The sequence below is a fragment of the Chiloscyllium punctatum genome, chromosome 18 (assembly GCF_047496795.1).
Source record: "Chiloscyllium punctatum isolate Juve2018m chromosome 18, sChiPun1.3, whole genome shotgun sequence".
Taxonomy (NCBI): Eukaryota; Metazoa; Chordata; class Chondrichthyes; order Orectolobiformes; family Hemiscylliidae; genus Chiloscyllium; species Chiloscyllium punctatum.
This window is the reverse complement of record NC_092756.1, coordinates 80,462,777-80,533,337: the sequence shown is the minus strand read 5'-3', so window position 1 is coordinate 80,533,337 and position 70,561 is coordinate 80,462,777. Positions and strand designations below refer to the sequence as shown.

Here is a 70,561-nt window from a genome sequence, read left to right as displayed (position 1 = left end):
TGTGTTGGTGGTGCCCAGGACCCCAGCACTGTAATTTCTCTGACCCCAGTGTTACTGGTGCCCAGCTCCCAGCACTGTTATTAGTCTGACTCCAGTGTTGCTGCTGCCCAGGTCCCCAGCAATGTTATTACTCTGACCCCAGTGTTGATGCTGCCCAGGCGCCAGCACTGTTATTACTCTGACCCCGGTGTTGTTGGTGCCCATTTATTCAGCTCTGTTATTACTCTGACCCCAGTGTTGCTGGTGCACAGGTACTCAGTTCAATTATTACTCTGACCCCAGTGTTGGTGGTGCCCAGGATCCCAGCACTATTATTAGTCTAACCCCGGTGTTGAATGTGCCCAGGTACTCAGCTTTGTTATTACTCTGACCCCGGTGTTGATGGTGCCCAGGTCCCCAGCACTGTCAGAGTGATAACAGCGCTGGGGTCTTGGGCACCATCAACACCAGGGTCAGAGTAACAACAGTGCTGGCGCCTGGGCACCATCAACACCAGGGTCAGAGTAATAAGAGAGCTGAATAAGAGAGCTGACCCCAGTGTTACTGGTGCCCCGCACCCAGCACTGTTATTAGTCTAACTCCAGTGTTGCTGCTGCCCAGGTCCCCAGAAATGTTATTACTCTGACCCCGGTGTTGATGCTGCCCAGGCGCCAGCACTGTTATTACTCTGACCCCGGTGTTGTTGGTGCCCAGGTATTCAGCTCTGTTATTACTCTGACCCTGGTGTTGCTGGTGCCCAGGTATTCAGCTCTCTTATCCCTCTGACCGTGGTGTTGATGGTGCCCAGGCGCCAGCACTGTTGTTACTCTGACCCCAGTGTTGCTGGTGCACAGGTACTCAGTTCAGTTCTTACTCTGACCCCAGTGTTGGTGGTGCCCATGATCGCATACACTGTTATTACTCCGACCCCAGTGTTGCTGGTGCCCAGGTCCCCAGCACTGTTATTACTCTGACTGTGGTGTTGATGTTGCCCAGGTACTCAGCTCTGTTATTACTCTGACCATGGTGTTGCTGGTGCCCAGGTACACTGCTCTGTTATTACTCTGACCCCAGTGTTGCTTATGCCCAGGTCCCAGCACTGTTATTAGTCTGACCCCAGTGTTGGTGGTGCCCAGGTACTCAGCTCTGTTATTACTCTGACCCCAGTGATGATGGTGCCCAGGAACCAGCACTGTAATTACTCTGACCCCAGTGATGATGGTGCCCAGGACCCAGCACTGTAATTACTCTGACCCCAGTGTTGATGGTGCCCAGTTCCCCAGCACAGTTATTACTCTGACCCCAGTGTTGGTGGTGTCCAGGTCCCCAGCTCTGTTTTTACTCTGGTCCGAGTGTTGATGGTGCCCAGTAACTCAGCTCTGTTATTACTCTGACCCTGGTGCTAATAGCGCCCAGGTCCCCAGCTCTGTTATTACTCTGACCCCAGTGTTGGTGGTGCCCAGGACCGAGCTCTGTTATTACTCGGACCCCAGTGTTGGTGGTGTCCAGGTCCCCAGCTCTGTTTTTACTCTGGTCCCAGTGTTGATGGTGCCCAGTAACTCAGCATTGTTATTACCCTAACCCCAGTAACGATGGTGCCCAGGTACTCTGCTCTGTTATTACTCTGACCCCAGTGTTGATAGTGCCCAGGTTCCCAGCTCTGTTGTTAATCTGACCCCAGTGTTGGTGGTGTCCAGGTCCCCAGCTCTGGTATTACTCTGACCCCAGTGTTGGTGGTGCCCAGGACCCCAGCACTGTTATTACTCTGACCCCAGTCTTGATGGTGCCCAGGTACTCAGCTCTGTTATTACTCTGACCCCGGTATTGCTGGTGCCCAAGACCCCAGCTCTGTTATCACTCTGACCCCAGTGTTGGTGGCGCCCATGACCCCAGCACTGTTATTACTCTGACCCCAGTGTTGGTGGTGCCCAGGACCCCAGCACTGTTATTACTCTGAGCTCTGTGTTGGTGGTGCCCAGGACCCCAGCACTGTAATTTCTCTGACCCCAGTGTTACTGGTGCCCAGCTCCCAGCACTGTTATTAGTCTGACTCCAGTGTTGCTGCTGCCCAGGTCCCCAGCAATGTTATTACTCTGACCCCAGTGTTGATGCTGCCCAGGCGCCAGCACTGTTATTACTCTGACCCCGGTGTTGTTGGTGCCCATTTATTCAGCTCTGTTATTACTCTGACCCCAGTGTTGCTGGTGCACAGGTACTCAGTTCAATTATTACTCTGACCCCAGTGTTGGTGGTGCCCAGGATCCCAGCACTATTATTAGTCTAACCCCGGTGTTGAATGTGCCCAGGTACTCAGCTTTGTTATTACTCTGACCCCGGTGTTGATGGTGCCCAGGTCCCCAGCACTGTCAGAGTGATAACAGCGCTGGGGTCTTGGGCACCATCAACACCAGGGTCAGAGTAACAACAGTGCTGGCGCCTGGGCACCATCAACACCAGGGTCAGAGTAATAAGAGAGCTGAATAAGAGAGCTGACCCCAGTGTTACTGGTGCCCCGCACCCAGCACTGTTATTAGTCTAACTCCAGTGTTGCTGCTGCCCAGGTCCCCAGAAATGTTATTACTCTGACCCCGGTGTTGATGCTGCCCAGGCGCCAGCACTGTTATTACTCTGACCCCGGTGTTGTTGGTGCCCAGGTATTCAGCTCTGTTATTACTCTGACCCTGGTGTTGCTGGTGCCCAGGTATTCAGATCTCTTATTACTCTGACCCTGGTGTTGATGGTGCCCAGGCGCCAGCACTGTTGTTACTCTGACCCCAGTGTTGCTGGTGCACAGGTACTCAGTTCAGTTCTTACTCTGACCCCAGTGTTGGTGGTGCCCATGATCGCATACACTGTTATTACTCCAACCCAGTGTTGCTGGTGCCCAGGTCCCCAGCACTGTTATTACTCTGACTGTGGTGTTGATGTTGCCCAGGTACTCAGCTCTGTTATTACTCTGACCATGGTGTTGCTGGTGCCCAGGTACACTGCTCTGTTATTACTCTGACCCCAGTGTTGCTTATGCCCAGGTCCCAGCACTGTTATTAGTCTGACCCCAGTGTTGGTGGTGCCCAGGTACTCAGCTCTGTTATTACTCTGACCCCAGTGATGATGGTGCCCAGGACCCAGCACTGTAATTACTCTGACCCCAGTGATGATGGTGCCCAGGACCCAGCACTGTAATTACTCTGACCCCAGTGTTGATGGTGCCCAGTTCCCCAGCACAGTTATTACTCTGACCCCAGTGTTGGTGGTGTCCAGGTCCCCAGCTCTGTTTTTACTCTGGTCCCAGTGTTGATGGTGCCCAGTAACTCAGCATTGTTATTACCCTAACCCCAGTAACGATGGTGCCCAGGTACTCTGCTCTGTTATTACTCTGACCCCAGTGTTGATAGTGCCCAGGTTCCCAGCTCTGTTGTTAATCTGACCCCAGTGTTGGTGGTGCCCAGGACCCCAGCTCTGGTATTACTCTGAATCCAGAGTTGATGGTGCCCAGGTCCCCAGCACAGTTATTACTCTGACCCCAGTGTTGGTGGTGTCCAGGTCCCCAGCTCTGTTTTTACTCTGGTCCCAGTGTTGATGGTGCCCAGTAACTCAGCTCTGTTATTACTCTGACCCTGGTGCTAATAGCGCCCAGGTCCCCAGCTCTGTTATTACTCTGACCCCAGTGTTGGTGGTGCCCAGGACCGAGCTCTGTTATTACTCGGACCCCAGTGTTGGTGGTGTCCAGGTCCCCAGCTCTGTTTTTACTCTGGTCCCAGTGTTGATGGTGCCCAGTAACTCAGCATTGTTATTACCCTAACCCCAGTAACGATGGTGCCCAGGTACTCTGCTCTGTTATTACTCTGACCCCAGTGTTGATAGTGCCCAGGTTCCCAGCTCTGTTGTTAATCTGACCCCAGTGTTGGTGGTGCCCAGGACCCCAGCTCTGGTATTACTCTGAATCCAGAGTTGATGGTGCCCAGGTCCCCAGCACAGTTATTACTCTGACCCCAGTGTTGATTGTGCCCAGGACACCAGCTCTGTTATTACTCTAACCACAGTGTGGATAGTGCCCAGGTTCCCAGCTCTATTGTTAATCTTACCCAAGTGTTGGTGGTGCCCAGGACCCCAGATCTGTTATTACTCTGAATCCAGAGTTGATGGTTCCCAGGTGCTCAGCTCTGTTATTACTCTGACCCCAGAGTTGATGTTGCCCAGGTCCCCAGCAGTTATTACTCTGACCACAGTGTTGGTGGTGCCCAGGACCCCAGCTCTGTTATTACTCTGAGCCCAGTCTTGATGGTGCCCAGGTACTCAGCTCTGTTATTACTCTGACCCTGGTATTGCTGGTGCCCAAGACCCCAGCTCTGTTAGCACTCTGAATCCAGAGTTGATGGTGCCCAGGTGCTCAGCTCTGTTATTATTCTGACCCCAGAGTTGATGGTGCCCAGGTCCCCAGCACAGTTATTACTCTGACCCGTGTTGGTGGTGCCCAGGAGCCCAGCTCTGTTATTACTCTAACCACAGTGTGGATAGTGCCCAGGTTCCCAGCTCTGTTGTTAATCTTACCCTAGTGTTGGTGGTGCCCAGGACCCCAGATCTGTTATTACTCTGAATCCAGAGTTGATGGTGCCCAGGTGCTCAGCTCTGTTATTACTCTGACCCCAGAGTTGATGTTGCCCAGGTCCCCAGCACAGTTATTACTCTGACCACAGTGTTGGTGGTGCCCAGGACCCCAGCACTGTTATTACTCTGACCCCAGTGTTGATGGTGCCCAGGTACTCACCTCTGTTATTACTCTGACCTCAGTGTTGCTGGTGCACAGGTAGTCAGCTCAGTTATTACTCTGACGCCAGTGTTGGTGGTGCCCAGAGCCACAGCACTGTAATTACTCTGACCCCAGTGTTGATGGTGCCCAGGTCCCCAGCACTGTTATTACTCTGACCCCAGTGTTGCTGGTGCCCAGGTCCCCAGCACTGTTATTACTCTGACCCCGGTGTTGATGGTGCCCAGGCGCCAGTACTTTTATTATTCTGACCCCGGTGTTGATGGTGCCCAGGTATTCAGCTCTGTTATTACTCTGACCCCAGTGTTGCTGGCGCCCAGGTCCCCAGCAATGTTATTACGTGAAACCCAGTGTTGATGCTGCCCAGGAACCAGCACTGTTATTACTCTGACCCCAGTGTTGATGGTGCCCAGGTATTCAGCCCTGTTATTACTCTGACACTGGTGTTGATGGTGCCCAGGCGCCAGCACTGTTATTACTCTGACCCCGGTGTTGATGGTGCCCAGGCGCCAGCACTGTTATTACTCTGACCCCGGTGTTGCTGGTGCCCAGGTATTCCGCTCTGTTATTACTCTGAACCTGGTGTTGCTGGTGCCCAAGACCCCAGCACTGTTATTATTCCGACCCCAGTGTTGATGGTGCCCAGGTACTCAGCACTGTTATTACTCTGACCCCAGTGTTCCTGGTGTCCAGGTCCCCAGCACTGTTATTACTCTGACCCCAGTAATGATGGTGCCCAGTTTATCAGCTCTGTTATTACTCTGACCCCGGTTTTGGTAGTGCCCAGGTTCCCAGCTCTGTTATTACTCTGAATCGAGTGTTGATGGTGCCCAGATACTCATCTCTGTTCTTCCTCTGACACCCAGTGTTGCTGATGCAAAGGTACTCAGCTCAGTTATTACTCTGACCCCAGTGTTGGTGGTGTCCAAAGCCCCAGCACTGTAATTACTCTGACCCCAGTGTTGGTGGTGCCCAGGAGCCCAGCTCTGTTATTACTCTGAATCCAGTGTTGATGGTGCCCAGGTGCCCAGCTCTGTTTTACTCTGAATCCAGTGTTGTTGGTGCACAGGTACTCACCTCTGTTATTTGTCTCACCCCAGTGATGATGGTGCCCAGTTCCCCAGCACAGTTATTACTCTGACCCCAGTGTTGGTGGTGCCCAGGTCCCAGCTCTGTTTTTACTCTGATCCCAGTGTTGATGGTGCCCAGTAACTCAGCTCTGTTATAACTCTGACCCTGGTGCTGATAGTGCCCAGGTCCCCAGCTCTGTTATTACTCTGACCCCAGTGTTTGTGGTGCCCAGGACCCCAGCTCTGTTATTACTCTGACCCCAGTGTTGGTGGTGCCCAGGAACCCAGCACTGTTATTACTCTGACCCCAGTGTTGGTGGTGACCAGGACCCCAGCACTGTTATTACCCTAACCCCAGTATTGATGGTGCCCAGGTACTCAGCTGTGTTATTACTCTGACCCCAGTGTTGATAGTGCCCAGGTCCCAGCTCTGTTATTGCTCTGACCACGATGTTGCTGGTGCCCAGGACACCAGCACTTTTATTACTCTGACCCCAGGGTTGCTGGTGCCAAGGTACTCAGCTCTGTTATTACTATGACCCCGGAGTTGATGCTGCCCAGGTACCCAGCTCTGTTATTACTATGACTCCGGTGTTGATGGTACCCAGGACCCCAGCACTGTTATTACTCTGACCCCAGTGTTCCTGGTACCCAGGTCCCCAGCTCTGTTATTACTCTGGCCCGTGTTGATGGTGCTCAGCTCCCCGACACTGTTATTACTCTGACCCCAGAGTTGATGGTGCCCAGGTCCTCAGCTCTGTTATTACTCTGTACCTGGTGTTACTGGTGCCCAGGACCCAGCACTGTTATTACTCTGACCCCAGTGTTCCTGGTGCCCAGGTCCTCAGCACTGGTATTACTCTGACCCAAGTGTTGCTGGTGCCCAGGTCCCCAGCACTGTTATTATTCTGACCGTTGCTGGTGCCCAGGTCCCAGCACTGTTATTTCTCTGACCCCGGTGTTAATGGTGCCCAGGTACTCAGCTCTGTTATTACTCTGACCCCAGTGTTGGTGGTGCCCAGGTACTCAGCTCCGTTATTACTCTGATCCCAGTGTTGATGGTGCCCAGGACCCAGCACTGTAATTACTCAGACCCCAGTGTTGATGGTGCCCAGGTACTCAGCTCTGTTATTGCTCTGACTCCAGTGTTGAAGGTGCCCAGGTACTCAGCTCTGTTATTGCTCTGACTCCAGTGTTGAAGGTGCCCAGGTACTCAGCTCTGTTATTACTCTGACCCCAGTGTTAATGGTGCCCAGCTCCCAGCACTGTTATTAGTCTAACTCCAGTGTTGCTGCTGCCCAGGTCCCCAGAAATGTTATTACTCTGACCCCAGTGTTGATGCTGCCCAGGCGCCAGCACTGTTATTACTCTGATCCCGTTGCTGTTGGTGCCCAGGTATTCAGCTCTGTTATTACTCTGACCCTGGAGTTGCTGGTGCCCAGGTATTCAGCTCTGTTATTACTCTGACCCTGGTGTTGATGGTGCCCAGGCGCCAGCACTCTTATTACTCTGACCCTGGTGTTGATGGTGCCCAAGACCCCAGCGCTGTTATTACTCTGACCCCAGTGTTGATGGTGCCCAGGTACTCAGCACAGTTATTACTCTGACCCCAGTGTTGGTGGTGCCCAGGACCCCAGCACTGTTATTACTCTGACCCCAGTCTTGATGGTGCCCAGGTACTCAGCTCTGTTATTACTCTGACCCCGGTATTGCTGGTGCCCAAGACCCCAGCTCTGTTATCACTCTGACCCCAGTGTTGGTGGTGCCCATGACCCCAGCACTGTTATTACTCTGACCCCAGTGTTGGTGGTGCCCAGGACCCCAGCACTGTTATTACTCTGAGCCCTGTGTTGGTGGTGCCCAGGACCCCAGCACTGTAATTTCTCTGACCCCAGTGTTACTGGTGCCCAGCTCCCAGCACTGTTATTAGTCTGACTCCAGTGTTGCTGCTGCCCAGGTCCCCAGCAATGTTATTACTCTGACCCCAGTGTTGATGCTGCCCAGGCGCCAGCACTGTTATTACTCTGACCCCGGTGTTGTTGGTGCCCATTTATTCAGCTCTGTTATTACTCTGACCCCAGTGTTGCTGGTGCACAGGTACTCAGTTCAGTTATTACTCTGACCCCAGTGTTGGTGGTGCCCAGGATCCCAGCACTATTATTAGTCTAACCCCGGTGTTGAATGTGCCCAGGTACTCAGCTTTGTTATTACTCTGACCCCGGTGTTGATGGTGCCCAGGTCCCCAGCACTGTTATTACTCTGACCCCAGTGTTACTGGTGCCCCGCACCCAGCACTGTTATTACTCTGACCCCAGTGTTGCTGGTGCCCAGGTCCCCAGCACTGTTATTACTCTGACCCCGGTGTTGATGGTGCCCTGGCGCCAGTACTTTTATTATTCTGACCCCGGTGTTGATGGTGCCCAGGTATTCAGCTCTGTTATTACTCTGACCCCAGTGTTGCTGGCGCCCAGGTCCCCAGCAATGTTATTACGTGAAACCCAGTGTTGATGCTGCCCAGGAACCAGCACTGTTATTACTCTGACCCCAGTGTTGATGGTGCCCAGGTATTCAGCCCTGTTATTACTCTGACACTGGTGTTGCTGGTGCCCAGGTATTCAGCTCTGTTATTACTCTGACCCTGGTGTTGATGGTGCCCAGGCGCCAGCACTGTTATTACTCTGACCCCGGTGTTGATGGTGCCCAGGCGCCAGCACTGTTATTACTCTGACCCCGGTGTTGCTGGTGCCCAGGTATTCCGCTCTGTTATTACTCTGAACCTGGTGTTGCTGGTGCCCAAGACCCCAGCACTGTTATTATTCCGACCCCAGTGTTGATGGTGCCCAGGTACTCAGCACAGTTATTACTCTGACCCGAGTGTTGCTGGTGCCCAGGATCCCAGCACTGTTATTACTCTAACCCCAATGTTGATAGTGCCCAGGTACTCAGCACTGTTATTACTCTGACCCCAGTGTTCCTGGTGTCCAGGTCCCCAGCACTGTTATTACTCTGACCCCAGTAATGATGGCGCCCAGTTTATCAGCTCTGTTATTACTCTGACCCCGGTTTTGGTAGTGCCCAGGTTCCCAGCTCTGTTATTACTCTGAATCGAGTGTTGATGGTGCCCAGATACTCATCTCTGTTCTTCCTCTGACCCCCAGTGTTGCTGATGCAAAGGTACTCAGCTCAGTTATTACTCTGACCCCAGTGTTGGTGGTGTCCAAAGCCCCAGCACTGTAATTACTCTGACCCCAGTGTTGGTGGTGCCCAGGAGCCCAGCTCTGTTATTACTCTGAATCCAGTGTTGATGGTGCCCAGGTGCCCAGCTCTGTTTTACTCTGAATCCAGTGTTGTTGGTGCACAGGTACTCACCTCTGTTATTTGTCTCACCCCAGTGATGATGGTGCCCAGTTCCCCAGCACAGTTATTACTCTGACCCCAGTGTTGGTGGTGCCCAGGTCCCAGCTCTGTTTTTACTCTGATCCCAGTGTTGATGGTGCCCAGTAACTCAGCTCTGTTATAACTCTGACCCTGGTGCTGATAGTGCCCAGGTCCCCAGCTCTGTTATTACTCTGACCCCAGTGTTTGTGGTGCCCAGGACCCCAGCTCAGTTATTATTCTGAATCCAGTTTTGCTGGTGCCCAGGAGCCCAGCTCTGTTATTACTCTGACCCCAGTGTTGGTGGTGCCCAGGAACCCAGCACTGTTATTACTCTGACCCCAGTGTTGGTGGTGACCAGGACCCCAGCACTGTTATTACCCTAACCCCAGTATTGATGGTGCCCAGGTACTCAGCTGTGTTATTACTCTGACCCCAGTGTTGATAGTGCCCAGGTCCCAGCTCTGTTATTGCTCTGACCACGATGTTGCTGGTGCCCAGGACACCAGCACTTTTATTACTCTGACCCCAGGGTTGCTGGTGCCAAGGTACTCAGCTCTGTTATTACTATGACCCCGGAGTTGATGCTGCCCAGGTACCCAGCTCTGTTATTACTATGACTCCGGTGTTGATGGTACCCAGGACCCCAGCACTGTTATTACTCTGACCCCAGTGTTCCTGGTACCCAGGTCCCCAGCTCTGTTATTACTCTGGCCCGTGTTGATGGTGCTCAGCTCCCCGACACTGTTATTACTCTGACCCCAGTGTTGATGGTGCCCAGGTCCTCAGCTCTGTTATTACTCTGTACCTGGTGTTACTGGTGCCCAGGACCCAGCACTGTTATTACTCTGACCCCAGTGTTCCTGGTGCCCAGGTCCTCAGCACTGGTATTACTCTGACCCAAGTGTTGCTGGTGCCCAGGTCCCCAGCACTGTTATTATTCTGACCGTTGCTGGTGCCCAGGTCCCAGCACTGTTATTTCTCTGACCCCGGTGTTAATGGTGCCCAGGTACTCAGCTCTGTTATTACTCTGACCCCAGTGTTGGTGGTGCCCAGGTACTCAGCTCCGTTATTACTCTGATCCCAGTGTTGATGGTGCCCAGGACCCAGCACTGTAATTACTCAGACCCCAGTGTTGATGGTGCCCAGGTACTCAGCTCTGTTATTGCTCTGACTCCAGTGTTGAAGGTGCCCAGGTACTCAGCTCTGTTATTACTCTGACCCCGGTGTTGATCATGCCCAGGTCCCCAGCACTGTTATTACTCTGACCCCAGTGTTAATGGTGCCCAGCTCCCAGCACTGTTATTAGTCTAACTCCAGTGTTGCTGCTGCCCAGGTCCCCAGAAATGTTATTACTCTGACCCCAGTGTTGATGCTGCCCAGGCGCCAGCACTGTTATTACTCTGATCCCGTTGCTGTTGGTGCCCAGGTACTCAGCTCTGTTATTACTCTGACCCTGGAGTTGCTGGTGCCCAGGTATTCAGCTCTGTTATTACTCTGACCCTGGTGTTGATGGTGCCCAGGCGCCAGCACTCTTATTACTCTGACCCTGGTGTTGATGGTGCCCAAGACCCCAGCGCTGTTATTACTCTGACCCCAGTGTTGATGGTGCCCAGGTACTCAGCACAGTTATTACTCTGACCCCAGTGTTGGTGGTGCCCAGGACCCCAGCACTGTTATTACTCTGACCCCAGTCTTGATGGTGCCCAGGTACTCAGCTCTGTTATTACTCTGACCCCGGTATTGCTGGTGCCCAAGACCCCAGCTCTGTTATCACTCTGACCCCAGTGTTGGTGGCGCCCATGACCCCAGCACTGTTATTACTCTGACCCCAGTGTTGGTGGTGCCCAGGACCCCAGCACTGTTATTACTCTGAGCCCTGTGTTGGTGGTGCCCAGGACCCCAGCACTGTAATTTCTCTGACCCCAGTGTTACTGGTGCCCAGCTCCCAGCACTGTTATTAGTCTGACTCCAGTGTTGCTGCTGCCCAGGTCCCCAGCAATGTTATTACTCTGACCCCAGTGTTGATGCTGCCCAGGCGCCAGCACTGTTATTACTCTGACCCCGGTGTTGTTGGTGCCCATTTATTCAGCTCTGTTATTACTCTGACCCCAGTGTTGCTGGTGCACAGGTACTCAGTTCAGTTATTACTCTGACCCCAGTGTTGGTGGTGCCCAGGATCCCAGCACTATTATTAGTCTAACCCCGGTGTTGAATGTGCCCAGGTACTCAGCTTTGTTATTACTCTGACCCCGGTGTTGATGGTGCCCAGGTCCCCAGCACTGTTATTACTCTGACCCCAGTGTTACTGGTGCCCCGCACCCAGCACTGTTATTAGTCTAACTCCAGTGTTGCTGCTGCCCAGGTCCCCAGAAATGTTATTACTCTGACCCCGGTGTTGATGCTGCCCAGGCGCCAGCACTGTTATTACTCTGACCCCGGTGTTGTTGGTGCCCAGGTATTCAGCTCTGTTATTACTCTGACCCTGGTGTTGCTGGTGCCCAGGTATTCAGCTCTCTTATTACTCTGACCCTGGTGTTGATGGTGCCCAGGCGCCAGCACTGTTGTTACTCTGACCCTGGTGTTGATGGTGCCCAAGACCCCAGCGCTGTTATCACTCTGACCCCGGTGTTGATGCTGCCCAGGCGCCAGCACTATTATTACTCTCACCCCGGTGTTGTTGGTGCCCAGGTATTCAGCTCTGTTATTACTCTGACCCCAGTGTTGCTGGTGCACAGGTACTCAGCTCTGTTATTACTCTGACCCCAGTGTTGCTGGTGCACAGGTACTCAGTTCAGTTATTACTCTGACCCCAGTGTTGGTGGTGCCCATGATCGCATGCACTGTTATTACTCCGACCCCAGTGTTGCTGGTGCCCAGGTCCCCAGCACTGTTATTACTCTGACTGTGGTGTTGATGTTGCCCAGGTACTCAGCTCTGTTATTACTCTGACCATGGTTTTGCTGGTGCCCAGGTACACTGCTCTGTTATTACTCTGACCCCAGTGTTGCTTATGCCCAGGTCCCAGCACTGTTATTAGTCTGACCCCAGTGTTGGTGGTGCCCAGGTACTCAGCTCTGTTATTACTCTGACCCCAGTGATGATGGTGCCCAGGACCCAGCACTGTAATTACTCTGACCCCAGTGATGATGGTGCCCAGGACCCAGCACTGTAATTACTCTGACCCCAGTGTTGATGGTGCCCAGTTCCCCAGCACAGTTATTACTCTGACCCCAGTGTTGGTGGTGTCCAGGTCCCCAGCTCTGTTTTTACTCTGGTCCGAGTGTTGATGGTGCCCAGTAACTCAGCTCTGTTATTACTCTGACCCTGGTGCTAATAGCGCCCAGGTCCCCAGCTCTGTTATTACTCTGACCCCAGTGTTGGTGGTGCCCAGGACCGAGCTCTGTTATTACTCGGACCCCAGTGTTGGTGGTGTCCAGGTCCCCAGCTCTGTTTTTACTCTGGTCCCAGTGTTGATGGTGCCCAGTAACTCAGCATTGTTATTACCCTAACCCCAGTAACGATGGTGCCCAGGTACTCTGCTCTGTTATTACTCTGACCCCAGTGTTGATAGTGCCCAGGTTCCCAGCTCTGTTGTTAATCTGACCCCAGTGTTGGTGGTGCCCAGGACCCCAGCTCTGGTATTACTCTGAATCCAGAGTTGATGGTGCCCAGGTCCCCAGCACAGTTATTACTCTGACCCCAGTGTTGATTGTGCCCAGGACCCCAGCTCTGTTATTACTCTAACCACAGTGTGGATAGTGCCCAGGTTCCCAGCTCTGTTGTTAATCTTACCCAAGTGTTGGTGGTGCCCAGGACCCCAGATCTGTTATCACTCTGAATCCAGAGTTGATGGTGCCCAGGTGCTCAGCTCTGTTATTATTCTGACCCCAGAGTTGATGGTGCCCAGGTCCCCAGCACAGTTATTACTCTGACCCGTGTTGGTGGTGCCCAGGAGCCCAGCTCTGTTATTACTCTAACCACAGTGTGGATAGTGCCCAGGTTCCCAGCTCTGTTGTTAATCTTACCCTAGTGTTGGTGGTGCCCAGGACCCCAGATCTGTTAATACTCTGAATCCAGAGTTGATGGTGCCCAGGTGCTCAGCTCTGTTATTACTCTGACCCCAGAGTTGATGTTGCCCAGGTCCCCAGCACAGTTATTACTCTGACCACAGTGTTGGTGGTGCCCAGGACCCCAGCACTGTTATTACTCTGACCCCAGTGTTGATGGTGCCCAGGTACTCACCTCTGTTATTACTCTGACCTCAGTGTTGCTGGTGCACAGGTAGTCAGCTCAGTTATTACTCTGACGCCAGTGTTGGTGGTGCCCAGAGCCACAGCACTGTAATTACTCTGACCCCAGTGTTGGTGGTGCCCAGGACCCCAGCTCTGTTTTTACTCTGATCCCAGTGTTGATGGTGCCCAGTAACCCAGCTCTGTTATTACTCTGACCCTGGTGCTAATAGTGCCCAGGCCCCCAGCTCTGTTATTAATCTGACCCTGGTGCTAATAGTGCCCAGGCCCCCAGCTCTGTTATTAATCTGACCCTGGTGCTAATCGTGGCCAGGTCCCCAGCTCTGTTATTACTCTGAATCCAGTGTTGATGGTGCCCAGGTGCTCAGCTCTGTTATTGATCTGACCCCAGTGTTGCTGGTGCCCAGGTACTCAGCTCAGTTATTACTCTGACCCCAGTGTTGATGGTGCCCAGGTCCCCAGCACTGTTATTACTCTGACCCCAGTGTTGCTGGTGCCCAGGTCCCCAGCACTGTTATTACTCTGACCCCGGTGTTGATGGTGCCCTGGCGCCAGTACTTTTATTATTCTGACCCCGGTGTTGATGGTGCCCAGGTATTCAGCTCTGTTATTACTCTGACCCCAGTGTTGCTGGCGCCCAGGTCCCCAGCAATGTTATTACGTGAAACCCAGTGTTGATGCTGCCCAGGAACCAGCACTGTTATTACTCTGACCCCAGTGTTGATGGTGCCCAGGTATTCAGCCCTGTTATTACTCTGACACTGGTGTTGCTGGTGCCCAGGTATTCAGCTCTGTTATTACTCTGACCCTGGTGTTGATGGTGCCCAGGCGCCAGCACTGTTATTACTCTGACCCCGGTGTTGATGGTGCCCAGGCGCCAGCACTGTTATTACTCTGACCCCGGTGTTGCTGGTGCCCAGGTATTCCGCTCTGTTATTACTCTGAACCTGGTGTTGCTGGTGCCCAAGACCCCAGCACTGTTATTATTCCGACCCCAGTGTTGATGGTGCCCAGGTACTCAGCACAGTTATTACTCTGACCCGAGTGTTGCTGGTGCCCAGGATCCCAGCACTGTTATTACTCTAACCCCAATGTTGATAGTGCCCAGGTACTCAGCACTGTTATTACTCTGACCCCAGTGTTCCTGGTGTCCAGGTCCCCAGCACTGTTATTACTCTGACCCCAGTAATGATGGTGCCCAGTTTATCAGCTCTGTTATTACTCTGACCCCGGTTTTGGTAGTGCCCAGGTTCCCAGCTCTGTTATTACTCTGAATCGAGTGTTGATGGTGCCCAGATACTCATCTCTGTTCTTCCTCTGACCCCCAGTGTTGCTGATGCAAAGGTACTCAGCTCAGTTATTACTCTGACCCCAGTGTTGGTGGTGTCCAAAGCCCCAGCACTGTAATTACTCTGACCCCAGTGTTGGTGGTGCCCAGGAGCCCAGCTCTGTTATTACTCTGAATCCAGTGTTGATGGTGCCCAGGTGCCCAGCTCTGTTTTACTCTGAATCCAGTGTTGTTGGTGCACAGGTACTCACCTCTGTTATTTGTCTCACCCCAGTGATGATGGTGCCCAGTTCCCCAGCACAGTTATTACTCTGACCCCAGTGTTGGTGGTGCCCAGGTCCCAGCTCTGTTTTTACTCTGATCCCAGTGTTGATGGTGCCCAGTAACTCAGCTCTGTTATAACTCTGACCCTGGTGCTGATAGTGCCCAGGTCCCCAGCTCTGTTATTACTCTGACCCCAGTGTTTGTGGTGCCCAGGACCCCAGCTCAGTTATTATTCTGAATCCAGTTTTGCTGGTGCCCAGGAGCCCAGCTCTGTTATTACTCTGACCCCAGTGTTGGTGGTGCCCAGGAACCCAGCACTGTTATTACTCTGACCCCAGTGTTGGTGGTGACCAGGACCCCAGCACTGTTATTACCCTAACCCCAGTATTGATGGTGCCCAGGTACTCAGCTGTGTTATTACTCTGACCCCAGTGTTGATAGTGCCCAGGTCCCAGCTCTGTTATTGCTCTGACCACGATGTTGCTGGTGCCCAGGACACCAGCACTTTTATTACTCTGACCCCAGGGTTGCTGGTGCCAAGGTACTCAGCTCTGTTATTACTATGACCCCGGAGTTGATGCTGCCCAGGTACCCAGCTCTGTTATTACTATGACTCCGGTGTTGATGGTACCCAGGACCCCAGCACTGTTATTACTCTGACCCCAGTGTTCCTGGTACCCAGGTCCCCAGCTCTGTTATTACTCTGGCCCGTGTTGATGGTGCTCAGCTCCCCGACACTGTTATTACTCTGACCCCAGTGTTGATGGTGCCCAGGTCCTCAGCTCTGTTATTACTCTGTACCTGGTGTTACTGGTGCCCAGGACCCAGCACTGTTATTACTCTGACCCCAGTGTTCCTGGTGCCCAGGTCCTCAGCACTGGTATTACTCTGACCCAAGTGTTGCTGGTGCCCAGGTCCCCAGCACTGTTATTATTCTGACCGTTGCTGGTGCCCAGGTCCCAGCACTGTTATTTCTCTGACCCCGGTGTTAATGGTGCCCAGGTACTCAGCTCTGTTATTACTCTGACCCCAGTGTTGGTGGTGCCCAGGTACTCAGCTCCGTTATTACTCTGATCCCAGTGTTGATGGTGCCCAGGACCCAGCACTGTAATTACTCAGACCCCAGTGTTGATGGTGCCCAGGTACTCAGCTCTGTTATTGCTCTGACTCCAGTGTTGAAGGTGCCCAGGTACTCAGCTCTGTTATTGCTCTGACTCCAGTGTTGAAGGTGCCCAGGTACTCAGCTCTGTTATTACTCTGACCCCAGTGTTAATGGTGCCCAGCTCCCAGCACTGTTATTAGTCTAACTCCAGTGTTGCTGCTGCCCAGGTCCTCAGAAATGTTATTACTCTGACCCCAGTGTTGATGCTGCCCAGGCGCCAGCACTGTTATTACTCTGATCCCGTTGCTGTTGGTGCCCAGGTACTCAGCTCTGTTATTACTCTGACCCTGGAGTTGCTGGTGCCCAGGTATTCAGCTCTGTTATTACTCTGACCCTGGAGTTGCTGGTGCCCAGGTATTCAGCTCTGTTATTACTCTGACCCTGGTGTTGATGGTGCCCAGGCGCCAGCACTCTTATTACTCTGACCCTGGTGTTGATGGTGCCCAAGACCCCAGCGCTGTTATTACTCTGACCCCAGTGTTGATTGTGCCCAGGTACTCAGCACAGTTATTACTCTGACCCCAGTGTTGGTGGTGCCCAGGACCCCAGCACTGTTATTACTCTGACCCCAGTCTTGATGGTGCCCAGGTACTCAGCTCTGTTATTACTCTGACCCCGGTATTGCTGGTGCCCAAGACCCCAGCTCTGTTATCACTCTGACCCCAGTGTTGGTGGTGCCCATGACCCCAGCACTGTTATTTCTCTGACCCCGGTGTTAATGGTGCCCAGGTACTCAGCTCTGTTATTACTCTGACCCCAGTGTTGGTGGTGCCCAGGTACTCAGCTCCGTTATTACTCTGATCCCAGTGTTGATGGTGCCCAGGACCCAGCACTGTAATTACTCAGACCCCAGTGTTGATGGTGCCCAGGTACTCAGCTCTGTTATTGCTCTGACTCCAGTGTTGAAGGTGCCCAGGTACTCAGCTCTGTTATTACTCTGACCCCGGTGTTGATCATGCCCAGGTCCCCAGCACTGTTATTACTCTGACCCCAGTGTTAATGGTGCCCAGCTCCCAGCACTGTTATTAGTCTAACTCCAGTGTTGCTGCTGCCCAGGTCCCCAGAAATGTTATTACTCTGACCCCAGTGTTGATGCTGCCCAGGCGCCAGCACTGTTATTACTCTGATCCCGTTGCTGTTGGTGCCCAGGTATTCAGCTCTGTTATTACTCTGACCCTGGAGTTGCTGGTGCCCAGGTATTCAGCTCTGTTATTACTCTGACCCTGGTGTTGATGGTGCCCAGGCGCCAGCACTCTTATTACTCTGACCCTGGTGTTGATGGTGCCCAAGACCCCAGCGCTGTTATTACTCTGACCCCAGTGTTGATGGTGCCCAGGTACTCAGCACAGTTATTACTCTGACCCCAGTGTTGGTGGTGCCCAGGACCCCAGCACTGTTATTACTCTGACCCCAGTCTTGATGGTGCCCAGGTACTCAGCTCTGTTATTACTCTGACCCCGGTATTGCTGGTGCCCAAGACCCCAGCTCTGTTATCACTCTGACCCCAGTGTTGGTGGTGCCCATGACCCCAGCACTGTTATTACTCTGACCCCAGTGTTGGTGGTGCCCAGGACCCCAGCACTGTTATTACTCTGAGCCCTGTGTTGGTGGTGCCCAGGACCCCAGCACTGTAATTTCTCTGACCCCAGTGTTACTGGTGCCCAGCTCCCAGCACTGTTATTAGTCTGACTCCAGTGTTGCTGCTGCCCAGGTCCCCAGCAATGTTATTACTCTGACCCCAGTGTTGATGCTGCCCAGGCGCCAGCACTGTTATTACTCTGACCCCGGTGTTGTTGGTGCCCATTTATTCAGCTCTGTTATTACTCTGACCCCAGTGTTGCTGGTGCACAGGTACTCAGTTCAGTTATTACTCTGACCCCAGTGTTGGTGGTGCCCAGGATCCCAGCACTATTATTAGTCTAACCCCGGTGTTGAATGTGCCCAGGTACTCAGCTTTGTTATTACTCTGACCCCGGTGTTGATGGTGCCCAGGTCCCCAGCACTGTTATTACTCTGACCCCAGTGTTACTGGTGCCCCGCACCCAGCACTGTTATTACTCTGACCCCAGTGTTGCTGGTGCCCAGGTATTCAGCTCTGTTATTACTCTGACCCTGGTGTTGATGGTGCCCAGGCGCCAGCACTGTTATTACTCTGACCCCGGTGTTGATGGTGCCCAGGCGCCAGCACTGTTATTACTCTGACCCCGGTGTTGCTGGTGCCCAGGTATACCGCTCTGTTATTACTCTGAACCTGGTGTTGCTGGTGCCCAAGACCCCAGCACTGTTATTATTCCGACCCCAGTGTTGATGGTGCCCAGGTACTCAGCACAGTTATTACTCTGACCCGAGTGTTGCTGGTGCCCAGGATCCCAGCACTGTTATTACTCTAACCCCAATGTTGATAGTGCCCAGGTACTCAGCACTGTTATTACTCTGACCCCAGTGTTCCTGGTGTCCAGGTCCCCAGCACTGTTATTACTCTGACCCCAGTAATGATGGTGCCCAGTTTATCAGCTCTGTTATTACTCTGACCCCGGTTTTGGTAGTGCCCAGGTTCCCAGCTCTGTTATTACTCTGAATCGAGTGTTGATGGTGCCCAGATACTCATCTCTGTTCTTCCTCTGACACCCAGTGTTGCTGATGCAAAGGTACTCAGCTCAGTTATTACTCTGACCCCAGTGTTGGTGGTGTCCAAAGCCCCAGCACTGTAATTACTCTGACCCCAGTGTTGGTGGTGCCCAGGAGCCCAGCTCTGTTATTACTCTGAATCCAGTGTTGATGGTGCCCAGGTGCCCAGCTCTGTTTTACTCTGAATCCAGTGTTGTTGGTGCACAGGTACTCACCTCTGTTATTTGTCTCACCCCAGTGATGATGGTGCCCAGTTCCCCAGCACAGTTATTACTCTGACCCCAGTGTTGGTGGTGCCCAGGTCCCAGCTCTGTTTTTACTCTGATCCCAGTGTTGATGGTGCCCAGTAACTCAGCTCTGTTATAACTCTGACCCTGGTGCTGATAGTGCCCAGGTCCCCAGCTCTGTTATTACTCTGACCCCAGTGTTTGTGGTGCCCAGGACCCCAGCTCAGTTATTATTCTGAATCCAGTTTTGCTGGTGCCCAGGAGCCCAGCTCTGTTATTACTCTGACCCCAGTGTTGGTGGTGCCCAGGAACCCAGCACTGTTATTACTCTGACCCCAGTGTTGGTGGTGACCAGGACCCCAGCACTGTTATTACCCTAACCCCAGTATTGATGGTGCCCAGGTACTCAGCTGTGTTATTACTCTGACCCCAGTGTTGATAGTGCCCAGGTCCCAGCTCTGTTATTGCTCTGACCACGATGTTGCTGGTGCCCAGGACACCAGCACTTTTATTACTCTGACCCCAGGGTTGCTGGTGCCAAGGTACTCAGCTCTGTTATTACTATGACCCCGGAGTTGATGCTGCCCAGGTACCCAGCTCTGTTATTACTATGACTCCGGTGTTGATGGTACCCAGGACCCCAGCACTGTTATTACTCTGACCCCAGTGTTCCTGGTACCCAGGTCCCCAGCTCTGTTATTACTCTGGCCCGTGTTGATGGTGCTCAGCTCCCCGACACTGTTATTACTCTGACCCCAGTGTTGATGGTGCCCAGGTCCTCAGCTCTGTTATTACTCTGTACCTGGTGTTACTGGTGCCCAGGACCCAGCACTGTTATTACTCTGACCCCAGTGTTCCTGGTGCCCAGGTCCTCAGCACTGGTATTACTCTGACCCAAGTGTTGCTGGTGCCCAGGTCCCCAGCACTGTTATTATTCTGACCGTTGCTGGTGCCCAGGTCCCAGCACTGTTATTTCTCTGACCCCGGTGTTAATGGTGCCCAGGTACTCAGCTCTGTTATTACTCTGACCCCAGTGTTGGTGGTGCCCAGGTACTCAGCTCCGTTATTACTCTGATCCCAGTGTTGATGGTGCCCAGGACCCAGCACTGTAATTACTCAGACCCCAGTGTTGATGGTGCCCAGGTACTCAGCTCTGTTATTGCTCTGACTCCAGTGTTGAAGGTGCCCAGGTACTCAGCTCTGTTATTACTCTGACCCCGGTGTTGATCATGCCCAGGTCCCCAGCACTGTTATTACTCTGACCCCAGTGTTAATGGTGCCCAGCTCCCAGTACTGTTATTAGTCTAACTCCAGTGTTGCTGCTGCCCAGGTCCCCAGAAATGTTATTACTCTGACCCCAGTGTTGATGCTGCCCAGGCGCCAGCACTGTTATTACTCTGATCCCGTTGCTGTTGGTGCCCAGGTACTCAGCTCTGTTATTACTCTGACCCTGGAGTTGCTGGTGCCCAGGTATTCAGCTCTGTTATTACTCTGACCCTGGTGTTGATGGTGCCCAGGCGCCAGCACTCTTATTACTCTGACCCTGGTGTTGATGGTGCCCAAGACCCCAGCGCTGTTATTACTCTGACCCCAGTGTTGATGGTGCCCAGGTACTCAGCACAGTTATTACTCTGACCCCAGTGTTGGTGGTGCCCAGGACCCCAGCACTGTTATTACTCTGACCCCAGTCTTGATGGTGCCCAGGTACTCAGCTCTGTTATTACTCTGACCCCGGTATTGCTGGTGCCCAAGACCCCAGCTCTGTTATCACTCTGACCCCAGTGTTGGTGGCGCCCATGACCCCAGCACTGTTATTACTCTGACCCCAGTGTTGGTGGTGCCCAGGACCCCAGCACTGTTATTACTCTGAGCCCTGTGTTGGTGGTGCCCAGGACCCCAGCACTGTAATTTCTCTGACCCCAGTGTTACTGGTGCCCAGCTCCCAGCACTGTTATTAGTCTGACTCCAGTGTTGCTGCTGCCCAGGTCCCCAGCAATGTTATTACTCTGACCCCAGTGTTGATGCTGCCCAGGCGCCAGCACTGTTATTACTCTGACCCCGGTGTTGTTGGTGCCCATTTATTCAGCTCTGTTATTACTCTGACCCCAGTGTTGCTGGTGCACAGGTACTCAGTTCAGTTATTACTCTGACCCCAGTGTTGGTGGTGCCCAGGATCCCAGCACTATTATTAGTCTAACCCCGGTGTTGAATGTGCCCAGGTACTCAGCTTTGTTATTACTCTGACCCCGGTGTTGATGGTGCCCAGGTCCCCAGCACTGTTATTACTCTGACCCCAGTGTTACTGGTGCCCCGCACCCAGCACTGTTATTAGTCTAACTCCAGTGTTGCTGCTGCCCAGGTCCCCAGAAATGTTATTACTCTGACCCCGGTGTTGATGCTGCCCAGGCGCCAGCACTGTTATTACTCTGACCCCGGTGTTGTTGGTGCCCAGGTATTCAGCTCTGTTATTACTCTGACCCTGGTGTTGCTGGTGCCCAGGTATTCAGCTCTCTTATTACTCTGACCCTGGTGTTGATGGTGCCCAGGCGCCAGCACTGTTGTTACTCTGACCCTGGTGTTGATGGTGCCCAAGACCCCAGCGCTGTTATCACTCTGACCCCGGTGTTGATGCTGCCCAGGCGCCAGCACTGTTATTACTCTCACCCCGGTGTTGTTGGTGCCCATGTATTCAGCTCTGTTATTACTCTGACCCCAGTGTTGCTGGTGCACAGGTACTCAGCTCTGTTATTACTCTGACCCCAGTGTTGCTGGTGCACAGGTACTCAGTTCAGTTATTACTCTGACCCCAGTGTTGGTGGTGCCCATGATCGCATGCACTGTTATTACTCCGACCCCAGTGTTGCTGGTGCCCAGGTCCCCAGCACTGTTATTACTCTGACTGTGGTGTTGATGTTGCCCAGGTACTCAGCTCTGTTATTACTCTGACCATGGTTTTGCTGGTGCCCAGGTACACTGCTCTGTTATTACTCTGACCCCAGTGTTGCTTATGCCCAGGTCCCAGCACTGTTATTAGTCTGACCCCAGTGTTGGTGGTGCCCAGGTACTCAGCTCTGTTATTACTCTGACCCCAGTGATGATGGTGCCCAGGACCCAGCACTGTAATTACTCTGACCCCAGTGATGATGGTGCCCAGGACCCAGCACTGTAATTACTCTGACCCCAGTGTTGATGTTGCCCAGGTCCCCAGCACAGTTATTACTCTGACCACAGTGTTGGTGGTGCCCAGGACCCCAGCACTGTTATTACTCTGACCCCAGTGTTGATGGTGCCCAGGTACTCACCTCTGTTATTACTCTGACCTCAGTGTTGCTGGTGCACAGGTAGTCAGCTCAGTTATTACTCTGACGCCAGTGTTGGTGGTGCCCAGAGCCACAGCACTGTAATTACTCTGACCCCAGTGTTGGTGGTGCCCAGGACCCCAGCTCTGTTTTTACTCTGATCCCAGTGTTGATGGTGCCCAGTAACCCAGCTCTGTTATTACTCTGACCCTGGTGCTAATAGTGCCCAGGCCCCCAGCTCTGTTATTAATCTGACCCTGGTGCTAATAGTGCCCAGGCCCCCAGCTCTGTTATTAATCTGACCCTGGTGCTAATCGTGGCCAGGTCCCCAGCTCTGTTATTACTCTGAATCCAGTGTTGATGGTGCCCAGGTGCTCAGCTCTGTTATTGATCTGACCCCAGTGTTGCTGGTGCCCAGGTACTCAGCTCAGTTATTACTCTGACCCCAGTGTTGATGGTGCCCAGGTCCCCAGCACTGTTATTACTCTGACCCCAGTGTTGCTGGTGCCCAGGTCCCCAGCACTGTTATTACTCTGACCCCGGTGTTGATGGTGCCCTGGCGCCAGTACTTTTATTATTCTGACCCCGGTGTTGATGGTGCCCAGGTATTCAGCTCTGTTATTACTCTGACCCCAGTGTTGCTGGCGCCCAGGTCCCCAGCAATGTTATTACGTGAAACCCAGTGTTGATGCTGCCCAGGAACCAGCACTGTTATTACTCTGACCCCAGTGTTGATGGTGCCCAGGTATTCAGCCCTGTTATTACTCTGACACTGGTGTTGCTGGTGTCCAGGTATTCAGCTCTGTTATTACTCTGACCCTGGTGTTGATGGTGCCCAGGCGCCAGCACTGTTATTACTCTGACCCCGGTGTTGATGGTGCCCAGGCGCCAGCACTGTTATTACTCTGACCCCGGTGTTGCTGGTGCCCAGGTATTCCGCTCTGTTATTACTCTGAACCTGGTGTTGCTGGTGCCCAAGACCCCAGCACTGTTATTATTCCGACCCCAGTGTTGATGGTGCCCAGGTACTCAGCACAGTTATTACTCTGACCCGAGTGTTGCTGGTGCCCAGGATCCCAGCACTGTTATTACTCTAACCCCAATGTTGATAGTGCCCAGGTACTCAGCACTGTTATTACTCTGACCCCAGTGTTCCTGGTGTCCAGGTCCCCAGCACTGTTATTACTCTGACCCCAGTAATGATGGTGCCCAGTTTATCAGCTCTGTTATTACTCTGACCCCGGTTTTGGTAGTGCCCAGGTTCCCAGCTCTGTTATTACTCTGAATCAAGTGTTGATGGTGCCCAGATACTCATCTCTGTTCTTCCTCTGACCCCCAGTGTTGCTGATGCAAAGGTACTCAGCTCAGTTATTACTCTGACCCCAGTGTTGGTGGTGTCCAAAGCCCCAGCACTGTAATTACTCTGACCCCAGTGTTGGTGGTGCCCAGGAGCCCAGCTCTGTTATTACTCTGAATCCAGTGTTGATGGTGCCCAGGTGCCCAGCTCTGTTTTACTCTGAATCCAGTGTTGTTGGTGCACAGGTACTCACCTCTGTTATTTGTCTCACCCCAGTGATGATGGTGCCCAGTTCCCCAGCACAGTTATTACTCTGACCCCAGTGTTGGTGGTGCCCAGGTCCCAGCTCTGTTTTTACTCTGATCCCAGTGTTGATGGTGCCCAGTAACTCAGCTCTGTTATAACTCTGACCCTGGTGCTGATAGTGCCCAGGTCCCCAGCTCTGTTATTACTCTGACCCCAGTGTTTGTGGTGCCCAGGACCCCAGCTCAGTTATTATTCTGAATCCAGTTTTGCTGGTGCCCAGGAGCCCAGCTCTGTTATTACTCTGACCCCAGTGTTGGTGGTGCCCAGGAACCCAGCACTGTTATTACTCTGACCCCAGTGTTGGTGGTGACCAGGACCCCAGCACTGTTATTACCCTAACCCCAGTATTGATGGTGCCCAGGTACTCAGCTGTGTTATTACTCTGACCCCAGTGTTGATAGTGCCCAGGTCCCAGCTCTGTTATTGCTCTGACCACGATGTTGCTGGTGCCCAGGACACCAGCACTTTTATTACTCTGACCCCAGGGTTGCTGGTGCCAAGGTACTCAGCTCTGTTATTACTATGACCCCGGAGTTGATGCTGCCCAGGTACCCAGCTCTGTTATTACTATGACTCCGGTGTTGATGGTACCCAGGACCCCAGCACTGTTATTACTCTGACCCCAGTGTTCCTGGTACCCAGGTCCCCAGCTCTGTTATTACTCTGAATCCAGTGTTGATGGTGCCCAGATACTCATCTCTGTTCTTCCTCTGACCCCCAGTGTTGCTGATGCAAAGGTACTCAGCTCAGTTATTACTCTGACCCCAGTGTTGGTGGTATCCAAAGCCCCAGCACTGTAATTACTCTGACCCCAGTGTTGGTGGTGCCCAGGAGCCCAGCTCTGTTATTACTCTGAATCCAGTGTTGATGGTGCCCAGGTGCTCAGCTCTGTTATTGATCTGACCCCAGTGTTGCTGGTGCCCAGGTACTCACCTCCGTTATTTGTCTCACCCCAGTGTTGATGGTGCCCACGTCCCCAGCACTGTTATTACTCTGACCCCAGTGTTGCTGGTGCCCAGGTCCCCAGCACTGTTATTACTCTGACCCCGGTGTTGATGGTGCCCAGGTGCCAGTACTTTTATTATTCTGACCCCGGTGTTGATGGTGCCCAGGTATTCAGCTCTGTTATTACTCTGACCCCAGTGTTGCTGGCGCCCAGGTCCCCAGCAATGTTATTACGTGAAACCCAGTGTTGATGCTGCCCAGGAACCAGCACTGTTATTACTCTGACCCCAGTGTTGATGGTGCCCAGGTATTCAGCCCTGTTATTACTCTGACACTGGTGTTGCTGGTGCCCAGGTATTCAGCTCTGTTATTACTCTGACCCTGGTGTTGATGGTGCCCAGGCGCCAGCACTGTTATTACTCTGACCCCGGTGTTGATGGTGCCCAGGCGCCAGCACTGTTATTACTCTGACCCCGGTGTTGCTGGTGCCCAGGTATTCCGCTCTGTTATTACTCTGAACCTGGTGTTGCTGGTGCCCGAGGCCCCAGCACTGTTATTATTCCGACCCCAGTGTTGATGGTGCCCAGGTACTCAGCACAGTTATTACTCTGACCCGAGTGTTGCTGGTGCCCAGGATCCCAGCACTGTAATTACTCTGACCCCAGTGATGATGGTGCCCAGGACACAGCACTGTAATTACTCTGACCCCAGTGTTGATGGTGCCCAGTTCCCCAGCACAGTTATTACTCTGACCCGAGTGTTGCTGGTGCCCAGGATCCCAGCACTGTTATTACTCTAACCCCAATGTTGATAGTGCCCAGGTACTCAGCACTGTTATTACTCTGACCCCAGTGTTCCTGGTGTCCAGGTCCCCAGCACTGTTATTACTCTGACCCCAGTAATGATGGTGCCCAGTTTATCAGCTCTGTTATTACTCTGACCCCGGTTTTGGTAGTGCCCAGGTTCCCAGCTCTGTTATTACTCTGAATCGAGTGTTGATGGTGCCCAGATACTCATCTCTGTTCTTCCTCTGACCCCCAGTGTTGCTGATGCAAAGGTACTCAGCTCAGTTATTACTCTGACCCCAGTGTTGGTGGTGTCCAAAGCCCCAGCACTGTAATTACTCTGACCCCAGTGTTGGTGGTGCCCAGGAGCCCAGCTCTGTTATTACTCTGAATCCAGTGTTGATGGTGCCCAGGTGCCCAGCTCTGTTTTACTCTGAATCCAGTGTTGTTGGTGCACAGGTACTCACCTCTGTTATTTGTCTCACCCCAGTGATGATGGTGCCCATTTCCCCAGCACAGTTATTACTCTGACCCCAGTGTTGGTGGTGCCCAGGTCCCAGCTCTGTTTTTACTCTGATCCCAGTGTTGATGGTGCCCAGTAACTCAGCTCTGTTATAACTCTGACCCTGGTGCTGATAGTGCCCAGGTCCCCAGCTCTGTTATTACTCTGACCCCAGTGTTTGTGGTGCCCAGGACCCCAGCTCAGTTATTATTCTGAATCCAGTTTTGCTGGTGCCCAGGAGCCCAGCTCTGTTATTACTCTGACCCCAGTGTTGGTGGTGCCCAGGAACCCAGCACTGTTATTACTCTGACCCCAGTGTTGGTGGTGACCAGGACCCCAGCACTGTTATTACCCTAACCCCAGTATTGATGGTGCCCAGGTACTCAGCTGTGTTATTACTCTGACCCCAGTGTTGATAGTGCCCAGGTCCCAGCTCTGTTATTGCTCTGACCACGATGTTGCTGGTGCCCAGGACACCAGCACTTTTATTACTCTGACCCCAGGGTTGCTGGTGCCAAGGTACTCAGCTCTGTTATTACTATGACCCCGGAGTTGATGCTGCCCAGGTACCCAGCTCTGTTATTACTCTGAATCCAGTGTTGATGGTGCCCAGATACTCATCTCTGTTCTTCCTCTGACCCCCAGTGTTGCTGATGCAAAGGTACTCAGCTCAGTTATTACTCTGACCCCAGTGTTGGTGGTGTCCAAAGCCCCAGCACTGTAATTACTCTGACCCCAGTGTTGGTGGTGCCCAGGAGCCCAGCTCTGTTATTACTCTGAATCCAGTGTTGATGGTGCCCAGGTGCTCAGCTCTGTTATTGATCTGACCCCAGTGTTGCTGGTGCCCAGGTACTCAGCTCAGTTATTACTCTGACCCCAGTGTTGATGGTGCCCAGGTCCCCAGCACTGTTATTACTCTGACCCCAGTGTTGCTGGTGCCCAGGTCCCCAGCACTGTTATTACTCTGACCCCGGTGTTGATGGTGCCCTGGCGCCAGTACTTTTATTATTCTGACCCCGGTGTTGATGGTGCCCAGGTATTCAGCTCTGTTATTACTCTGACCCCAGTGTTGCTGGCGCCCAGGTCCCCAGCAATTTTATTACGTGAAACCCAGTGTTGATGCTGCCCAGGAACCAGCACTGTTATTACTCTGACCCCAGTGTTGATGGTGCCCAGGTATTCAGCCCTGTTATTACTCTGACACTGGTGTTGCTGGTGCCCAGGTATTCAGCTCTGTTATTACTCTGACCCTGGTGTTGATGGTGCCCAGGCGCCAGCACTGTTATTACTCTGACCCCGGTGTTGATGGTGCCCAGGCGCCAGCACTGTTATTACTCTGACCCCGGTGTTGCTGGTGCCCAGGTATTCCGCTCTGTTATTACTCTGAACCTGGTGTTGCTGGTGCCCAAGACCCCAGCACTGTTATTATTCCGACCCCAGTGTTGATGGTGCCCAGGTACTCAGCACAGTTATTACTCTGACCCGAGTGTTGCTGGTGCCCAGGATCCCAGCACTGTTATTACTCTAACCCCAATGTTGATAGTGCCCAGGTACTCAGCACTGTTATTACTCTGACCCCAGTGTTCCTGGTGTCCAGGTCCCCAGCACTGTTATTACTCTGACCCCAGTAATGATGGTGCCCAGTTTATCAGCTCTGTTATTACTCTGACCCCGGTTTTGGTAGTGCCCAGGTTCCCAGCTCTGTTATTACTCTGAATCGAGTGTTGATGGTGCCCAGATACTCATCTCTGTTCTTCCTCTGACCCCCAGTGTTGCTGATGCAAAGGTACTCAGCTCAGTTATTACTCTGACCCCAGTGTTGGTGGTGTCCAAAGCCCCAGCACTGTAATTACTCTGACCCCAGTGTTGGTGGTGCCCAGGAGCCCAGCTCTGTTATTACTCTGAATCCAGTGTTGATGGTGCCCAGGTGCCCAGCTCTGTTTTACTCTGAATCCAGTGTTGTTGGTGCACAGGTACTCACCTCTGTTATTTGTCTCACCCCAGTGATGATGGTGCCCAGTTCCCCAGCACAGTTATTACTCTGACCCCAGTGTTGGTGGTGCCCAGGTCCCAGCTCTGTTTTTACTCTGATCCCAGTGTTGATGGTGCCCAGTAACTCAGCTCTGTTATAACTCTGACCCTGGTGCTGATAGTGCCCAGGTCCCCAGCTCTGTTATTACTCTGACCCCAGTGTTTGTGGTGCCCAGGACCCCAGCTCAGTTATTATTCTGAATCCAGTTTTGCTGGTGCCCAGGAGCCCAGCTCTGTTATTACTCTGACCCCAGTGTTGGTGGTGCCCAGGAACCCAGCACTGTTATTACTCTGACCCCAGTGTTGGTGGTGACCAGGACCCCAGCACTGTTATTACCCTAACCCCAGTATTGATGGTGCCCAGGTACTCAGCTGTGTTATTACTCTGACCCCAGTGTTGATAGTGCCCAGGTCCCAGCTCTGTTATTGCTCTGACCACGATGTTGCTGGTGCCCAGGACACCAGCACTTTTATTACTCTGACCCCAGGGTTGCTGGTGCCAAGGTACTCAGCTCTGTTATTACTATGACCCCGGAGTTGATGCTGCCCAGGTACCCAGCTCTGTTATTACTATGACTCCGGTGTTGATGGTACCCAGGACCCCAGCACTGTTATTACTCTGACCCCAGTGTTCCTGGTACCCAGGTCCCCAGCTCTGTTATTACTCTGAATCCAGTGTTGATGGTGCCCAGATACTCATCTCTGTTCTTCCTCTGACCCCCAGTGTTGCTGATGCAAAGGTACTCAGCTCAGTTATTACTCTGACCCCAGTGTTGGTGGTGTCCAAAGCCCCAGCACTGTAATTACTCTGACCCCAGTGTTGGTGGTGCCCAGGAGCCCAGCTCTGTTATTACTCTGAATCCAGTGTTGATGGTGCCCAGGTGCCCAGCTCTGTTTTACTCTGAATCCAGTGTTGTTGGTGCACAGGTACTCACCTCTGTTATTTGTCTCACCCCAGTGATGATGGTGCCCAGTTCCCCAGCACAGTTATTACTCTGACCCCAGTGTTGGTGGTGCCCAGGTCCCAGCTCTGTTTTTACTCTGATCCCAGTGTTGATGGTGCCCAGTAACTCAGCTCTGTTATAACTCTGACCCTGGTGCTGATAGTGCCCAGGTCCCCAGCTCTGTTATTACTCTGACCCCAGTGTTTGTGGTGCCCAGGACCCCAGCTCAGTTATTATTCTGAATCCAGTTTTGCTGGTGCCCAGGAGCCCAGCTCTGTTATTACTCTGACCCCAGTGTTGGTGGTGCCCAGGAACCCAGCACTGTTATTACTCTGACCCCAGTGTTGGTGGTGACCAGGACCCCAGCACTGTTATTACCCTAACCCCAGTATTGATGGTGCCCAGGTACTCAGCTGTGTTATTACTCTGACCCCAGTGTTGATAGTGCCCAGGTCCCAGCTCTGTTATTGCTCTGACCACGATGTTGCTGGTGCCCAGGACACCAGCACTTTTATTATTCTGACCCCAGGGTTGCTGGTGCCAAGGTACTCAGCTCTGTTATTACTATGACCCCGGAGTTGATGCTGCCCAGGTACCCAGCTCTGTTATTACTATGACTCCGGTGTTGATGGTACCCAGGACCCCAGCACTGTTATTACTCTGACCCCAGTGTTCCTGGTACCCAGGTCCCCAGCTCTGTTATTACTCTGGCCCGTGTTGATGGTGCTCAGCTCCCCGACACTGTTATTACTCTGACCCCAGTGTTGATGGTGCCCAAGTCCTCAGCTCTGTTATTACTCTGTACCTGGTGTTACTGGTGCCCAGGACCCAGCACTGTTATTACTCTGACCCCAGTGTTCCTGGTGCCCAGGTCCTCAGTACTGGTATTACTCTGACCCAAGTGTTGCTGGTGCCCAGGTCCCCAGCACTGTTATTATTCTGACCGTTGCTGGTGCCCAGGTCCCAGCACTGTTATTTCTCTGACCCCGGTGTTAATGGTGCCCAGGTACTCAGCTCTGTTATTACTCTGACCCCAGTGTTGGTGGTGCCCAGGTACTCAGCTCCATTATTACTCTGATCCCAGTGTTGATGGTGCCCAGGACCCAGCACTGTAATTACTCAGACCCCAGTGTTGATGGTGCCCAGGTACTCAGCTCTGTTATTGCTCTGACTCCAGTGTTGAAGGTGCCCAGGTACTCAGCTCTGTTATTACTCTGACCCCGGTGTTGATCATGCCCAGGTCCCCAGCACTGTTATTACTCTGACCCCGGTGTTAATGGTGCCCAGGTACTCAGCTCCGTTATTACTCTGATCCCAGTGTTGATGGTGCCCAGGACCCAGCACTGTAATTACTCAGACCCCAGTGTTGATGGTGCCCAGATACTCAGCTCTGTTATTGCTCTGACTCCTGTGTTGAAGGTGCCCAGGTACTCAGCTCTGTTATTACTCTGACCCCGGTGTTGATCGTGCCCGGGTCCCCAGCACTGTTATTACTCTGACCCCAGTGTTGATGGTGCCCAGGTCCTCAGCTCTGTTATTACTCTGTACCTGGTGTTACCGGTGTCCAGGACCCAGCACTGTTATTACTCTGACCCCAGTGTTCCTGGTGCCCAGGTCCTCAGCACTGGTATTACTCTGACCCAAGTGTTGCTGGTGCCCAGGTCCCCAGCACTGTTATTACTCTGACCGTTGCTGGTGCCCAAGTCCCAGCATTGTTATTTCTCTGACCCCGGTGTTAATGGTGCCCAGGTACTCAGCTCTGTTATTACTCTGACCCCAGTGTTGGTGGTTCCCAGGTACTCAGCTCCGTTATTACTCTGATCCCAGTGTTGATGGTGCCCAGGACACAGCACTGTAATTGCTCAGACCCCAGTGTTGATGGTGTCCAGGTACTCAGCTCTGTTATTACTCTGACTCCAGTGTTGAAGGTGCCCAGGTACTCAGCTCTGTTATTACTCCTACCCAGATGTTGATGGTGCCCAGGTACTCTGCTCTGTTATTACTCCTACCCAGATGTTGATGGTGCCCAGGTACTCTGCTCTTTTATTACTCTGACCCTGGTGTTGATGGTGCCCAGGATCCCAGCACTGTTATTACTCTGACCCCAGTGTTCCTGGTGCCCAGGTCCTCAGCACTGGTATTACTCTGACCCAAGTGTTGCTGGTGCCCAGGTCCCCAGCACTGTTATTACTCTGACCGTTGCTGGTGCACAGGTCCCAGCACTGTTATTTCTCTGACCCCGGTGTTAATGGTGCCCAGGTACTCAGCTCTGTTATTACTCTGACCCCAGTGTTGGTGGTGCCCAGGTACTCAGCTCCGTTATTACTCTGATCCCAGTGTTGATGGTGCCCAGGACCCAGCACTGTAATTACTCTGACCACAGTGTTGGTGGTGCCCAGGTACTCAGCTCCGTTATTACTCTGATCCCAGTGATGATGGTGCCCAGGACCCAGCACTGTTATTACTCTGTAGCTGGTGTTACTGGTGCCCAGGACCCAGAACTGTTATTACTCTGACCCCAGTGTTCCTGGTGCCCAGGTCCTCAGCACTGGTATTACTCTGACCCAAGTGTTGCTGGTGCCCAGGTCCCCAGCACTGTTATTAGTCTGACCCAGGTGTTGAATGTGCCCAGGTACTCAGCTTTGTTATTACTCTGACCCCGGTGTTGATGGTGCCCAGGTACTCAGCTCCGTTATTACTCTGATCCCAGTGTTGATGGTGCCCAGGACCCAGCACTGTAATTACTCTGACCCCAGTGTTGGTGGTGCCCAGGTACTCAGCTCCGTTATTACTCTGATCCCAGTGTTGATGGTGCCCAGGACCCAGCACTGTAATTACTCAGACCCCAGTGTTGATGGTGCCCAGGTACTCAGCTTTGTTATTACTCTGACTCCAGTGTTGAAGGTGCCCAGGTACTGAGCTCTGTTATTACTCCTACCCAGATGTTGATGGTGCCCAGGTACTCTGCTCTGTTATTACTCTGACCCTGGTGTTGATGGTGCCCAGGATCCCAGCACTGTTATTACTCTGACCCCGGTGTTGATCGTGCCCAGGTCCCCAGCACTGTTATTACTCTGACCCCAGTGTTGATGGTGCCCAGGTACTCTGCTCTGTTATTACTCTGACCCCGGTGTTGATGGTGCCCAGGATCCCAGCACTGTTATTACTCTGACCCCGGTGTTGATCGTGCCCAGGTCCCCAGCACTGTTATTACTCTGACCCCAGTGTTGATGGTGCCCAGGTCCCCAGCTCTGTTATTACTCTGAATCCAGTGTTGATGGTGCCCAGGTGCCCAGCTCTGTTTTACTCTCAATCCAGTGTTGTTGGTGCAAAGGTACTCACCTCTGTTATTTGTCTCACCCCAGTGATGATGGTGCCCAGTTCCCCAGCACAGTTATTACTCTTACCCCAGTGTTGGTGGTGCCCAGGTCCCAGCTCTGTTTTTACTCTAATCCCAGTGTTGATGGTGCCCAGTAACTCAGCTCTGTTATAACTCTGACCCTGGTGCTGATAGTGCCCAGGTCCCCAGCTCTGTTATTACTCTGACCCTAGTGTTTGTGGTGCCCAGGACCCCAGCTCAGTTATTATTCTGAATCCAGTGTTGCTGGTGCCCAGGAGCCCAGCTCTGTTATTACTCTGACCCCAGTGTTGGTGGTGCCCAGGAACCCAGCACTGTTATTACTCTGACCCCAGTGTTGGTGGTGACCAGGACCCCAGCACTGTTATTACCCTAACCCCAGTATTGATGGTGCCCAGGTACTCAACTCTGTTATTACTCTGATCCCAGTGTTGCTGGTGCCCAGGACCCAGCACTGTAATTACTCTTACCCCAGTGTTGATGGTGCCCAGGTACTCAGCTCTGTTATTACTCTGACTCCAGTGTTGAGGGTGCCCTGGTACTCAGCTCTGTTATTACTCTGACTCCAGTGTTGAGGGTGCCCTGGTACTCAGCTCTGTTATTACTCCTACCCAGATGTTGATGGTGCCCAGGTACTCTGCTCTATTACTCTGACCCCGGTGTTGATCGTGCCCAGGATCCCAGCACTGTTATTACTCTGACCCCGGTGTTGATCGTGCCCAGGTCCCCAGCACTGTTATTACTCTGACCCCAGTGTTGATGGTGCCCAGGTCCCCAGCACTGTTATTACTCTGACCCCGGTGTTGATGGTGCCCAGGTGCTCAGCTCTGTTATTACTCTGACTCCAGTGTTGATGGTGCCCAGGTACTCAGCTCTGTTATTACTCTGACTCCAGTGTTGATGGTGCCCAGGTACTCAGCTCGGTTATTGCTCTTACACAGAAGTTAATGGTGCCCAGGTACTCAGCTCTGTTATTACTCTGACCCCAGTGTTGATGGTGCCAAGGTACTCAGCTCGGCTATTACTCTGACTCCAGTGTTGATGGTGCCCAGGTACTCAACTCTGTTATTATTCCTACCCAGGTGTTGATGGTGCACAGGTACACTGCTCTGTTATTACTCTGACCCCAGTGTTGATGGTACCCAACTACTCTGCTCTGTTATTACTCTGACCCCGGTGTTGATGGTGGCCAGGATCCCAGCACTGTTATTACTCTGACCCCAGTGTTGATGGTGGCCAGGATCCCAGCACTGTTATTACTCTGACCCCAGTGTTGATGGTGCCCAGGTACTCAGCACTGTTATTACTCTGACCCCGGTATTGATGATGCCCAAGGGTACTCAGCTCGGTTATTACTCTGACTCCAGTGTTGATGGTGTCCAGGTACTCAGCTCGGTTATTACTCTGACTCCAGTGTTGATGGTGTCTAGGTACTCAGCTCTGTTATTACTCCTACCCAGGTGTTGATGGTGCCCAGGTACTCAGCTCGGTTATTACTCTGACTCCAGTGTTGATGGTGCCCAGGTACTCAGCTGTTATTACTCTGACCCCGGTGTTGGTGGCGCGCAGCCGTTCCCAGCGTCCCCTGCTCCGACTGACCCCCGGTCCTGCCAATCAAACCGCAGCTCCGTGTGTGGTTGAGCCATTCCGTGGCGTGCGTGTAGGGGCGGGGCCCCCGGGGGCTGCCGTCCAATCGGAGGTGAGCAGGGTGGATGTTGCAATCTGAGCCCCTGGCCAATCAGGAGGCGCCGCGGCTGCCAGCTGGAGCTGGGGCTGGTGCTGGTCCCGGTCCCGGAGCCGCTCCCGGATCGCCCTGTCCCCCCCCCCACCCACCCCACCCCACCCCACCCCACCCCACCCCCGGGGCTCTCCCTCCCGGCCCCAGGAGATGAAGCGGAGCCCGGGACCCCCCGCGGGCCGTGTCCTTTCTTATGAGAGTCTGGTTCACGCTGTGGCCGGGGCAGCGGTGAGTCTGCAGGCTGCCCGCGGTTGGAGGCAAAGCAATGCAGCGACCCTCCCGTCAGCTCCGCTGTGCCACCCCCTGCCCGACTCTGGGATAGTATCTCCCTGGAAGGGCGAATGGACTGTCAAGCCGCGCCTTTATTTTTGTTTTTAAATAATTGAGCGTGAAGTGGGTGCAATGGGCTGGTCCGCGTGTCCTTCCTGACAGTCCTGTTTCCAATTGCTTCACTCCCCCTGGTTCATTGGAGCAAGAGCAGGCCATTCTGCCCCTCACGTCTGTTCGGGCATTCAGTCAGATCATGGCTGATCTGTGGCCTAACCCCATCTACCCGCCTTTGATCCAGATCTTTTAATACTTTTGCCTCATGGACATTTTTTTTTCGGGTTAATTTGTGGGATGTGGGCATTACTGGCTGGGTCAGTATTTATTGTCCAGTTCAAAGTTTGTGCGAAGATTTGTAGCTCGGGTGCTCGTTGTTGTGGTTGTGTTCGCCGAGCTGGGAATTTGTGTTGCAGACGTTTCGTCCCCTGACTCGGTGACATCCTCAGTGCTTGGGAGCCTCCTGTGAAGTGCTTCTGTGCTGTTTTCTCCGGTATTTATAGTGGCCTCTCTCTGCCGCTTCCGGTTGTCAGTTCCAGCTGTCCGCTGCAGTGGTCAGTATATTGGGTCCAGGTCGATGAGTTTGTTGATAGAGTCTGTGGATAAGTGCCATACCTCTAGGAATTCCCTGGCTGTTCTCTGTTTGGCTTGTCCTATAATAGTAGTGTTGTCCCAGTCGAATTCATGTTGCTTGTCATCTGCGTGTGTGGCTACTAAGGATAACTGGTCGTGTCGTTTCGTGGCTAGTTGGTGTTCATGGATACGGATTGTTAGCTGTCTTCCTGTTTGTCCGATGTAGTGTTTTGTACGGTCCTTGCATGGGATTTTGTACCCTACATTGGTTTTGCTCATGCTGGGTATCGTGTCCTTTGTTCTGGTGAGTTTTGTCTGAGCGTGGCTGTTGGTTTGTGCGCTGTTATGAGTCCTAGTGGTCGCAGTAGTCTGGCTGTCATTTCAGAAATGCTCTTGATGTGGCTAGTCCTTTGGGATGCGGCATGTCCTCGTTCCATTGTCTTTCCCTTCGGCATCTGTTGATGAAATTGCGCGGCTATCCGTTTTTGGCGAATACATTGTATAGGTGTTCTTCTTCCTCTTTTTGCAGTTCTGGTGTACTGCAGTGTGTTGTGGCCTTTTTGAATATAGTGTCTTGATGCAACTTCGTTTGTGCGTGTGTTGGGGTGATTGCTTTCGTAGTTCAGGACTTGGTCTGTGTGTGTGGCTTTCCTGTATACCTTTGTGGTGAATTCTCCGTTAGGTGTTCAAAAACGTATGCCAAAAACGGATACCCGCGCAATTTCATCAACAGATGCCGAAGGGAAAGACAACGGAACGAGGCAGCCATGCTGTTTGGCCTAACGTAGTCCTGATTGGTGGCTTCACCAGGTTGACGCCTCATCTTCAGGTGTATCTGATGCTGCTCCTGGCATGGCCTCCTGCACTCTCTATCTCAGATTTAACACAAACAACTGATCCTGCATCCGCTGCTATTTGTGGAAGAGAGTTCCATACAGCTGTTGGGTATATGTTTGACATTGATCATCTCTTAATCAAGAACCAAAGTTTATGGGGAAAAGGCAGGAGAATGGGCCATGATCAAATGGTGAAGCAGATGTCATGGTCCGAATGGGCGAAAGTGAGGACTGCAGATGCTGGAGATCAGAGTCGAGATCAGTGCGATGCTGAAAAAGCACAGCAGGTCAGACAGCATCTGAGGAGCAGGAGAATCAACATTTTGGGCAGGAGCCCTTCATCAGGAATGAGGCTGGGAACCTCGAGGGTGGAGAGATAAATGGGAGGAGGTCGGGGCTGGGGGGAAGGTAGCTGAGAGTGCAATCATTGGATGGAGGTGGGGGGTAAAGGTGATAGGTCGGAGAGGAGGTTGGAGCGGATAGGTGGAAAGGGAGATTGACAGGTGGGACAGGTCATGAGCTGGAAGGTTGGATCTGGGGTGAGGTGGGGGAAGGGGAAATGAGGAAACTGGTGAAGTCCACATTGATGCCCTGGGGTTGAAGTGTTCCGAGGCGGAAGATGAGGCGTTCTTCCTCCAGGCGTTGGGTGGTGAGGGAGCAGCGGTGGAGGAGGCCCAGGACCTGCATGTCCTTGGCAGAGTGGGAGAGGCAGTGGGGTTGGCTGGTGCGGGTGTCCTAGAGATGTTCCCTAAAGCACTCTGCTAGGAGGCGTCCAGTCTCCCCAATGTAGAGGAGACCGCATCAGGAGCAACGGATACAATAAATGATATTAGTGGATGTGCAAGTAAAACTTTGATGGATGTGGAAGGCTCCTTTAGGGCCTTGGATAGAGGTGAGGGCGGAGGCGCAGACTTTGCAATTCCTGCGGTGGCAGGGGAAGGTGCCAGGATGGGAGGGTGGGTTGTTGGGGGTGTGGACCTGACCAGGTAGTCACGGAGGGAATGGTCTTTGCGGAAGGCGGAAAGGGGTGGGGAGAGAAATATATCTCGGTGGGGTCTGTTTGGAGGTGATGGAAGTGCCGGAGGATGATGTGATGCAGACAGAGGTTGGTGGGGTGGAAGGTGAGAACCAGGAGGGTTCTATCCTAGTTGAGGTTGGAGGGATGAGGTTCAAGGACGGAGGTGTGGAAAGTGGATGAGATGCGTTGGAGGGCATCTTCAACCACGTGGGAAGGGAAATTGCGTCCTCTGAAGAAGGAGGCCACCTGGTGTGTTCTGTGGTGGAACTGGTCCTCCTGGGAGCAGATACGGCAGAGGCGGAGGAATTGGGAATATGGGCTGGCATTTTTGCGAGAGGTAGGGTGGGAAGAGGTGTAATCCAGGCAGCTGTGGGAGTCGGGTTTGTAAAAAAATGTCAGTGTCAAGTCGGTTGTCATTAATAGAGATGGAGAGGTCCAGGAAGGGGAGGGAGGTGTCAGGGAGGGTCCAGGTAAATTTAAGGTCAGGGTGGAATGTGTTGGTGAAGTTGATGAATTGCTCAACCTCCTCGTGGGAGCACGAGGTGGCACCAATGCAGTCATCAATGTAGCGGAGGAAGAGGTGGGGAGTGGTGCCGGTGTAATTACGGAAGATCAACTGCTCTACGTAGCCAACAAAGAGACAGGCATAGCTGGGGCCCATACGTGTGCCCATGGCTACCCCTTTGGTCTGGAGGAAGTGGGAGGATTCGAAGGAGAAATTGTTAAGGGTGAGGACCAGTTCAGCCAAACGAATGAGTGTGTCGGTGGAAGGGTACTGTTGGGAACGTCGGGAGAGGAAAAAACGGAGGGCTTGGAGGCCCTGCTCATGGTGAATGGAGGTGTAGAGGGATTGGATATCCATGGTGAAGATGAGGCGTTGGGGGCCGGGGAAACAGAAGTCTTGGAGAAGGCGGAGGGCGTGAGAGGTGTCCCGAATATATGTAGGGAGTTCCTGGACTAGGGGGGCTAGGACAGTGTCGAGGTAGGTGGAGATGAGTTCAGTGGGGCAGGAGCAGGCTGAGATAATGGGTTGGCCGGGGTGGTCAGGCTTGTGGATCTTGGGAAGGAGATAGTCCGGGAACTCCGCACTGCCCGGTTCTATGAGGTTGGAAGCTGTGGGTGGGAGATCTCCTGAGGTGGCGAGGTAGTGGATGGCCAGAATGGCCTAATTCTGCACCTATATCTGTACGTAAAAGTACTTCCTAACATCTCTCCTGAATCGTCTGTCCCACATTCTCAGACTCTGCTGCCTAGTTGTAGGATCTCCAAACAGTGGAGAGAGTTTGTCTTTATCTCCCCTGTCTTTTCCTGTTAATATAGAGTCATACAACACAGGAACAGACACTTTAGTCCACGCCCACCATAATCCCAAGCTAAACTAGTCCCACTTGCCTGCTCCTGGCCCATATCCCTCCAAACATTTCTTGTTCATTAACTTATCCAAATATCTTTTAAATGTTGTGACTGTATCTGCATTTGATCCATATCCCCCCAAACCCTTCCTATTCAAATACCCATCCAGATGCCTTTTAAATGTTGTTACTGTACCAGCCTCCACCACTTCCTCTGGCAGCTCATTCCATACACGTACCACCCTCTGTGTGAAAAAGTCGCCCCTTCGGTCCTTTTTAAATCTTTTCCCTTCTCACTTTAAACTATGCCCTCTAGTTCTGGACTCCCCCACCCCAGGGAAGAGACTTTGCCTATTTACCTTATTCATGCCCCTCATAAACCTCTATAAGGTCACCCCTCGGCCTCCGACGTTCCAGGGAAAACAGCCCCAGCCTGTTCAGCCTCTCTCTATAGCTCAAACCCTCCAACCCTGAGAACATCCTTGTAAATCGTTTCTGAAAACTTTCAAGTCTCACAACATCTTTCCGATAGGAAGGAGACCAGAATTGCATGCAATATTCCAACAGTGGCCTAACCAATGCCTTGTACAGCCGCAACATGACCTCCCAACTCCTGTACTCAATACTCTGACCAATAAAGGAAAGCATACCAAACACCTTCTTCACTATCCTATCTACCTGCAACTCCACTTTCAAGGAGCTATGAACCTGCACTCCAAGGTCTCGTTGTTCAGCAACACTCCCTCGGACCATTACTGTTAAGTGGGGTTCCGATGGGGAAAGGTTTGGGAACTGCTGGGTGAGACACTGTCAAGGCTTCAGCTACACACTGGGCCTGCACTCACAGGCTGTGTCCTCTCTCTTTCAGGGGGGAGCCACGGCGATGACCTTATTCTACCCCCTGGACACGGCCCGCCTGAGGCTGCAAGGTGAGAGTCAGACCGGGCTTCGAGCTGGGATTGTCTCACCCCCCACCCCCCCTTCCTCCTCCTCGGGGAAGTGCTCAAGGGGAGACAATGGTGCTATGCCAATGTCACTGCAGTAATAACCCAGGCCCATGCTTCTAAGCCAGGGTTCAAATGCCACCCCAGTCGCAGGGGGGTTTCAATGAAACCAATAAATATTGAATAACAAGGTAGTCTCGGTGATGGTGACTGAGAAACTACCATTGATTTGCTGTAGAAACCCATTGAGGTCACTAATCTCCAGTGAGGAAAGGAATTCGCCATCTTTACAAGGTCTGGGCCAAAATGTGACTCCAATCCCACAACAGTGACCCTCTGAGATGGCCCTAACTGGGCCTCTCTGTTGAAAGGCGATGAGGGACAGAAAACAAAAACTGACCTTCCCCCGTGACACCTCTCCGCCCCCCCAATCCCCATCCCATCTGGGTATCACAGAGGTGACTGAGGGCAGGGCCATAAAATCCAGATCTCGCCATCGTTTTCCCATCCACCTCCCCAGGCCCAGCAAGGATTGGCCGGCATTTCTCCGGCTGACTGGCTGAGGACAGCAATTGGAATCCTGGTCGACGATCCACCTGGTTGACTAGCCTGGATACTCGGGCTCGGCTTGGAGGATTGGAATATGGACAGTGGAGGGATTGAGTTAAATGTGAACCCTGGGTTAACCTGGTTGTAGCCTTTACATTAATAATTCGGAGAACAGTGAAGGAGGGGGATCCACGGCAGGAACTGCCAGAACTGGGAAATGGCCCGAACTATTCGGGAAAGTCCCTTAAAAAAGGGAAAGGGAGTTTTAAAACTGTGAAGGGGTCTGACTTTGGAGATATAGAGAAGGCAGAGATCCCAAAACTGGGAGCAGGGTGGAGGGGTGAGGAGCCTTATTGGTCAGGTGTGTTCATTCATAAACCCAGTCAGCAGCTCGGAGTTCGGTGTTCCCATGTGGAGAGTTCAGTGCTCAGGGACAGGCTGTTCAGCCCCTCTGGCCCTGCCCTGCCTATCGATAAGTCCCTCACTGTTTGGAGTGGTGTTGGTTCCATCTCCCTGTCTACTATCCCCCAGACAGCCCTCTCTTGTCCTCTAATCCAACCAGCAATGGAAAATCCTCTGGGATGTGTTTAAAGGGAATACTGGATAAACACTGATAGGGAGGGGGAGGGAATGTCTATGGGGGTGGGGGAAGTGAAGAGAGAGTGAGAGGAAGTGCTTGTTGTAACCCCCAGCTCTGTGTGCCTATGGGGGTCAGTGTGTTCACAGGGTTCAGGCTGCATTAGCATTTCTCATGAGGCAGTGTCTTATAACAGACTGTGTGTGTGTGTGTTTGTGTGTGTGTCTCTCATTCTCTCTCTCTCTCCCATTCTCTGTGTATGTGTCTCTCTCTCTCTCACACACACATTCTCTCTCACACATTGTGTCTCTCTATTCTCTCTCTCATTCTTTCTCTTTCCAATTCTCTGTCTGTCTCTCTCTCTCCCATTCTGTCTGTCTCTCATTCTCTCTCTCTCTCTCTCTCTCATTCTCTCTCACACATTGTGTGTCTCTATTCTCTCTCTCATTCTTTCTCTCTCCAATTCTCTGTCTGTCTCTCTCTCTCCCATTCTGTCTGTCTCTCATTCTCTCTCTCTCTCTCTCATTCTCTCTCACACATTGTGTCTCTCTATTCTCTCTCTCTCTCATTCTCTATCTCTCTCTCTCACATTCCATCTCTCTCTCTCTCTCTCTCTCTCTCATTCTCTCTCTCTTTCACTCACTCTATCTCTCACTCTGTCCCACTGTCTCTCTTTCATTCTATCTTGCTGTCTTTCACTTGCTCTCGCTCCGTCTCACTGTCTCCTTCTCTTGCTTTTTTTTTGCTCTCGCTATCCCCCCCCCCCCCCACCCCCCACCCCCCACCCCCCACCTTGCCGTCTCCTTTCCAGTCGATGAGAAGATAAAGTCTGGATCTACCCGCACGGTCCTGGCCAAGATCATCAAAGAGGAGGGAGTGTGAGTATGAACGGTGCTGTGGCCTGCTTCATTTGCGTAACGCCCGTGCCTTCCCTGCTAGCAAGAGCTCAGGGCCCGAGGGAAGTCCTTGCTCCGGTCTCACAGCCCAGGGGTAGGTTTCAAATTACGTCAAACTAACTGAGCGAGAAGCGGTTTCTGTGCCTGACAGAGCTCCCGATGAAGTACCTTCAGAGCAGAGTTGCCGTCGTGACGTAGGGAACGCGGGGCATGTGCACAGCAAGATCCCACAAAGAGGAGAGGCGACCAGTGACCGGATAACGGCCGGCGGGGATCCAGGAGAACTATCGATTGGGAAAGCCAGAGGGAATGCTGCCTATTAGGTTCCCTTTGAAATAGCGCAGTGGGATCTTCCATGTGGGAAATCAGGCGGGAGGTTGAGGTGGAGGGTTTGATCTAAAGAGGGCAGGCTTGCACCCCTCCTCCCTCTTTGTGCCCCCGGCCCAGGTTGGTACTGGCCTGGACTCTGTGTCTCTGGAGCAGATCCTAGTTCCGGAACCTTCCGTCTCAGAGACGAGAGGCCCAAGGTGGAACACTTCCACAGCACATCCCTTCCCTTCCCTTCCACAAAACTCATTTTTAAATGTAACTATCATCATTAAATTTAATTCAGAAATGGAAGGTTAGATGTTTCCACAACACAAACTTTAAACTGATAAAGGGAAAGTTTGAATCATTCTCATGTGTTTATGAAGTTACCATGGTAACAGTCTGACAGACTGAACCTACATCAATATTCATTTATAAAACTTAGCAGTGACTTTACCAAATCACGTTACCCAAAGTTGTTGGAATGTTTCTACAGCAATATTGAGTGAGATAATTTGGCAGTAACTTAGTGGACAGCGAAGAAGGTTACCTCAGATTACAACAGGATCTTGATCAGATGGGCCAATGGGCTGAGAAGTGGCAGATGGAGTTTAATTCAGATAAATGCGAGGTGCTGCATTTTGGAAAAGCAAATCTTAGCAGGACTTATACATTTAATGGTAAGGTCCTGGGGAGTGTTGCTGAACAAAGATACCTTGGAGTGCAGGTTCATAGCTCCTTGAACTTAGAGTCACAGGTATATAGGATAGTGAAGAATGTGTTTGGTATGTTTTCCTTTATTGGTCAGAGTATTGAGTACAGGAGTTGGGAGGTCATATTGCAGCTGTACAGGACATTGGTTAGGCCAGTGTTGCAATATTGCGTGCAATTCTGGTCTCCCTCCTATTGGAAAGATGTTGTGAAACTTGAAAGGGTTCAGAAAAGATTTACAAGGATGTTGCCAGGGTTAGAGGGTTTGAGCTACAGGGAGAGGCTGAACAGGCTGGGGCTGTTTTCCCTGGAGTGTCAGAGGCTGAGAGGTGACCTTATAGAGGTTTACAAAATTATGACAGGCATGGATAGGGTAAATAGATAAAGTCTCTTCGCTGGGGTGGGGGAGTCCAGAACTAGAGGGCATAGGTTTAGGATGAGAGGGGAAAGATATAAAAGAGACTTTTTCATGCAGAGGGTGGTACGTGTATGGAATGAACTGCCAGAGGAAGTGGTGGAGGCTGGTACAATTGCAACATTTAAAAGGCATCTGGATGGGTATATGAATAGGAAGGGTTTGGAGGGATATGGGCCGGGTGCTGGCAAATGGCTCTAGATTAGGTTAGGATGCAAGGTTTGTAGCTCAGGTTGAGGTTTCGCTGAGCTGTACGTTTGATATCCAGACGTTTCATTACCTGGCTAGGTAACATCATCAGTGGTGACCTCCAAGTGAAGCGAAGCTGTTGTCTCCTGCTTTCTATTTATATCTTTCTCCTGGATGGGGTTCCTAGGGTTTGTGGTGATGTCATTTCCTGTCATTTTCTGAGGCATCTAGATCTGTGTGTTTGTTTATGGCATTGTGGTTGGAGTGCCAGGCCTCTAGGAATTCTCTGCCACGTCTTTGCTTAGCCTGTCCCAGGATTGATGTGTTGTCCCAGTCGAAATGGTGGGTTTTTTTTCCTCCGTGAGTAGGGCTACGAGGGAGAGAGGGTCGTGACTTTTTGTGGCTAGCTGGTGTTCGTGTATCCTGGTGGCTAACTTTCTTCCTGTTTGTCCTACGTAGTGTTTGTGACAGGCCTTGCATGGAATTTTCTAGATGACGTTGGTTTTGTCCATGGGTTGTACTGGGTCTTTTAAGTTTGTTAGTTTTTGTTTGAGAGTGGTGGTGGGTTTGTGTGCTACTAGGATTCCAAGGGGTCATAGTAGTCTGGCTGTCATTTCTGGAACTTCTTTGATGTATGGTAAGGTGGTTAGGGTTTCTGGCTGTGTTTGGTCAGCTTGTCGTGGTTTGTTCTTGAGGAATCTGCGCACTGTATTTTTTGAGTATCCGTTCTTCTGTGGTTCTCCTCCATTTTCTGAAGTTCGTCTGTGCTGCAGTGTGTGGTGGCTCGTTGGAATAGTGTTCTGATACAGCTTCGTTTGTGTGTGTTGGGATGGTTGCTGGTGTAGTTAAGTATTTGGTCAGTGTTTGTCGGTTTTCTGTATACGCAGATTTGTAGCTCTCTGTTGTCCTTTTTCTCAACTGTGACGTCCAGGAATGAGAGTTTGTTGTCTGTTTCTTCCTCCTTTGTGAACTTTATGCCTGAGGGGGTGTGGTTGATGATGTTAAATGTCCCTTCTATCTTGTTTCGTTTTGTGATGACAAAGGTATCATCAACGTAGTGGACCCAGATTTTTGGTTTGATGGTTGGTAGGGCTGTTTGTTCTAGTCTTTGCATTACCGCTTCTGCTATGAATCCTGATAGCGGAGATCCCATGGGTGTGCCGTTGGTTTGTTTGTAGGCTATGTTGTTGAAAGTGAAGTGGGTGGTGAGGCACAGGTCCACTAACTTCATGATGTTTTCATTGGTAATGTGACTGACGGTGGTTTGGGTGTGTGTGATGGTCTCTTCTAAAAGTGTGGTAAGTGGTTCCTTTGCCAGGTCGATGTTGATGGAGGTGAACAGCGCTGTTAGGTCGAATGAGATCATTGCTTTGTCTTCCTCTATTTTGGTGTTTTTGATGATTTTTAGGAATTCCTGGGTGGAGTGGATGGAGTGCTGTGACTCTTCTACTAGGTATTTCAGTTTTGCGTGTAGTTCTTTGGCCAATCTGTAAGTTGGTATTCCGGGTAGTGAGACTATAGGTCTGAGGGGGGCTCCTGGTTTATGGATTTTTGGTAGTCATAGAATCGTGGGGTGTTGGTCCCATCTGGTTTCATTTATAGAAGATAGAAGAGACATTTAACATCAGCAGCACCCTCACAGGCATAAGACCCCTCGGAATCCTAGTAGCACACAAACCCACCAACACTCTCAAACAAAAACTAATAAACTTAAAAGACCCAGTACAACCCATGGACAAAACCAACGTCATCTACAAAATTCCATGCAAGGACTGCCACAAATACTACGTAGGACAAACAGGAAGAAAGTTAGCCACCAGGATACACGAACACCAGCTAGCCACAAAAAGACACGACCCTCTCTCCCTCGTAGCCCTACACACGGATGAAAAAAAACACCATTTCGACTGGGACAACACATCAATCCTGGGACAGGCTAAGCAAAGACGTGGCAGAGAATTCCTAGAGGCCTGGCACTCCAACCACAACGCCATAAACAAACACATAGACCTAGATGCCATATATCAACCCCTCAGAAAACGAACAGGAAATGACATCACCAGGAATCCCATCCAGGAGAAAGATATAAATAGAAAGCAGGAGACAACAGCTTCGCTTCACTTGGAGGTCGCCATTGGTGATGTTACCTCGCCAGGTAATGAAACGTCTGGATATCAAACCTACAGCTCAGCGAGCAAACCTACACCCTAAACCCCTTAGGTTAGGATATCTCGTCAGTATGGATGAGTTGGACCGAGGGGTCTGTTTCCTTGCTGTACATCTTTATGTCTTTATGACTCTTGCACCACATGAAACATTTACTCAGGGAAGAGCAGGGTCACCATAAAAGAGTTCCCTCAAATTGAAGGTAGTCCTCAGTGTCTCAGAAAGCACCCTCTGTCCATCATCTGGAGGAACGAGGTGAGCAGGTGAAGGAGGGAGTTGCGTGGAGTGACGGGTGGGAATCTGGGGGCATTCTTGCTGCTGATTGGTCAGCTGTGTTTGGCACATGTCAGCGTCCTTGCTGCTGATTGGTCAGCCGTGCAGGATGAATGGCGATGGTGAGAGCCCTCAGGCAGTGAGGGTGAGATGGGCTGCCATCTTGGGGGGCAGTAGGGGTTGGTCAGTCTCTGAGGCAGAGTCTGTCGGTCGCCAGGTGACAGAAAGCAGGAGCCCCTGTCCACCCCAGCGCTTGGTCTCTGCTCTTGTTGCAGGTCGGCGGTCTATCGGAGCTGGTTTTCCGTTATCTCCAGCCTGTGCTGCTCAAACTTTGTCTACTTCTACACCTTCAATGCCTTGAAGGATGCCTGGGTCAAAGGTCAAGCCTCCACCAATAGCAAGGACCTTGTGATGGGCTTTATATCTGGTAGGTAGGTGCCTCTGTTTCCGGCCTGGTCCAGCAACTGGGCCTTCCCCACCCAACGAGTCTAGAGCTCCAACCACAACTTCCACATGGACGCCTCGGGGTAATACTGCAATCCCACTCTACTGGGCAGGGACTGTCATTATAACCCCAAACCACCACCTCCCTCCCCGTGTTAGAGGGGACACGGGGATGGTCTGGGTATGGACAAGGGGTGGGGGGTATGATGTGAACGGGCGCTGTGGAATAGTGAGAGCTTGGGGATGGGAGGGGTGGGTGTGTGCGCGTGGGGACAGGGGGTTGGGTGTGTGTGTGTGTGTGTGTGGGGGGGGGGGAACGGGGGGATGGGTGGGTGTGTGTGTGTGTGTGTCGGGGGACAGGGGGATGGGTGTGTGTGTTGGGACGGGGGTGTGTGTGTGTGTGTGTGTGTGTGTGTGTGTCGGGGGACGGGGGGATGGGTGTGTGTGTTGGGACAGGGGTGTGTGTGTGTGTGTTGGGACGGGGGTGCTCTGTGTGGTGTTTTAGGACCGGGGTGCTCTGTGTGGTGTTTTATCGGGGTGTGTGTGCTCTGTTTCAGGAGTTGTCAATGTGATGGTCACCACTCCACTGTGGGTTGTAAACACCAGGCTCAAACTGCAGGGGACAGTGCTCCGGAGTGATGACATTGAACAGACCAATTACATGGGGATTCTGGGTAAGCGCACTGTGACCAACTGAGCTGGACTGGGAGTACCGGAGCCTTCAGTGCCACTTCAGGATGGTATCTGTTTGTGATGTTGGTTAACTCCTCGTCTCCCTCCCTGGCAGAGTCAAGGGGTCAGCTATCACAATTCCATAGCTCACCATTAGCAGGCAGCACTGAGTGCTCTGGCTGTGGCCAATCCCTCATCAGGGTTTGCGGAGACCCTATATTTCCTGACCCAGTGAAGAGGCACCAGGAGGATCAGTGCTGAGGGAGCAGGCACTGTTGGAGGGTCAGTGCTGAGGGTGCACCACATTGTCGGAGGGTCAGTGCTGAGGGTGCGCCGCACTGTCGGAGGGTCAGTGCTGAGGGAGCGCCGCACTGTCGGAGGGTCAGTGCTGAGGGAGCGCCGCACTGTCGGAGGGTCAGTGCTGAGGGAGCGCCGCACTGTCGGAGGGTCAGTGCTGAGGGAGCGCCGCACTGTCGGAGGGTCAGTGCTGAGGGAGTGGGCACTGTCGGAGGGTCAGTGCTGAGGGAGTGGGCACTGTCGGAGGGTCAGTGCTGAGGGAGTGGGCACTGTCGGAGGGTCAGTGCTGAGGGAGTGGGCACTGTCGGAGGGTCAGTGCTGAGGGAGTGGGCACTGTCGGAGGGTCAGTGCTGAGGGAGTGGGCACTGTCGGAGGGTCAGTGCTGAGGGAGTGGGCACTGTCGGAGGGTCAGTGCTGAGGGAGTGGGCACTGTCGGAGGGTCAGTGCTGAGGGAGTGGGCACTGTCGGAGGGTCAGTGCTGAGGGAGTGGGCACTGTCGGAGGGTCAGTGCTGAGGGAGTGGGCACTGTCGGAGGGTCAGTGCTGAGGGAGTGCTGTATTGAGAGAGGGTCAGTGCTGAGGGGCTCCCTTCCCCCATCCCCTTGCCTCCAAACTCTCTCTGATGAGGGGGCATATCTTCCACTTTCCACAGGGGCTGTTCCATCTCCTGAAAGTTTCCGGAATGTTCTCTGTTACCGGTTTGTTGCTTGACCTCTGGTGTCGGGGCGATCTTCTGTTGGACTGGGCAGTCTGAGTTGCTCTCTGCCCCTCTCGGTGTTGCTTTGCCGACCCAGTGCCGTGACCATCCCACACCCCAGCTCCGTCGTTTCCAACAGTGTTCCTCTATGCTCTGTTGCAGATGCCATTGGCCGAATTGTGAGGGAGGAGGGCATCTTGGCTCTGTGGAGCAGCACCTTCCCTTCCCTCCTCCTAGTCTTTAACCCCGCCATCCAGTTCATGTTCTACGAGGGGCTTAAGCGCCAACTGAGGAGGGGCCGCACTGAGGTAAGGAGTTTCGGGCCTACCCTCCATTAACACGGAGGAGCCAGACCCTGCTCTGATGGGATTTCGGGGCAGACAGTAGGTAATGGCCCTCAACTGGTTATTGCAGAGACCCAAACACCTTGGAAAAATGGGTTCAAATCCTGCCACAGGGGACAGAATTTAAATTCAATTAATAAAATCTCCAAACTCAAGCTCACATCAGTTTGGTTAACTGTACAACTTCCACCCAGTGTATTAAAAACCAAATGATTCCATAATGTCTTTCAAGGAAGGAAATCTGTCATTCTTGTCAGGTCTGGGCCTACATGTGACTCCAGACCCAATGTGGTTGACTCTTAATTGCCCTCTGGAATGACCAGGCAAATCTCTTCAAAGCGCAATTAGGGACGGGCAACACGTTGATCCCTCGTTGGATCAAATTTAATAGCTCCATGCCTGCAGGAGATTCCGGACTCCACTCCTGATGGAGATCCAGGGAATTGGTTGAGAGACGGGCAGTCAGTGAGAGATGGATTGGACTCTGCTCTGATGCTGTCTCCCCACCCACCCGCTCACCCACCCGCTCGCTGAACAAACGATCGATTGATTGATTGATTGTCACATGTACCTAAATGCAGTGAGAAGCTTTGTTTTGTGAGCACGAATGGCAGACCATAACAAATAAGGTCATAGTGATCGTAGGGCACTTAGACTGAGTGAGACATACAAGGTCACACTGCACAATATGTGGGCAAAGCAAGATCACAGTTAACAAGATCCCCATTACGTGAATTTACAGACATCCATTCATCAGTCTGATAACAGCAGGGAAGAAGCTGTTCCTGAACCTGTTGGAGCGTGTGTTCAAGCTTCTGTATCTTCTGCCTGACGGAAGAGGCTGTGGGAGAGCATTACCTGGGTGGGAGAGGGCTATGATGATGTGAGAAGTGTAAATGGAGTCCATGGATGGGAAGGTTGGTTTCCATGAAGGTCTAGGCTGTGCACACAACCTTCGATAGTTTCTTCCGGTCCTGGGCAGAGTGGTTGCCATACCGGGCCGCTCTGCGCCCGGACAGTATGCTTTCTACGGTTTCTGGAGAAGTTGGTGAGGGTCCTTATGGACGTGCCAGATTTCCCAAGCTGTCTGAGGAAGAACAGGCATTGTTGTGCCTTCTTGGTCATCGCATCTAAGTGGGAAGTCAAGACAGGTTGTCGGTTATCATCACTCCTAGGAACTTGATACTCTCAATCCATTTCAAAAGAGGGTATTTACCGGGGAGAAAGTCGATGAAAAAATATTGACGCGATTATTCCAGATTTAGGCTTATCCTGGTTGTACACAGTCAGAAATGGAATGGGCTCTGTCCGGATGGGCACTTTAGGGCCAGAGCTGCCAAAGCCTGAACACTAGGCCCGGGAACAGCCTCGGGTGGAGGGGTTGGGGCCCAGAGAGCTCTGCGACCCTGGGGATGAGGTTAGACCCAGACAGTGTCTGACGGTTGGATTGGGGTCAGGATCTTGGCGTGAGGCCTGCGGTTGGAGGTTTGGCCCAAACACGGTGTGAGTCCTGAGTCCGGGATCTTGTCTGAAGCCAGAGGGTTTGTTTTGAGTTTGGTTTTTGTCACACGGAGGGTGGCCGTATTTCAGGATGTTTCTGTCTCCATTGGTTTTCCCAGCTTACCGCGCTTGAGGTCTTCATTATCGGAGCAATCGCCAAGGCAATTGCCACAACAGTGACATACCCCCTCCAGACGGTGCAGTCCTTGCTGAGGGTGAGTTGGAGAATATTCCCTGATTGGAAATGGCTGGTCTCCCTCAGCCTTTCCTTTTCCCTGTCATGGTTGAGGCAGTAACCCAGAGAATATTCTAGAAGCAGCAGCTGTTCATGGTGGCCACCCAAACACGTGATGTCATGCCACCACTGCCAGATTCCTGGTCACGTGATCTCCTCACTGGCAGTCCCGGATAGTCCGGCCTATCCTCAGGCATGGAACCGGAGAATTCTGGAACTTCTTTGCCTCAGTGCGATTCGGCAAGGGATTGGTCAGCAGTGACCAAGAGATCACTTTCAGGTCAAAGGTCATGGTTCAGGCCCCACTCCAGGGACCTGAACACACAACCTGGGCCACAACCCCGAATCTGGGACTGATTGAGTGCTGCGTTGTCACAGGAGTCTGAGTAAGGCTCATCCACTGGCCTCAGCTGGAGGGGGAGTATCCCTGGGCCTCTACCTGCAGAAGGTTGTTGCGGGGACGGGAGGAGGGGTTTTCCCGGGTTTGCTTTGTTCGTGGGATCTTGCTCTGCTCATTGTCGGCTGCTATGTTTCCTGACATCACAGTGGTTCAAGTCCCGGGAGTGTCCTGGGAAAAGCTGTGTGGACAGACTGGGGTGTATTCCTCCAATCCCAGTGAATACAGATCTCCTCCTGTTGGGTATTGACCCAGGGCTGGCCTCAGTTGTGAGGCTGTCTGTTGTTCAATAGTCGACCGAGGATTCGCCGTCAATGCTCATGTCTGTGAAAGGGGGCCCACTGTTGTGGCCCAGTGCCTGTGGGGAAATAGCAGGGTCTTTGCCCTCCCGTGGTAAATCCGGTTTGTCTTTTTCGCCCCCCCCTCAGTTTGGCCAACAGAAGAGGGATTCAGAGGGGAGGATTGTGGGAAGCCTCCGAAGAGTGGTCTACGTCTTGAGACAGAGAGTGAGGTGAGTTGGGGCCTAGTTGAGTTGACTCTTAGCTCTTTAGAACACAGTTCACTGGCTAACAGAAAAAAACGTCACAAACAAACCCGTCCAGAGGGTCATCAAACAGATTCATAGAATGAAATCAAGAATTAGGAATCATAGAATCAAACAGTACAGAGCAGGCCCATCGGCCCATCGGGTCTGGACTGTCACTAATACCAGTAACGGCCTGCTATTTCCTGCAGACATCCCATATCCCTGAATGTTACAATATTTGAAGTGCTCATCCAAATATTTTTGAAAGGTAAGGTTTCCTACCTCCACCACCTCCCCAGGCAGTCCATTCCAGATTCGCACCACCCTCTGAGTGAAAAAGATTTTTCCCCAAATTCCCTCTGAGTCTCATGCCCCTTATCCTAAAACTATACCCCCTCGTGATTGACCCCTCAACTAAGGGGAACAGCTGCTCCCTACCCACCCCGTCCATCACCCCGCCCCCCCATAACCTTATACACCTCAATCATGTCCCCTCCTCAGTCTTTTCTACTCTAAAGAAAACATTCCAAGCCTGTCTAGTCTGTCATTGTAGCTCAACAACTCAGATAATGTCCCTGTGAACCACCTCTGTGTACCCCCTGTAGTGCTATCACATCCTTCCTGCAGTGAGGTGACCAGAACTGCACACAGTACTCCAGCTGGGGCCTGAGCAACGCTATGTACAACTCCAACATTACCTCCTTGCCCTTCTACTCTATGCCACGGCTAATGAAAGCAAGTGTCCCATAGACCTTTGTAACTATCCTTTTTACAGGCTCTGCTGACTTCAGGGATCTGTGAATAATTACCTCAAGATCCCTCGGTTTCTTTGAGCTACCCACTGTCTGGCCATTTATTAAATACAGTCGCGCCTCGACATACGAACAACCCCGTTCACGAACAAATCAGTTTACGAACAGGATTGTACGTAAAATTGTGCTTCAACGTAGGTACGAAATTCAAGGTACGAACGAAGGTACGAACGCAAAAAGCCCGTGTGTGACCACGTGGTTTAATTGTTCTGCTTTGCTACGTGCTTGTAGAACGCAAAAGCTCTCGAGCCCCGCATGATCTCATTCAGTTCGTCTTTGGCACATGGGCTGTGAACAGCGTTCGTTGTTACATCCAAGCATTCTTACACTATCCGAATCGGAAAAATTGATTCAGTTCACGAACCGGGTCCCGGAACGGATTAAGTTCGTAAGTCGAGGCGCTACTGTACTCCCTTTTCTTGTTTCTTCTTCCAAAGTGCATCACCCTGCACTTATCGGGGTTAAGTACCGTCTACCCATCAGACCAACCTATCTATATCTTCCTGTAACCTAAAGCCATCTTCACTATTAACTACTACACCATCTGAAAATTTGCTCAACATTTCCCCTATATTTTCATCCATATCATTTGTGTATATGACAAACAATAACGGTGCCAGTGCTGATCCACGTGGTACACTGCGGGACACTGGCCTCCAGTCACTCAAACTGCCTTCTACCGCTACCCTCTGTATCCTAATGCTAAGCCAGGCTCTGATCCATCTCACCACGTTTCATAGTTAAGACCATAAGACATAGGAGCGGAAGTGAGGCCATTCGGCCCATCGAGTCCACTCCGCCATACAATCATGGCTAATGGTCATTTCAACACCACTTACCCGCACTCTTCCCGTATCCCTTAATTCCTTAATTACAAGATTAAGAATTTAGCAATCTCTGAGGTTCTTTGAAAGTGGAGTCACAGGTAGAGAGGATAGTGAAGGCGGCATTTGGTATGCTTTCCTTTATTGGTTAGAGCATTGAGTATACGAGTTGGGAGGTCATGTTGAGCCTGGACAAGACATTGGTTCAGTCACTTTTGCAAAATGGCATACTATTCTGGTCTCCCTGCTGTTGTGAAACTTGAAAGGGTTCAGAAAAGATTCATAAGGATGTTGCCAGGGTTGGAAGGTTTGAGTTGAAGAGAGATGTTGAATAGGCTGGGGCTGTTTTCCCTGGAATATCGGAGGCTGAGGGGGTGACCTTATAGAGATTTATTAAATCATGGGGGGGCATGGATAGGGTAAATAGACAAAAGTCTTTTCCCTGGGGTGGGGGAGTCCAGAACTAAAGGGTTTAGGGTGAGAGGGGAAAGATATAAAAGGGACTTAAGGGGCAACTTTTCCATGCAGTGGGTGGATCGTGAATGGAATGAGCTGCCAGAGGAAGTGGTGGAGGCTGGTACAATTACAACATTTAAGAGGCATTTGGATGGGTATATGAATAGGAAGGGTTTGGAGGGAGATGGGCCAAATAGTGACAATTGGGACTAGATTAATTTAGGATATCTGGTCAGTATGGATGAGTTGGATCGAATAGTCTGCCTCTGTGCTGTCCATATCTATGACTCTATAACTTTCCCTGAATACCATTCGCTGTAACCTTCTCAGTCAGTCTCCCATGAGGGATCTTGTCAAAAGCTCTGCTAATCTCCAAATAACCTACATCAGCTGAACTTCCCTCATCCACACACATTTTTGAAAAATTCTACTAAATCTGTTAGGCATAACCTCCCTCTGCCAAAGCCATGCTGAATATCCCTAACTAACCCATGCCTTTCCAAGTGAAGATTAATTCTCTGCATCAGAATTTTCTCTGGTAGTTTCTCTACCATACAGTCAGAGAGCTGTACCATACAGTCAGAGAGATGTACAACATGGAAGCAGACCCTTCGGTCCAACCCGTCCATGCTGACCAGATGTCCCAACCCGTCCATGCCGACCAGATATCCCAACCCAATGTAGACCCACCTGCCAGCACCCGGCCCATATCCCTCCAAATCCTTCCTATTCATATACCCATCCAGATGCCTTTTAAAAGTTGTAATTATACCAGCCTCCACCACTTCCTCTGGCAGCTCATTCTCCCTTTTAAAACTACTGTTGTTTTGACTTTTTTTTTCTCCAAAGCTCCAAAACAATGCAACAGCATATAAAACAGTAATTGCTGCTCCTGGAATTCGAGGAAATCACCTCCAACAGCTAAAATGCCTCAATGAAGGAGCAACTGTTACAGCCAGAAATTTTTCCCATCCTCCATCTTGGATTACCCAGAATCCTAAGGCACTGACATGAGGTTTTCCAATGGGTTTCCGTCGTGCAAAGAGTTTCAGACAATGAGAGAATAGGCAAGTTCTTTAGCTCCTGAGGAAATTTGTCCAGACTCAACTGGGTTCAAATCCGAGATCTATATATTCCCAGCCTTTTTCTATCCTTTTTCTGAAAGTGTTGCAGTCTGCCTCCATGTAAACCACTTGTTCATACACTTTCACTCAGAATTGAATTGAATTAGTTTTATTGTCACATGTACTCACGCGAGTTCAGTGAAACGTTTACAAGTCGCCACTTATGGTGCCACCTTAGGTACAAAGGTACCTGGGCACAGATTCGTCAGTACAAGTTCCTTCAGGGGAAAAAAAATTAGAAAAATAAAGAAATAATAAGTCCAACATTAAAGATTGTCAGAGTAAAAAACAGAGAAATGAAACAATTCAGAATAACAGTCCTTCCAACAGCCAGTACCTTTAGTTTTACTGAGTGTTCTTTCACTGCCTAGTCAACGGTAAACTGAATTAATCCCATAAAGTTGCCACCCATGTTGATAAGGTTGTTAAGAAGTCATATGGTGTGTTTGCTTAGCCGAGGGATTGAGTTTAAGAGCTGCAAGGTTATGCTGCAGCTCTATAGAGCCCTGGTTAGACCACACTTGGAATATTGTGTTCAGTTAGATTAGATTAGATTCCCTGCAGTGTGGAAATAAGCCCTTTGGCCCAACAAGTCACACTGACCCTCCGAAGAGTAACCCACCCATTTCCCTCTGACTAATGCACCTAACACTGTGGGCAATTTAGCATGGTCAATTCACCCTAACCTGCACATCTTTGGACTGTGGGAGGATGCCAGAGCACCCGGAGGAAACCCGCACAGACACGGGGAGAACGTGTAAACTCCACAAAGACAGTTGCCAGAGACTGGAATTGAACCTGGGACCCTGGCGCTGTGAGGCAGCGATGCTAACCACTGAGCCACCGTGCCGCCTCATTATGAGAAGGATGTGGAAGCTTCAGGGAGAGTGCAGAGGGGATTTCCCAGGATGCTGCCTGGACCGGAGGGCATGTCTTATGAAGAAAGGTTGAGGGAGCTATGGTGGTAGAGTCAGATACATTAGGGACATTTAAGTGACTCTTGGATAGGCACATGGATGATAGTAAAATGAAGTGTCTGTAGATTAGTCTGATCTCAGTAGGATAAAAGATCGGCACAACATTGAGGGCCGAAGGGCCTGTACGGTGCTGTACTGTTCTATGTTCTAATATTTTGGATAACCCATCTTTGTAACAGCCTTTGTTTGTATCCAGACCAAAGGGGTAGCCATGGGCATACATATGGGCCCCAGCTATGCCTGTCTCTTTGTTGGCTACGTAGGACAGTTGATCTTCCATAATTACACCGGCACCACTCCCCACCTCTTCCTCCGCTACATTGATGACTGCATTGGCGCCACCTCATGCTCCCGCGAGGAGGTTGAGCAACTCATCAACTTCACCAACACATTCCACCCTGACCTTAAATTTACCTGGACCATCTCTGACACCTCCCTCCCCTTCCTGGACCTCTCCATCTCCATTCATGACAACCGACTTGACACTGACATTTTTTACAAACCCACCGACTCCCACAGCTACCTGGATTACACCTCTTCCCACCCTACCTCTTGCAAAAATGCCATCCCGTATTCCCAATTCCTCCGCCTCCACCGGATCTGTGCTCCCAGGAGGACCAGTTCCACCACAGAACACACCAGATGGCCTCCTCCTTTAGAGACCGCAATTTCCCTTTCCACGTGGTTAAAGATGCCCTCCAACGCATCTCGACTACATCCCGCACCTCCGCCCTCAGACCCCACCCCTCCAACTGTAACAAGGACAGAACGCCCCTGGTGCTCACCTTCCACCCTACCAACCTTCGCATAAACCAAATCATCGGCCGACATTTCCGTCACCTCCAAACAGACCCCACCACCAGGGATATATTTCCCTTCCCACCACTTTCCGCCTTCCGCAAAGACCGTTCCCTCCGTGACTACCTGGTCAGGTCCACGCCCCCCTACAACCCACTGTCCCATCCTGGCACTTTCCCCTGCCACCGCAGGAACTGTAAAACCTGCGCCCACACCTCCTCCCTCACCTCTATCCAAGGCCCTAAAGGAGCCTTCCACATCCATCAAAGTTTTACTTGCACATCCACTAATATCATTTATTGTATCCATTGCTCCCGATGCGGTCTCCTCTACATTGGGGAGACTGGGCGCCTCCTAGCAGAGCGCTTTAGGGAACATCTCCGGGACACCCACACCAATCAACCACACCGCCCCATGGCCCAACATTTCAACTCCCCCTCCCACTCTGCCGAGGACTTGGAGGTCCTGGGCCTCCTTCACCACCGCTCCCTCACCACCAGACGCCTGGAGGAAGAACGCCTCATCTTCCGCCTCGGAACACTTCAACCCCAGGGCATCAATGTGGACTTCAACAGTTTCCTCATTTCCCCTTTCCCCACCTCACCCTAGTTCTAAACTTCTAGCTCAGTAACTGTTCCCATGACTTGTCCGGACTTGTCCTACCTGCCTATCTCCTTTTCCACCTATCCACTCCACCCTCTCCTCCCTGACCTATCACCTTCATCCCCTCCCCCACTCACCCATTGTACTCTATGCTACTTTCTCCCCACCCCCACCCTCCTCTAGCTTATCTCTCCATGCTTCAGGCTCATTGCCTTTATTCCTGATGAAGGGCTTTTGCCCGAAACGTCGATTTCGAAGCTACTTGGATGCTGCCTGAACTGCTGTGCTCTTCCAGCACCACTAATCCAGAATCTGTAACCTACAATTGACTGTTCCTCCCCTCCTCTTGCTGTGATAACATTGTCTTTTATCTAAAGGAAAATCTCCTTCTTTAAAAACAGGAAGCAGGGTCTCCTGGGCCTGTACAAGGGATTGGAAGCCAAGCTTCTGCAGACCGTTCTCACCTCTGCTCTCATGTTCCTCGTCTACGAGAAGATTGCAGGGTTCATCTTTCGACTCATGGGAGTGAACCCTCGCGTGGGACATTAACAGGCGAAGGTACAATCCCCGGAGTGCTGTCTGCGTTAATGCTGAACTCGGTGTCTCCATCTTCCCACCCCCTACCCATGTCCCCTTTCCCTCCCCCACAATGCACTGCCACCCAGGACATTGCACGTTCACAGGTCACGATGGTGAGGATGGTATTCCCTGTGCCATCCCAGTATCAATAAAGGCGATCGGTGTTGGAATGAGAAAACGTTGGTAGATATTAAAATGTACTTTATTGAGGACGAAGGCTCTCCCTCTGACTGACTTTGTGTACCAGTTTCATTCCGTGGTCCATTGACGATCCAGCACTTGAAACAAGCTCTTTAGCTTCAGTGGCCCAAATGGGCACTTACCCTCCACTCAGCTGCACCCTTTCCATCCCATGGGCCTGACCGAATTTACACTCATGTCCCCACAGCTTTAGACTCAGCCTCTGGATTGCTGGACCCATTTGTAAATCTGAAATATAAAGCCAGTCTGCAGAATGTGAACCGACTGTTGATGACCACTTAAAACTCAATGGATCCTGCTGTCAGAGTGTGTCTGCTGAGGGAGGAGGAACACGCTGACAGGAAAAAAAACCCTGTAACATAGAGGGGTTCTGGGGACCTGGGTTTGAACCCTGTCTGCAGTGGAATTTCAATTCAGTAATAATCTGGGATTGAGAGTGTAATGAAACCATTTCTGGATAAAACCATCTGGTTATGTTAGAGCCCGGGTGGCCTTGGAGAAGGAGCACGCAGTCTCCACCAACACCCTGGAGTCGTTCAGAGAGAGGTGGGCGCCGCAGGGAGTGGAATGTATTATTTCCCCTTCCAATTCTATTTTGATTTAATCTCTGCCCTCCCCTTCACTGTTTGATCACACAGCATTGCCCTTTGATGTGAAGGGCAGTGCTTGTCACTGGCCACTCGGGTATTTTCCTATCTTCCCGGTGGTGGAAATTGAATAAAGATTTGTGCACCTTGTGTCTTTCACTGTATCTCACACCTGCACACACACACCATGGGTGCTGGGGAAAAAATAAGCACTACTGCAGTTAGGTGGTAGTGTGGGAGTTAAAAAAGAAAAAAAATCAGGAGTGTCAGAGGTTCTGCTCACTCTGAGAGCTGGCTCTGAGGAAGCTGGATCAGTGTGTGTGTGCGCAAGGACTCTCCTCCTTGACTGTGTCTGAGAGGAACGGGACTCTCTCTGGACCAACTGCCCCACATTCTGAGAGGAAGGAAGGAAGAAAGAAGAGGAGGAAGGAGGAGGTGGCAGAGGCAGAAGGAGGTGGGAGCTTGGAGTCCTGGGCCTGCTTTTGGAGCTGCAGCCTGGACCTCACCCAGGTCAAGGGAGTGTTGCTGCTGACCTGGGGCCCACTCCCATTGCTGGTCTCTGGGACCCCGCCCGGACCTGCCTCAGCTGCTACTGCTGGGGGCCTGCCTCACTGCTGCTGCCTGGGACTCGTCTTGGGCCCCTCCAGGACCTCCACCACTGCGACTACTGTTAGAGGCCCACCTCCACCGCTGCAGCCTGGGATTTGCCCGGGGGACCCTCCCCAACAGGTCTGTCCACACCGCTGCAACCAAGAGCCTGCCTGGGACTTGTCTGAGGCCTGCCTCCACTACCGCTGCCTGGGACTCGCCTTGGGCCCCTCCACCACTGCTACTGCTGGAGGCCCACCTTCACTGCTGCTGCCTGGGACTTGCCTGGGGGACCCTCCCCAACAGGTCTGCCCCCACCGCTGCGACCAAGGGCCTGCCTGGGACTTGCCAGAGGCCTGACTCCACTGCTGCTGTTGCCTGAGGCCTGCCTCCACCACATTGCCTGGGACTCACCTTGGGCCCCTCCCCACAACCTCCACCACTGCTGCGACCTGAGGCCCACCTCCACCGCTGCTGCCCGGGACTTGCCTTGGGGATCCCCCCAACAGGCCTGCCCCCACCACTGTGACCAAGGCCTACCTGGGACTCACTCTGGTGCTGCCTGGGACTTGCCTGAGGCCTGCCTCCACCGCTGCTGCTGCCTGGGGACCCGACCTGTGGAAGACAGCAAAGCATGGTGAGTCCAAAGGTCGCAGGGCCCAGCCGCACCTACGCCAAGGTAGCCGCTGCCTTAGACTCGGCTGCCCCAACCCCGGCTGCAACCACGACCCCCTTCAGGCACCTGACTAAACGCCTGGGGGTAAAGGCCTATCCCCACCCCAGCATGACCATTGAGGCCTGCAGTAAGGCCATGGCTAGTGTGGTCAGCCCACTGGCCATTGTCGCTGCAGCCAGGATGTACGGGAAGGCCATCTTTTTCCTTAAGACCGAGCAGGCGATCCACCTGGCCATGGAGAGGGGGCTCACTGTGGGCGGGACACATCTGCCTGTCGACCCTCTGGAGGTTACAGCCCAGAGGGTCGTGATCTCCAACGTCCCGCCCTTCATTGCCAGTGAGCTCCTTCTCCCCCACCTCACCACCTTGGGGGAGATCCGGTCGGGTATCCAACCGCTCCTGCTCGGTCTGAAGGACCCCGCCCTCCGGCACGTCTACTCTTTCCGACGCCAGGTGTTCATTGGCCTGGCCTGGGAGGAGGTCACCGAGGGCTCTTTCACCCTCCTCCACGAGGGTATGGCCTACCGCGCCTTCTGGACGGCGTGCGGTGTCACCTGTGCCGCGAGGTGGGGCACATTAGAAAAAACTGCCCCACCCAGAAGGCTGCCCAGCTCACACCAATGGCTGAGGGTGGCGCCGCCGCACCCACTCCCCCTCCCCCGAAGTCAACACCACAAGCCCCGGCACCGGGGGCTAAGCCGGAGGCGTCCAATGCCTCAGCCTGTGGCAGGGAGGTGGGTGAGTGTCCAGCCGGCTGGAAGGAGCTCAGGAATGCCGAACGCTCCAGGCCCGCCCACGGGGAGACCACCCTATCACCTTCCCCTGCACCTAGCCCACGACCTGCCCTGCCCTGGCACAACACTGCCCCCACGGCTGTGCCAGCATCACCCCAGTGTGGGAACCCTGACCCCCAAACCCGTATCTGATCCTGGCCCTGCTACACCCACTGACCCCGCACCCAATCCCCGCCCCATTACAGAAACCCCTGGGGCTTCAACATCTGCTCTGGGGGCCCCTGAGCCCAAGCCCCGCCACACCCTGGCACTAACCTGCAGGGAACCACCACTGCCTCACCTCCTGCAGCAGCTGTGTCTCCAGGCCCTGGAGAGGAACCTGCCCACCATCGCCTGATAAACCAGGGGCGGGGCAGGAAGTAACACAGCTGACCCTGGCCACACCCCCTGCTTTCCCCCAGCCAATAGTGTTCCGGGAAAGGCTTGGGGGGGGGGGACTTCGGGCCCCATGACCACCAAGGCGGGCAGGGAGGGGAAGGCCCATAAATTCCCGCCTGTCTCTCTGGGGAAGAGGTGTTGGCCCTTGGAGGAGAGTGATACTCCAGCAGCGTGCTGGCGGCACTGCCCCTTTCTAGGGGATGAGCCTATAGTGCCTCTTGACTATTCTGCACCGTAGCCTGACCTACCCGAACCCCCAGGGGCTACAGCAGGGCCTTCTGCTGCCTCAACTCCTCTGGCCCCCTGGGGAGGACTTTAATAACCACACGGGCCATGGTGCGGGTGACAACGGAGGACCCTCTACTGGGTCATCGAGGGGAGGAAGGTGTTATCCTCGCACCTCCCTCCCTGACTGTTTTTCCGGGGGCCTTGGCCCTGGGGGTGGAACTTTTCCCCGAGGAGCCGGGAGTCTCAGTGTCGGGAGAGGAGCAGGGCCCTGAGCCTCTGCTGCCCGGTGTCCCGCACTCAGGGTATTCTGGGAAGGGATATGCCGAGGAAGGTACTGCAGGTGACCCTGGAGATGGGGTCGCTGGGGGTTTGAGGCCAGTTGGCGGTGCCGGACCAGCCTCCATTCTCTCGGTGGGTGAGGGGTCGGTGACTGAGGGTGACCTCCTGGAGGAGGGTTCGGGATTGGTGGCGGACACTGGGGAAGGTGCGGAGTCTGTCTCCAGCAACATTTTTTGAGTCCCAGGTGCCCCCCACCGATCTCCCCCTCATCCCCCCCCTCAAGGAACTCTGGGAGTTTGTCGAGGAAACTGAGGTGCCAGGATAGAGCCCAACTGGCACTCAATTGCTGGAGCTCCTTTGAGAGAGTCTACTGGTCGGCCCACGCTGCTCGCCAGGCGCCTGGGCTCGACGTGAACTTTCTGGGGGCACTCCTGGTGAGGGCGAGGGACTTCTGCACCCCTCCCTCGTCCTCCCAGTAAATGTGTATATACAGGTTTTTAACTGTACTGGTGGTGGTAGCACAACGCTTCCGACATGGAGACTACTATAGCCAGCCTCAACATCAACGGCAGCAGGGAGTCACAGCGCAGATTCCAGACCCCCTCGGTCCTTCGGGACGGGAGGTATGCGGTGTGCTTACTGCAAGAAACCCACACGACCCCGGGAGACGATGCCACCTGGCTCCTGGAGTGGCGAGGGTGGGGGGGGGTCTACATGAGTCACCTCACCCGCAGATCTGGCGGGGTGGCTATCCTGTTGGCCCCGCATTTTCAGCCGGAGATCTTGGGGGTCAGGGAGCCGGTGCCAGGCCGTTTGCTTCACCTGACGGTTCAGCTGGAGGGCGCGGTGCTTCACTTGGTGAACGTATACGCTCCCCTGGCCGGGCCGAGGCAAGCGAGCTTCTTTGAAGAAGTGTCCGCTCATCTCGCTTCCATCGACGAGAACCAGTGCGTCGTCCTCGGGGGAGATTTTAACTGCGTCCTCGAGGGCAGGGACCACGGCGGTGCCCGCACTGGCTGTGCGTCGGGGAAGAGGTTGGGGGACTTGGTCAAGTCCTTCGACCTGGTGGACGTCTGGCGGAATCTCCATCCCAACTCACCTTCGTGAGGCCTGGGGTCGGAGCGTCTAGAATTGACCGCCTGTACGTTTTGCGGGCGTACGCCTCCTGTTTTCCGAAGGCCTCCACGCGGCAGGTGTCGTGCACGGACCATCACCTGGTGTGGGCGGAACTCCTTCCGTTCGGCGCCAGGCTCGGCTCCGCGTACTGGCACTTTAACAACCTGCTGCTGGAGGACGAGCGGTTCCGGGACTCGTTTCATCGTTTCTGGGCCGGCTGGAGAAGGAAGCGGGGAAGCTTCCCCTCCCTGAGGCTATGGTGGGACGTGGGCAAGGCTCACGTCCGCGTCTTCTGTCAGGAGTATGCGAGGGGCTCGACCAAGAGGCGGAAATCCAGGATCCAGGAGTTGGGGAGGGAGATGCTTGACCTGGAGTCACGCCTCGGTCAGCCCGACGCGGACCCGGCCCTGGGCGGGGTGTACGAAGAGAAGAAGTCGCGCTCCGGGACCTGCAGCTCGTCGGGGCTCGGGGCGCGTACGTGAGGTCGTGGATCCAGCTCCTCCAGGACCTGGACCGCGGCTCCCCCTTCTTCTACTCGCTGGAAAAAAGGCGTGGCACCCGTCAGCAGCTCCTTGTGCTGCTGGCCGACGACGGGTCCCTCGTCTCGGATCCGGAGGGCGTCAGGGCCCACGTCCGAAACTATTACACGGCTCTGTTCTCTCCGGATCCGTCCAGCGAGGACGCTCGCAGAGTTCTGTGGGAGGACCTGCCGCAGCTCAGCCCGGAGGACGCCGGAAGGCTCGACGCTCCCATCACTTTAGAGGAGCTGACCGGCGCTCTCGAGGGGCAAAACCCCGGGGCTGGACGGGCTGACTGTGGAGTTCTTCAGGGCGTTCTGGGACGTCCTGGGGGAGTGTCTAAATGCCGGACAGCTGCCCCTTTCTTGGCGCAGGGCGGTCATCGTCCTGCTACCAAAGAAGGGGGACCTTCCTTCTTTGAAGAACTGGCGTCCGGTCTCCCCCCTCAGCACGGACTACAAAGTCTTCGCCAGGGTGTTGTCTTCTCGCCTGGCTTCCGTGCTGGCCCACATGATTCACCCGGACCAGTCCTACACGGTCCCGGGCCAGAGGATACACGACAACGTCCACCTGGTCCGGGACCTGATCCATTTCGTCGACGGGCTGGTCTGCCGAGCGCCTTCCTGTCTCTCGACCAGGAGAAGGCGTTCGACAGGGTCGATCACGAGTACCTGCTCGGGAGTCTGCGGGCATTCGGGTTCGGGACGCAGTTCGTCGCCCGGATCCAACTTTTGTACGCTGCCACAGAGTGTCTGGTTAAAGTTAACGGGTCCCTGACGGCGCCCCTTCGCTTCGGGAGAGGAGTGCGTCAAGGCTGCCCCCTGTCCGGCCAGCTGGATTCCCTGTGCGTGGAGTCTTTCCTGCGCCTCTTGCGGAGGAGGTTGTTGGGGCTGGTTCTGCACGGCGAGGGCACGGGGGTGGTCCTCTCGGCCTACGCCGACGACGTGCTCCTCACTTTCACCGATCCGGCTGACCTGGGGAGGATGCACGAGTGCCAGGCCGTGTACTCGGCAGCGTCTTCCGCCAGGATCAACTGGGTCAAATGTTCCGGACTACTGGTCGGTCCGTGGCGGGTGGACTCTCTGCCAGAGGAGTTACCGGGGTTCAGCTGGAGTACCACCCATCTCCTCTACCTGGGGGTCTACCTCAGCCCGGCTGAGGAATCCTGCCCGGCCAACTAGCAGGAGCTGGAGGCCAAAGTCTCGACTCGCCTAGGCCACTGGACAGGACTGCTCCGAGTGCTATCTTACAGGAGTCGAGTGCTGGTCATAAACCAGCTGGTGGCCGCCATGCTGTGGTACCGGCTGGTCACTTTGGTCCCTCCTCCTGGCTTTGTCGCTGACATCCAGAGAACGTTGGTCTATTTCTTCTGGGACAAAAAGATGCACTGGGTCGCCGCGCAGGTTCTGAGTCTCCCTATTGAGGGGGGCGGTCAGTCGCTGGTGTGCATCCACACCCAGGTCGCGACGTTCCGCCTTCAGACCTTGCGGCGATACCTTTACGTCGAGCCTCCTCCTAGGTCATGCACCCTGGCGATGTATTTTTTTTCTGCCAGGTGCGTAACCTCAACTACGACACGCAGCTCCTGTTCGTCGACCGTGATGGTTTGGAGGTCGCCCTCAAGGTGCTGCCTGTCTTTTACCAGGACCTGATCACTGTCTGGAACATGGTCGAATCGCGTCGCGCCTACCCTCCGGCTGGAGTAGCGGCTGTCGTCAGGGAGCCGTTGCTCAGGAATCCGCACCTCCGTACTCGCGGGTTCGAGTGGCTGTCGGAGGGGAGGGCCGTGGCGGCGAGGGCGACCAGGGTCGGGGACGTGCTGGGTGCCGGGGGCCTGGGCTGGACGCTGCCGCAGGACATAGCTAGCAGGGCAGCGGTAGACGTCCGGTACGTGGCCACCGCCATCCGACGCCTTAAAACGGCGGTGCTCGGTCCCGACGTAGTGCACCAGTTGGAGGACGCTCAGGTGTGCGGTGGGATCCCGTCCGCGCTCACCCCGGCCCGGACGGAATTTCACATTGGCCCCAAGGTCCCACACTCCCTGCAGGAACCTGTGCCCCACAACATGAGCCGCCTCCGGAATTTTAATTTTGTTGCTTTTAGGGACATAAAAAGGAGGGCCCTGTATCGACTGGTGCTGCACACCGTCCACCTCTTCTCCCTCATCCACCGTCCGGACACGCCTTGGCGTGCCCATTTGCCACCGGGCGGTGGAGATCCCCAGTGGAGGGCTCTCTACGCGGGAGTCCTCCCCCTTTCTCTCGGGGATCTGGGGTGGAGGGTGCTGCACGCAGCAGTCCCCTGCAACCGCAGGTTGCGGTGGTTCACGGACTCCCAGCCCAACTGCTTGTTCTATGGCGCTGTGGAGTCCGTGGACCATGTATATATTGGGTGTGAGCGTTTGCACTCCCTTTTTGATTTTCTCAAAAACCTTCTCCTCTGTTTTTGGCTGCACTTCAGTCCCACGCTCCTGATCTTCGGGCACCCGGTACGGAGGAGGGAGGGCAGGTCCGAGGACCTCCTCGTGGGTCTGCTCCTGGGCCTGGCCAAACTGGCCATCAACAGGTCCAGGCAGCGGGCCGTGGAGAGGGTCGTTAGGGCCGACTGCCTGCCCCTCTTCCGGGGTTACGTTAGAGCCCGGGTGTCCTTGGAGAAGGAGCACGCGGTGTCCACCGACACCCTGGAGTTGTGACTGGCCACTTGAGTGTTTCCTTCCCTTCTGGAGAGATTGGACCATTTCTGTGACTGTGACCGTGCAAGGACTGTTCCTGTTGCTGCTTGGGGCCTGCCTCCCTACTGCTGCCTGGGACTTTGGAGAGGCCTGCCTCTGCTGCTGCTGCCTGAGGCTTGCCTTGGGGCCCCTCCCCAGGACTTCCACCACTGCTGTTGCTGCTGTTACCTGAGGAGAGGCCTGCCTCTACTGCTGCTGCCGCCCGAGGCCTGCCTCCGCCTTTGCTGCCTGGGACTCACCTTGGGGCCCCTCCCCAAGACCTCCACCACCACCACCACTGCTGCTGTTGCCTGAGGCCCACCTCCACCACTGCTGCCTTGGGCTCGGTTTTGGGGCTGCCTGGGACTTTCCTTGGGGACCCTCCCCAACAGGCCTGCCCCCCACTGCTGTGACTGGAGGAACTGCCTGGGACTTGCCGGAGGCCTGCCTTCCACCACTGCTGTTGCCTGAGGCCTGCCTCTACATCTGCTGCCTGGGACTCAATTTTGGGGCTGCCTGGGACTTGCCTTGGGGACCCTCCCCAACAGGTCTGCCCCACACCGCTGCGACCGAGGGCCTACCTGGGACTCGCCTGAGGCCTGCCTCCACCGCTGTTGTCACCTGAGGCAGGTCTCCACCGTCGCTGCCTGGGACCCTCCCTGCGACCTCCACCACTGCCGCTGCCAGAGTCCCGACTCCACCACCAGCAGCAGAGGATGGCGAGCCCGAAGGTCACGGGGCCCAGCCGCACCTACGCCGGGGTAGCCGCTGCCTTAGGCTCGGCTGGCCCAGCCCCGGCTGCAAACCACACCCCCTTCAGGCACCTCACAAAACGCCTGGGGGTCAAGGCCTATCCCCACCCCAATATGAGCATCGAGGCCTGCAACAAGGCCATGGCTAGTGTGGTCGGCCCACTGGCCATAGTCGCTGCGGCCCGGATGTACGGGAAGGCCGTATTTTTCCTGAGGACCGAGCAGGCGGTCCACCTGGCCGTGGAGAGGGGGCTCGCTGTGGGCGGGACACATTTGCCCGTGGACCCTCTGGAGGTTACGGCCCAGAGGGCCGTAACCTCCAACGTCCCGCCCTTCATTGCCAGCGAGCTCCTTCTCCCCCACCTCACCACCTTGGGGGAGATCCGGTCAGGGATCCAACCGCTCCTGCTCGGTCTGAAGGACCCCACCCTCCGTCACATCTACTCCTTCCGTCGCCAGGTGTTTATTTGCCTGGCCCGGGAGGAGGTCACGGAGGGCTCGTTTACCCTCCTCCACGAGGGCGCGGCCTACCGTGCCTTCTGGACGGCGGTCGGCGTGCGGTGCCACCTGTGCCACGAGGTGGGGCACGTCAGGAAAAACTGCCCCACCCAGAAGGCCGCCCAGCCCTCGCCCACGGCTGCCGGTGGTGCCGCCGTGCCCACTCCCCCTCCCCCAAAGTCAACACCACAGGCCCCGGCACCGGAGCCTGAGCCGGAGGCTTCCGATCCTCCAGCCTCCGGCAGGGAGGGGGGTGAGCGTCCAGCCGGCCGGAAGGCGCTCAGGAAGGCGCGACGCGTCAGGCCCGCCCACGGGGAGACCACCCTATCCCCATCCCCGACACCCAGCCCACGACCTGCCCCGCCCCGGCACGACAATGCCCTTGCGGCCGTGCCATCGTCGCCCCGGCGCGGGAACCCTGACCCCCAAACCCCCGAACCCGTACCCGACCCTGACCCCACATCTACCCCCCGCCCCGATGGAGAAACCCCTGGGGCTGCGACGCCTGCCCCAGGCCCTGCAACACCTGGCCCCGGGGAGCCCGAGCCCGAGCCCGAGCCCGAGCCCAAGCCCTGCCCCGCCCAGCCACACCCTGGCACTAACCTGGGGGGGACCACTGCTGCCCAATCTCCTGCAGCCACCGTGTCTCCGGGCCCCGGAGAGGGAACTGGGCCCCTGCCCCGCCTGCCGTCACCTGATAAACCAGGGGCGGGGCAGGAAGTGACACGGCTGACCCTCCCCACCCTGGCCACGCCCCCTGCCTTCCCCCAGCCAATCGTATTCCGGGAAAGGCTGGGGGGAGGGGCCTCAGGCCCCATGACCACCAAGGCGGGCGGGGAGGATAAGGCCCATAAATCCCCCCCTGTCTCTCTGGGGAAGAGGGGCTGGCCCTTGGAGGGGAGAGACAGTCCTGCAGCGCGCCGGCGGCGCTGCCCCTCTCCGGGGGACGGGCCCACGGGACCCCCCAACGATCCCGCACCGCGGCCTGACCTGCCCAATAACGACGACGAGGGCTGCGGTGCGGGCATCGACAAAGGACCCTTTACTGGGTCGCCGAGCGGCGGAGGGGAGGTAGGTGTTATCCCCGCTCCTCCCTCCCAGACTGTTTTTCTGGGAGCCTTGGCCCTGGGGGGCGACCTTTTCCTGGGGGATGACCTTTTCCCCGAGGAGCCAGGCGTCCCGGTGTCGGGAGGAGAGCGGGGCCCCGAGCCTCCGCCGCCCGACGACCCGAACTCGGGGCGTTCCGGGACGGGGTGCGCCGAGGAAGGTACCGCCGGTGACCCTGGGGGTGGGGTCGCCGGGGGTTCAAGGCCTGTTGGCGGCGCCGGACCAGCCCCCATCCTCTCGGTGGGGGAGGGGTCGGCGACCGAGGGCGACCTCCCGGAGGAGGGTTCGGGGTCGGTGGCGGACACCGGGGACGACGCGGACTCTGTCTGCAGTGACATTTTTGAGTCCCAGGTGCCCCCCGCCGATCTCCCCCCTCATCCCCCTCGAGGAACTCCGGGAATTTGTCGAGGAAACTCGAGGTCGCCGGGATAGAGCCCAACTGGCTTTCGACCGCTGGGGCTCTTATGAAAAAGTTTATTGGTCGGCCCACGCTGCTCGCCAGGTGCCTGGGCTCGACGTCAACGAGCGAAAGCGAGTCAGGAACTTCCTGGGGGCACTCCTGGTGAGGGCGAGGGACTCCTGTGCCCCTCCCTCGTCCTCCCAGTAATTGTATTTGCTTTTAAACTATACTGGTGGTGGTAGCACAACGCTTCAGACATGGAGACAACTATAGCCAGCCTCAACATCAACGGCAGCAGGGAGTCACAGCGCAGATTCCAGACCCTCTCGGTCCTTCGGGACGGGAGGTATGCGGTGTGCTTCCTGCAAGAAACCCACACTACCCCGGGAGACGAAGCCACCTGGCTCCTGGAGTGGCGAGGGGGGGTCTACATGAGTCACCTCACCCGCAGATCTGGCGGGGTGGCTATCCTGTTGGCCCCGCATTTTCAGCCAGAGATCTTGGGGGTCAGGGAGCCAGTGCCAGGCCGTTTGCTTCACCTGACGGTTCGGCTGGGGGGCGCGGTGCTTCACTTGGTGAACGTATACGCTCCCCTGGCCGGGCCGAGGCAAGCGAGCTTCTTTCAAGAACTGTCCGCTCATCTGGCTTCCATCGACGAGAACCAGTGCGTCGTCCTCGGGGGAGATTTTAACTGCGTCCTCGAGGGCAGGGACCACAGCGGTGCCTGCACTGGCTGTGCGTCGGGGAAGAGGTTGGGGGACTTGGTCAAGTCCTTCGACCTGGTGGACGTCTGGCGGACTCTCCATCCCGACTCCATCGCCTTCACCTTCGTGAGGCCTGGGGTCGGAGCGTCCAGAATCGACCGCCTGTACGTTTCGCGAGCGTACGCCTCCTGTTTTCCGAAGGCCTCCACGCGGCAGGTGTCGTGCACGGACCATCACCTGGTGTGGGCGGAACTCCTTCCGTTCGGCGCCAGGCTCGGCTCCGCGTACTGGCACTTTAACAACCTGCTGCTGGAGGACGAGCGGTTCCGGGACTCGTTTCATCGTTTCTGGGCCGGCTGGAGAAGGAAGCGGGGAAGCTTCCCCTCCCTGAGGCTATGGTGGGACGTGGGCAAGGCTCACGTCCGCGTCTTCTGTCAGGAGTATGCGAGGGGCTCGACCAAGAGGCGGAAATCCAGGATCCAGGAGTTGGAGAGGGAGATGCTTGACCTGGAGTCACGCCTCGGTCAGCCCGACGCGGACACGGCCCTGCGCGGGGTGTACGAAGAGAAGAAGTCGCGCTCCGGGACCTGCAGCTCGTCGGGGCTCGGGGCGCGTACGTGAGGTCGCGATCCAGCTCCTGCAGGACCTGGACTGCGGCTCCCCCTTCTTCTACTCGCTGGAAAAAAGGCGCGGCACCCGTCAGCAGCTCCTTGTGCTGCTGGCCGACGACGGGTCCCTCGTCTCGGATCCAGAGGGCGTCAGGGCCCACGTCCGAAACTATTACACGGCTCTGTTCTCTCCGGATCCGTCCAGCGAGGATGCTCGCAGAGTTCTGTGGGAGGACCTGCCGCAGCTCAGCCCGGAGGACGCCGGAAGGCTCGACGCTCCCATCACTTTAGAGGAGCTGACCGGCGCCCTCGACTGGCTCTCGAGGGGCAAAACCCCGGGGCTGGACGGGCTGACTGTGGAGTTCTTCAGGGCATTCTGGGACGTCCTGGGGGGGTGTCTAAATGCCGGACAGCTGCCCCTTTCTTGGCGCAGGGCGGTCATCGTCCTGCTACCAAAGAAGGGGGACCTTCCTTCTTTGAAGAACTGGCGTCCGGTCTCCCTCCTCAGCATGGACTACAAAGTCTTCGCCAGGGTGTTGTCTTCCCGCCTGGCTTCCATGCTGGCCCACATGATTCACCCGGACCAGTCCTACACGGTCCCGGGCCGGAGGATACACGACAACGTCCACCTGGTCCGGGACCTGATCCATTTCGTCGACGGGCTGGTCTGCCGAGCGCCTTCCTGTCTCTCGACCAGGAGAAGGCGTTCGACAGGATCGATCACGAGTACCTGCTCAGGACTCTGCGGGCATTCGGGTTCGGGACGCAGTTCGTCGCCCGGATCCAACTTTTGTACGCTGCCACAGAGTGTCTGGTTAAAGTTAACGGGTCCCTGACGGCGCCCCTTCGCTTCGGGAGAGGAGTGCGTCAAGGCTGCCCCCTGTCCGGCCAGCTGGATTCCCTGTGCGTGGAGTCTTTCCTGCGCCTCTTGCGGAGGAGGTTGTCGGGGCTGGTTCTGCACGGCGAGGGCACGGGGGTGGTCCTCTCGGCCTACGCCGACGACGTGCTCCTCACTTTCACCGATCCGGCTGACCTGGGGAGGATGCGCGAGTGCCAGGCCGTGTACTTGGCAGCGTCTTCCGCCAGGATCAACTGGGCTAAATGTTCCGGACTACTGGTCGGTCCGTGGCGGGTGGACTCTCTGCCAGAGGAGTTACAGGGGTTCAGCTGGAGTACCACCCATCTCCTCTACCTGGGGGTCTACCTCAGCCCGGCTGAGGAATCCTGCCCGGGGAACTAGCAGGAGCTGGAGGCCAAAGTCTCGACTCGCCTAGGCCGCTGGACAGGACTGCTCCGAGTGCTATCTTACAGGAGTCGAGTGCTGGTCATAAACCAGCTGGTGGCCGCCATGCTGTGGTACCGGCTGGTCACTTTGGTCCCTCCTCCTGGCTTTGTCGCTGACATCCAGAGAACGTTGGTCTATTTCTTCTGGGACAAAAAGATGCACTGGGTCGCCGCGCAGGTTCTGAGTCTCCCTATTGAGGAGGGCGGTCAGTCGCTGGTGTGCGTCCGCACCCAGGTCGCGACGTTCCGCCTTCAGACCTTGCGGCGATACCTTTACGTCGAGCCCCCTCCTAGGTCATGCACCCTGGCGATGTATTTTTTTTCTGCCAGGTGCGTAACCTCAACTACGACACGCAGCTCCTGTTCGTCGACCGCGACGGTTTGGAGGTCGCCCTCAAGGTGCTGCCTGTCTTTTACCAGGACCTGATCACTGTCTGGAACATGGTCGAATTGCATCGCGCCTACCCTCCGGCTGGAGTAGCGGCTGTCGTCAGGGAG

At 54.0% G+C, this 70,561-nt stretch overlaps 1 protein-coding gene across 1 annotated transcript; it reads left to right on the top strand.

The window, feature by feature from the left end:
• The first annotated feature begins 34,326 nt into the window (after positions 1 to 34,326).
• On the top strand, positions 34,327 to 57,096 carry LOC140489240 (peroxisomal membrane protein PMP34-like). Its single transcript, XM_072588566.1, has 9 exons — positions 34,327 to 34,447; positions 39,191 to 39,251; positions 41,204 to 41,270; positions 45,627 to 45,778; positions 46,353 to 46,469; positions 47,623 to 47,768; positions 49,424 to 49,519; positions 50,365 to 50,447; positions 56,458 to 57,096. The coding sequence occupies exons 1-9, from the start codon at positions 34,370 to 34,372 to the stop codon at positions 56,603 to 56,605; spliced, it is 948 nt and encodes a 315-aa protein (XP_072444667.1). The 5' UTR covers positions 34,327 to 34,369; the 3' UTR covers positions 56,606 to 57,096.
• The last annotated feature ends 13,465 nt before the right edge of the window (positions 57,097 to 70,561 follow it).

What these genes read in the sequence shown, in the direction of transcription:
- LOC140489240 (XM_072588566.1), top strand. Translation starts at nt 34,370, where the DNA reads ATGAAGCGGAGCCCGGGACCCCCCGCGGGCCGTGTCCTTTCTTATGAG. An exon ending in TGAGGAGGGGCCGCACTGAG is followed by an intron (nt 47,769 to 49,423) that starts GTAAGGAGTTTC and finishes TGGTTTTCCCAG; the next exon opens with CTTACCGCGCTTGAGGTCTT. An exon ending in CGGTGCAGTCCTTGCTGAGG is followed by an intron (nt 49,520 to 50,364) that starts GTGAGTTGGAGA and finishes CCCCCCCCTCAG; the next exon opens with TTTGGCCAACAGAAGAGGGA.